Here is a 72,089-nt window from a genome sequence, read left to right as displayed (position 1 = left end):
CCTGCAATCAAAATGTTTTTCTTGAAAAAGAAGAATGAGAAGGATATTCCAAGCAAAACATTTATGTTTGGAGAGTCACATTCAAGATTGAGTAATACATACAAATCACATATAAAGATCAAATGAGAAATTGAATATAAAGAAAGAATAGAAAAGCTTCATTTGTTTTGGTTGAAAGAAAAAATCATATTACAATTACCATCGATGCGACATAACCCATTTATTCAAATCATCATATTTGGATCGTGAATGCTTCAACTATATGAAAACTTTTGAATCATAATATCTTCAACCAAATGACAACTTTTTGTAAGAAAAATATACTAATATAACTACACATTTAATGAAGGTGAAAGGGTGTGGGGGGTTTCAAATGCATGAGGTGTTGAACTTATAGAATGTGTGATTTTCTTGGAATGGGATTATGTGTGATTAATTACTTTGAAGGTGAAAGGGTGTGGGGGTTTCAAATGCATGAGGTGTTGGCAAATTTTTATGAGGGTTTCAAATGCATGAGATTCAAAAAAAATGCTAGCTTTATAAGTATGTATGATATATGATATAGACTAGGCGTATACATGTGCTTTGAGAAGAATTAGTATAACATGATAAGATAGATGATTTACATTTCAAAAGAGACTTACGTGAATAATATGACATATCCATGACTTTTAATTATTTTTTTAAGAAACACAAAACAAACAATCATATATCACATATTTAATTAAATATTTTCTACATCAACCTATATAAGATACGGCCGATAATATGTATACGATCGATAATATGTATCTAATTTACTTTATAATAACGATTCAATTACAACATACAACGATTTTATTAAAAGAATACTAAAACGAAAAAAATATATAAAAAAAATTAGTATATAACAAACTTACAAATTAAAAGCTTTAACTTAATAACATGACTCAGAAAATGGTTAAGGGACCTCAAATCAACAAAAAAACCTTTAAGCTTGTTTTCTTTGTGAGTATATGATTTGTATGTATATCTATTAAAAATAATTGGCATTTTTATAGCAAATTATACATTAAGTGCTTATTAAACATAATATATAAGTTATAAAACATTTGAGTGGTTAATCATTATTAAAAAGACTTTTGAGTGGTATTAATTAATAAATAGAGTTTCAAATAAATATGGTTTGAGCGAAAATGTTTCTATTATTATAGATATATAAATATATAGATATATAGATTATTAGGATTTTCTAAAAAATGAAGTTTGTGACTTATGCAAGAGCTTTTTTATTTTGTTTATTCTAGCAAGATCCCTCGAGGGTGTACTTCGTCATTTATTACTCTTATGTCGAAGAAAGATAACCATATGTTTATCAATGACTACAGACCAATAAGTATTATAGGGGTTCAATATAAAATTGTCACTAAGCTTTTAGTGAACCATTAAATATTACTTGAGTATTTGGGTTCAATGGAGCACTTAGAACTCAATGGAGCACTTGGGGTGAAATGAAGCATCTAAGAAAGGAATAGAGCACCTGAGAAGGGGAAGGAGCATCTTGTGATGCTCTATGATGAAGATGTGTCATCTTCTGAGTAGACGTGCCACCTTGGAAGCTATATGTGCCACTATGGAGAGGGCACGCCACTTTGGAAGCTAGATGTGCCATCTAGAAGGAGGGTGTGCCATTTTATGAATGAGGTGTGCCAACTTGGAAGCTTGATGTGCCACACTTGAAGAGGGTGCACCGCTTTTGCATATGATGTGCCATCCTCAAGCATGATATGCCATCTTAGTGCAAGGGTGCGCTATATGTGTTCCTGATGAGCCATGGTATCCCTTGATGAGCCATGTATGCTATGATGTTCACTATGATGCTCAAGATTGTCCAAGGATGCTAAGAAGTTGAAGATGCTCAAGGATTATTGCATGATGTGCCACCATGATGGTTGAGTAGCCATGGTGATCTTGATGAGCCACTCTTGCACCATGGTAAACCACTATGGATCATGATGCTCCATCATGTGTGTTGTTGATGCTCATGCGATGTATCTCAAGGATAAAGGTTCTAGAAGCTACTGCATGGCGGAGTGTGATTGGTTGACACCTATCATGGGCCTATGGGTTAATGGGCTTAACCCATTAGGGTTATAGGTTTGATCCCTTATCTGTAAATAGGGATGCCTGCTAGTTATTTGTTTGTCTCTTGAATTCTAGAGTGATAGGATAATCTCTGTTGAATTATACTTGTAGGCCTGTGTTTGAGAGCTCATAAATAAATAATACTCCCCTCCTCCCGTGGATGTAGGTCACCTTAACTGAACCACATAAAATACTATGTCTTGTGTGCTTTTGGTTTGGTGTTTTATCCACATTACTTCCTAACAAGTGGTATCAGATCTCAGTTTGTGTTCTTGTGATTGAAGAATTCGATTCATAATGGTTCAAATGACTTCACTTTATGGAAGGTGAAGATAAGGGCTCTTCTGGTTTAACAAGGTTATGCAGCAGCACTAGAAGGAGAAGTGGAACTGCCAAAGGACATGGTGGCTGAAAAGAAAGTGGATATTCTGACGAAGGCATATTGTGCCATTTTATTGAGCTTGACAGATGAAGTACTGAAAGAATTTGTTGATCAAACAAGCGCTTCTGGGCTTTAGGAGAAACTTAGTGACAAGTACCAGAATAATTCTCTGACGAAGAAGTTGTATTAGAAGCAATGTTTGTATATTCTTAGAATTTCTGAAAGTACCCAAGTGAAAGATCATATGGATAACTTCAATCACATTTTCTTAGATTTACAAGGGGTTGATGTGAATATTGATGATGAATATTAAGCGCTTATTCTCCTATGTTCTCTTCCGAACGCATATGAGAATTTCATTGGTACCATGTTATATGGTAGGACAACGAACTATGAAATATGTGAAGGATTATTTTTTGTCCAAGGAACTAAAAAAGAAACGTTTCAGTTGGGGAATAAAGTTCCAATTTCGGTTTGTTTGCAGGGATAAGAAGGAAAGAAGAGAGGAAATAGGGAAATGGAGGGAGGTCCTTTTCAAAATCGAAGTCTAAAGGTTCATCTAAGGCAAAATGTTATCACTACAAGGAGAAGGGGCACTTTCAAAGAAATTGTCCACAACCAAAGAATGAAACATTCAAGAGCAAATCAAGCAACAATAACTCTACTGTTGCATTTCAGGGAGGGGACGATGGTGATGTTATCGCAGGACGTACAATCATGACTGGTTCGACTCCTTCAAAGAGTGGAATAGCATAATCAAGATGGGTGATGACTGGATAACTAGTATGAGGGTAGTCACACTGTACATATCAAGATGCACGATGTTACAGTCAGAAAGTTAGATTTTTGGCACGTTCCGTATCTTCGTAAGAATTTGATTTCTCTTAGCACTTGGGCTAAGAGGGGACTCAAGTATTCTGGTGAGGATGACTAGGTTAAAGTCTCCAAAGCTTTTCTGGTGGTGATAAAGGGAACGATGAAAATGTTGGATTAGGTGTCTAAGCCCATAACTATAATTGGTATGTACTTGACCCGATAGTAGCATGGTCCTTTTGGGTTGCCTTCACCGGAGCAATTTGATAGGATGGTTATTTGAGAAAGAGGTTATTTGTGATTTATTAATATATTATATGAATAATATATTAATTGAGAAATCATATTATTTAATTGGTATTGATCAAGAATTAATTTGGAATTAATTTAGTGATCAAAAGAGACTGATTAAATTTATAGGGACTGATTTGGTAAATCTGTAATACTTATAGTTTGGGCTAATGATCCATATTGATTAGGCATGGACCAAAACTATATGAGAGTCCATGAAGGTTTAGTCCAAAGGGCCATCAAATGTGAAGAGTCATGGTGAATTAGGGTTTACAAATTAAAACCCTAGGAATTCCACACTATAAAAGTAACCCCTAGCACCCTAAAACCGGCCACAACATTCCAAGGTGAAACTCTAGCCGATTTGGTGCTTCCTAACCTCTCTCTCATAAGCCTCCTCTTGCTTTTGGTGTTTGTGTCTTACTTGAGGCATCAGATTTGAGGTAATAAGCTCTTCAAAGGCCAAGAACTACAAGCTACAACAAAGAGGTATTCGTCTAACTAGTTTTTATGTTGTATCTCTCCAATTGCATGCTAGCTAGGGTATATGATTTGGATGAAATTAATTACATGTATAACTTGAGAAAACTTAGATCCAAAGCATTTAGGGTTGTATGCGCACCATAGGATTGTTATAGTGCTCAAAACCCTTCAGTGGTATCACAGAATAGGGTGTTTTCTGTTATATTGATGCAATTGTATCATTTTCAAAGCTGGAAAAAATTCATTTTCTGCCTCTGACTGCTGGACTCGATGAGTCCCATGAGGGAACTCTACGAATTGGTCCAACTCGACGACTCCATGCCATGAACTCGACGAGTTGGATCATCTGTTTGCAGATTTTCGAGTTTTTTGGCCAGCTTTGGATTAGGATCATTCCACAAACTGTTTTGACTGTTAAAATTCGATTTTTCTTATAAGGTAATGATTATCCTCATAAAATTGTATGATGATTATCAAATTTTAAGATAATTACTTGATTTTATGAAAAACTAATTATTTGTAGAATTTGATTTGAATCATCTTGCTATATGAAATTAGATTAGGTCAATTTTGTGATATAGTTAATTGTTTTCAAATTGATCCAAAAGTTTTGAAAAGTTTCAAAACTTGCCCTCAAGTTTTGGAATTAAAAAAAATTAATTAAAAGGTTTTAATTTTGAAATATTTAAATTCTAAACCCTAGAGTTTTAAAAGTGTAAAACTCAACCCTTATACTATTATAATATTAAAAGCTTAATACTTATATATATATATATATATATATATATATATATATATATATATATATGCAGTCAATCTTACCGTTAGTAGGCCTCATTCACGAAGCTGGTCTATAAGGGGGGTACAAGGAAATTTCCTATAAAATGACGATTGAATGGGTGTCCACTCTCACCCACCGCTTCCTTGACTACTGGAGGGTCGTTAGCCGAATGGGTAGGATAGGACATTAATTCTCATTAAAAAGTATAATGATAATTACAAAAGTAGCTAAATGTTTTTCATAAAATTCCCAATCTTAGTTACTTTAGGAAAAATGTGAAAATGGTGCTATTCCATGAAATTACACTTTGCACCTTGCCAAGTCGTTGGTGGAGCGTGTATGGTTTACCGACACACTAATTTGGACCAACAAGGGTGGCAAAGGATAGCTCGATGTTTGTCATAGATCAATCGAGCGTGTGTGGTTAACCGACACACAGATTAGGTGATAAATGATGGGTTTTGAGCACTATAACATCCCTATGGTGCACATACAACCCTAATGCTTTGGATCTAAGTTTTCTTAAGTTATACATGGAATTAAATTATCCAAAGTATGAAACCTACAACTAGCATACAACTTTGATATTTGAAACATAAAAAACTAGTTAGATGAATATCTCTTTGTTGTAGCTTCTATAAACTTGACCTTTCAAGAGCTTAGCACCTCAAATGTGATGCCTCAAATGAGTCACAAACGCCACCCACAATGGAGGATAATGAGAGAGAGGCTAGGAGGCACACAAAACGGCTAGGGTTCTTCTTGGAACTCTTAGGGCCTTTTTGGTGATGCTAGGGGTTACATTTATAATGTGGAATTCCCAGGGTTTCACTTGTAAACCCTAATTCACTTCCTTGGGCCTTTAGTGCAATAATCCATATGATAAGCCCTTTGGAATAACTCTTCATGCACTCCCACATAAAGTTAGTCCATCCTAATCAACATGGATCATTAGCCCAAACTATATGTATTACTGATTTACTTAATCAGTCCCCATTAATTTAATCAGTCTCTTTTGATCACTAAATTATTTTCAAATTAATTCTTGACCAATACCAATTAAATAATATGATTTCTCAATTAATATATTATTCTTATAATATATTAATAAATCACAAATGACCTCTTTCTTAAATGTCCATCCTATCAAATTGCTCCGGTGAAGGCAACCCAAAAGGACCATGCTACTATCGGGTCAAGTACATACCAATTATAGTTATGGGGCTTAGACAATTAATCCAACAATAAATAACATCGAGAGTACCAAGCATATTTGCATGGTTATTCACACCTTGTTTGTGATCCTTGGTATCACAGTCACAAACTTGAAGGGCATAATCGAGATTAAACATGCCATTGAAAAGGTTCAATGAATCTCAAAGAACTAGGAATTTCATAAAACTTAAATCTTTTAAATTTTGGTGGTGAAATCTGGTAAATCGTCATTTACCTCCCTTAAATAATTTGCAATTAGATTACGACATCCCTTTTCTAAGTTGAGAATTATTGTGTTTGGGTCCTGGCCTTAATATTTCATTTGGGTGTTATATTAAGGATTTTCTATCTAATGAAACTTGTCTTTCTTTTTAGATGTCTACCTCAAATAACACTTCAAACTCAAACTCTTCTGGCTCTTTTCCCTCATGAACGTATGTGGGAGGGTCATTTTTGATGGGTCGAATTTCAATGATTGGATTCGAAACATCCGCATGGCCATTCGATACGAGGAAAAGGAATATATCCTCGACAAAGAGCTAAAGGAGATTGATGGAGAAACTGCTACTCCTGAGCAACTGGTTGAGTATAGGGCTCATGAGAAGGACGCGACAAAGGTGTCATGCATCATGCTAACCACTATGACTTCTGAGCTTCAGAAGTCCTACGAGGACTTCTGGCCTATCGAGATGCACCAAGATTTGATGGAAATGTACCATTAGAGTGCTCAACAAGAAAGGTATAAAATCATTGCCTCCATGATAACAACAAAAATGAAGGATGGAGAGTCCATCATGGCCCAATTGCAAAAGATGCAAAGGTATGTGGACCGCCGGCAAAAGTTGAATGTCAATTTCGACGAAGAGTTGGGTATCGACATTATCCTACACTATTTACCTTCATGATTTGATCAGTTCCAAATGACTTATCATATGAACAATGATGAAGTCACTCAAAGCAAGCTTCAAGGCCTTTTGAGAACTGTTGAAAGTAGTTTAAAAGGCAAATCTTTTGTACCCACTCCTACTGCTGATGCCCCAGTCCTGGCAATTGGACATGGTAAAGGGAAGAAAAAGAAATCTCCTTCAAAGAATCACAAGGGAAATTCTCGTGATGGATCCTCTTCTAGTGGGTCCAAAGGTGGTTCTGCTACTCCCCCATTTAATCCAATGGAAGCAGAGTGCTTCCATTGTCATGAAAAAGGGCATTGGAAACGAAGCTGGCCTAAATACTTGCAGGACATTAAGGATGGGAAGATAAAGCACACCTTTGCAAGTATTTACACTATTCAATATAACAACTCGTCACATGCTAGTTCTTGGGTCCTTGATACAGGATGTGGTTTTCACATTTGTTCTAATTTGCAGGGTCTAAAAAGAAGTAGGGATGTGGAACACGGGAACATGAACTTGATCATGGGGAATAGGAAAGCGTCACCTGTAACCAAGATTGAAGTTTATTCTTTATTTCTTAGTAATGGGTTAGGGCTAGATTTGAACAATTGTTGCTACTCGTCAGATATGGAAAGAAACATTATTTATTTTCATGGTTTGTATAAACAAGGTTTTAGATTTTCATTTAACAATGAAAGTGGTTCTATTAATGCTTTTTATAATGATAAATTTTATTTTGAAGCATTGCCTTGTAATGGTGTATATGAAATTGTGATGATTGTAGACAACTTAGGAAATAATGTATTGCATATTGATTCGTCCAATGGTTTGGACAAAGCATGCTTGTGGAATTGTCTTCTTGGACATGTCAACAAGAAGCGCATAGCCCAACTCCAAAAGGATGGAGTGTTGGAGACATTTAACTTAAAGTCGGATGACACGTGCGAATCTTGTTTGCTTGGAAATATGACCAAGTCACCTTTCACTGGTACTTGTGAAAGAGGTGGGGGTTTGTTGGATCTCATACACACTGATGTTTGTGGGCCCTTGATATCCGCCACAAGGGATGATAACCACTTCTATGTAACCATTACCGACGATTACAGCAGATATGAATATATCTACTTAATCAAGCACAAGTCGGAAACCTTTGAAAGGTTCAAAGAGTTTACGCAGGAAGTGGAAAATAAATTGGGCAGGAAAATAAAGATGCTTTGATCCGATCAAGGTGGTGAGTATCTTAGTATTGAGTTCCACGAATATCTTAAGGAATGTGGAATTGTTTTACAATTGACGCCACCGAGGACACCGCAGCTAAATGGTGTGGCTGAGAGGCGCAATCGAACCTTGTTGGATATGGTTCGTTCCATGATAATTCGAGCTTTGTTACCTATCTCATTCTGGGGGTATGACTTAGAGACTGCCGCCCATATCCTTAATCTAGTCCCAACCAAGAAGGTTGCAAAAACACCTCACGAGATGTGGACAAGGAAGGTGATGGGTTTTGAGCATTCTAACACTTCCTAAGTGTACATGCAACCCTAATAACCTTGGATCTATGTTTGTCTAATAATCATGCAAAGTTGAATTCCAAGGTTATATTCCTATCTAGCATACATGGAGAACATTTTTAACTTGAATGAAAGATAGAATAACTTACCTTGTTGTTGATTATGATCCTTGAAACCTTGTGAGCCTAGCACCCCAAGTGTGATGCCTCAAATGCTTCACACAACACCAAATGCAATTGGAATGACTTTAGAGAGAATACACACTTCTAAAATCGGCCTAGCCCTCTTGTTTCTTATTGTCGCCGATTTTGGTGGAGAACATGTTGCTTATATAGTGTGTCACATCTAGGGTTACACCATGTAAACCCTAATGTGGCATGACTCTTCATTTCCATGACCCATGGGTTTGTAACTCCCATGGAGCCTCCATGGAGCATTCAATGGGTTTAACCCAACTTGATTATCCATGGAGCCTTTTAGCCCACTATACAAGTTATGGATGATTTACATGATCAACCCATATATTTAACTAGTCATCTTTTGATCACTTAATTAATCCTAGATTAATTCTTGATCAATACTAATTAAATAATACTATTAATATATTACAACTTATAATATATTAATAAACCACAAGTGTTATTTCTCTCATTTAGTATATCCAAATGCATGATGCCATGCAAGCCAAATGGACCATGCCGGGTCGGGTCAAGTACATACCAGAAATAGTTATGGACTTAGACACCTTATCCAACAGTCTCCCACTTGGATAAGTCTAATAACTATAACTGTAAGTATGACTTCAGGAACCGATCAGCAATAGTATCTCTTTTCAAGGTTTCTCGGAACTGAGAAGATGATGATACGCCATTTCAGATAAGTGATCATATAATCCTCTGTTCTAGATATCAGCCGGACAAATATATGGAACAATGTCTTACTTATTGTCCACCAGTTTGTTTCCCGATTTCCGATTTGTTTGACAAAGAACTTAATTGAACACATCAACTTAGTTCTGACCGGGCCCGGTACATAGGTCAAAACAAAATCATCAAGGGGCCCAGATATCAGCTTCTAATCCAAGAAGGAACAGATAAACTTCGACTCATATGTTTGTTCTACCACTCATTGAATTATACACAAGAGCACATTTTATAACATCGAGTTACCAATGCGTTAACGTACAATCAATGCATAACCAACTCATAAGTAACAAATCATATCTCTAGGTTTGAAGACTTATATGATATTACCGTCTCACGATCACTCGAGATAAATTCCATGAAGTGATTCCAGTGAGCGTGGGTTGAGTCCAATGCTCAGAACTTATGAGCACTCATGAGTGTTGTAGCCATGTCCAACAACTTAGACCTCTGCAACCAATCATGACAGTCTTGATTTATACCTACTTCCGACATATGACCGACTGTGGAGGTTCGAATAATATGATATACCAAACATAATTATTCTGGAAGTCAAAACATGCAAAAGAAATATAGTAAACGATCGACAAGAGATAGCAACACTTTACTCATAAATAAAACACCTTTTATTCATCATCTAATGTGAATTACACTTTACAAATTTCAAGGTTATCTAACTACTAAATCTAATATCATCCTTCAGCCCTATGCTCCGAGCATGCTGGAGATGCTTAACCCGAGTCAGTCCCTTCGTGAGGGGATCTGTTGGATTCTCATCCGATGATACCCTCTTTGCCACGAGGAGTCCTTCTTCTATTCGATGTCTGATGAAATGGTATTTTCTGTCGATGTGTCTGGATCTCCCGTGATCCCTTGGTTCCTTGGCTAAGGCAACTGCACTTTCACTATCACAGAAAATTTCCATTGGCTCTTTAACAGCTGGTACAACTCCAAGGTCTCCAATGAAGTTCTTCAGCCATATCGCCTCCTTTGCTGCCTCGCTAGCTGCTATATACTCTGATTCACAAGTTGAATCAGCCACTGTCTCTTGCTTGGAACTCTTCCAAGAAATTGCTCCTCCATTTAAGGTAAAGACCCAGCCTGACTGAGAGCGGAAATTATCCCTATCAGTCTGAAAGCTAGCATCACTATACCCTAAAACTCTCAAGTCTTCACTCCCACCGAGGGTAAGGACCCAGTCCTTAGTCCTCCGTAGGTACTTGAGGATATTCTTTACCGCAGTCCAGTGTGCCTTGCCAGGGTTCCCATGATACCTGCTAACCATGCTCAAAGCAAAGGCTACATCAGGTCGAGTACACGTCATAGCATACATGATCGATCCTACAGCCGAAGCATAAGGTATTCGGCTCATTTATGCTATCTCAGCCTCAGTACTAGGGCTTTGTGTTTTACTCAATCTGGCATTACTCTGGATCGGTAACTCTCCTTTCTTGGAGTCCTGCATGCCGAATCTCTTCAACACCTTATCCAAGTACGTACTCTGACTAAGTCCAATTAGTCTTTTACTCCGGTCTCTCAAGATCCTTATCCCTAGAATATAGGCAGCTTATCCTAGGTCCTTCATAGAGAAACACTTCCCAAGCCAGGACTTAACTTCCTGCAGAGTTGGGATGTCATTTCCTATGAGTAGTATGTCATCCACATACAATACCAAAAAGCTAACTATACTCCCACTAGCCTTGACATATACACAAGATTCATCTTCACTCCTAGAAAAGCCAAATTCCTTGACTTTCTCATCAAAGCAAAGATTCCATCTGCAAGGTGCTTGCTTTAACCCATAAATGGATTTCTCAAGCTTACACACTCTATTAGGGTACTCTGTATTGACAAAACCCTCTGGCTGACTCATGTAAACATCCTCAGCCAACTTTCCATTAAGGAAAGCGGTTTTGACATCCATTTGCCATATTTAATAGTCATGAAATACGGCTATGGCTAACAGAACCCAAATAGACTTAATCTTGGCCACTGGAGAAAAGGTCTCATCATAATCAACTCCCGGAGTTTGTGAGAAACCATTTGCAACTAGTCGTGCCTTATAAGTGTGTACATTACCATCCATGTCGGTCTTCTTCTTGAAGATCCATTTGCACCCTATAGTCTTACGACCTGGTACATTCTCAACCAAGTTCCAAACTTGATTGTCATACATGGACTGTATCTCGCTGTCCATTGCCTCTTTCCACTTGGCTGACTCAGGGCCTGCCATGGCTTCCGCGTAACTGTTAGGTTCATCCAGACCTATCAATGTCTCATCACTAATAAGTGTATCACCTTCCGCAGTAATATGGAATCCATAGTAATGCTCAGGTGCATTCCTAACCCTTGTGGAACGCCTCAGAGGTACAGACTTGTCAACTGGCTCAACAGGAGTTTCCTCCTCAAGTTGAGTGCTAGGGTTTGAAGTTCCTTCACCACTTGACTCTTGAATTTCTTCAAGGTCAACTTGCCTCCTACTGTCTCCTTGGCTTATGAACTCTCTCTCTCGAAAGAAATCCCTCCTAGCTACAAAGACCACATTCTCACTAAGTCTGTAGAAGAGGTAACCAAAGGATTTCTGTGGGTAGCCAATGAAAATACACCTCTCACTTCGAGGTTCGAGCTTATCATGAGTCTCGCGTCTCACGAAAGCCTCGCAATCCCAAATCTTAATGTGGTCTAGTTTGGGTACTTTGCCAGTCCACATCTTATGAGGATTTTTGGCAACTTTCTTTGTGGGAACTAGATTAAGGATATGGGCGGCAGTCTCTAAGGCATACCCCCAAAATGAGATTGGTAGCGAAGCTTGACTCATCATGGAACGAACCATATCCAACAAGGTTCGATTACGTCTCTCAGCTACACCATTCAACTGCGGTGTCCTGGGAGGTGTCAATTGTGAGACAATCCCACATTCCCTAAGATAGTCGAGGAACTCTGAACTAAGATACTCACCACCTCGATCGGATCGAAGCATCTTAATGTTCATGCCCAATTGATTCTCGACTTCCTGTTTAAACTCTTTAAACCTCTCAAAAGTCTCTGACTTATGCTTGATTAAGTAGACATATCCATATCTACTGTAATCATCAGTAAAAGTCAAATAATAACGATTAGCATCCCTTGTGGCATGTTTGAAGGGCCCACACACATCCGTGTGTATAAGATCCAACAAACCTTCACCCCTCTCACAAGAACCTGTGAAGGGTGACTTTGTCATTTTTCCAAGTAAGCATGATTCGCAACTATCATCTGACTTTAGGTCAAATGACTCCAATACTCCATCCTTTTGGAGTTGGCCTATGCGTTTCTTGCTTATATGTCCAAGACGACAATGCCATAATGATGCTTTATCCAAGTTATTATCATTAATAGAATCAATACACAATACATTATTTCCTAAGTTATCAACCACAGATACAGTTTCATACACACCATCACAAGGTAATGCTTTAAAATAAAGAACATTATTAAAGAAAGCATTAATCGAACCAACTTCATTATCAAATGAAAAGGTGAAACCTTGTTTATACAATGCATGGAAGGAAATAATATTTCTTGCCATTTCTGGCGAATAACAACATTTATTCAAATCTAAACTAAACCCACTACTTAGCGATAAAGTATAAACTCCAATCTTGGTGACAGGTAAAGCTTTCCTATTCCCCATGATTAAGTTTATTCTTCCATGCTCCACATTCTCACTTCTTCTTAGTCCCTGCAAATCAGAACAGATATGAATACCACAACCGGTATCAAGGACCCAAGAGTTAGAATGGGGTGAGTTATTAGATAAGATAGTGTAAATACCTGCATGGTTGGGTTTAACTTTCCCATCCTTCACATCTTGCTGGTACTTTGGGCAGTTCCGCTTCCAATGTGACTTTTCATGGCAATAGAAGCATTCAGCCTCCTTAGGGTCAGAAGAAGGAGTGACAAAACCTTTCTTGGTTCCACTTGAAGAAGAGCCATCAAGGGTCCTAGCCTTGGTACCCTTCGAAGAGCTCTTCCTCTTCTTCCCTCTACCTTTCCCGATTGCCAAAACCGGGGCGAAGTTTGGAGTAGGAGTGTTAACAACCGACTTACCCTTAAGACCTATTTTTGCGGTCTTGAGGAGTCCCTGAAGTTTGCTGAGTGTGACCTCTTCCTTATTCATGTGATATGTCATGCGGAATTGATCATAGCACGATGGTAAGGAGTGCAAAATGATATCTATTGCAAGCTCCTCAGGGAAGTTCACATTAAGCTTCAGCAACCGATCCACATACCTTTGCATTTTCTGCATGTGGCTCGTGACAGATTCCCCGTCCTTCATCATGGTTGTTATGATAGAGCATATGCTTTCATACCTCTCTTGTCGTGCACTTTGATGGTATCTTTCCATCATATATTGGTGCATTTCAAAAGGGTAGAAGTCCTCATAGGACTTTTGGAGTTCCGCTGTCATGGTGGCCAACATGATGCATGCCACTTTTGTAGCATCCCTTTCATGTGCCCGGAAGTCAGCGATCTCCTGGGGAGTTGCAGTGGTCTCATCAATCTCCTTAAGCTCCTTGTCAATGAAATATTCTTTGTCCTCGTAGCGGGTAATCATCCTGATGTTTCTGATCCATTCATTGAAGTTGGATCCATCAAAAGTGACTTTCCCACACAAGTTCATAAGGGTAAAGGAGCCATGAGCAACATTGTTTGAAGACATCTGAAAGAAGAGAACAAGATTAGTTTAGATATTAAGAGAGTCCTTAATAAAACACCCAAATGTAATATTAAGGCTAGGATCCAATCACAATATATTATAACTTAGAAGAGGTATGCCGTAATCCAAACTATAACACATTTGAAAGGTAGGTGAATGACGATTCACCAATTTCCACCATGAAAAATGAAATATAAATATTAGGTTTTTAATTGGTTCTTAGAAATTCCTAGATTCTTTTGAGATTCAATGAACTTTTCAAAGACATGTTTCAATCTCGAGTGTGCCCTCCAAGTTTTGTGACCGGGATACCGAGGATCACAAAACGAGGTGTGAAGTAACCATGCAAATCACTTGGTACCCTTAAGGTTTATCACTCAATCGATGTGCCGGTAAACCACACACGCTCCACCGATGCTATGGTAAACCTTAAGTCACCCTTTACCTACCTTGTTAAGTGCAAGTTAGTGTGCCGGTTAACCACACACGCTCCACCAACGACTTAAACAAAGTGTAAAGTGTAATTTCATGGATTAGCACCTTATTCACATTTTCCTAAAGTAACTAAGATTGGGAATTTAATAAAAGCATTTAGTTACTTTATAATATTCATCATACTTTTAATGAGAATTTATAAGTCCTTGTCTTACCCGTTCGGCTAACGACCCTCCACCGATCAAGGAAGCGGTGGGTGAGAGTGGACACCCATTAAGTTGCCATTTTATAGGCAACAACCTTATACCCCCCTTATAGACCGGCTTCGTGAATGAGGCGTACTAGCGGTAAGACAACTTGTTGTTATACATATATATATTAGTAACTTATAATATTATAAAGTATAAGGGTTGAATTTTAACTTTTAAAATTCTAAGGGTTGGAACTAAAGTTTTAATCAAGACTTTACATGTTCCAAAACTTGAGGGCAAGTTTTGTAAACTTCCAAAACTTTTCATTTCTTATAACTTATGAATTAATTGAGTAATAAAAATGAAGACTCTTCATTTTTATAACTCTTGTGTTCTTTTAATGGCTTTAATAAAAGTGAGACTTTTGGTTTTCCATAACTTGAGAACAAGTTATGGACTCCATTAAAACACATTATGATCATGAATTAAACTACCATGAAGGTTACAAACAATTCCTATGATCATCTAATCTTCATAAGTTCAAGAACATGAATATGAACACTTTCAAGAATCAAAAATTACACTTAAAAAAAACTTGTAATTTTAATAATTGCCATTGTAAATGGATTAGCATAAACATTACACCATCTAAAACAAGCTTTAAAACATCAAAACAGTTTAGGGTAATGTTTCTAGTCCATTTCCAGCAACAAATGTGCAAACTTTCATACGAGCAGAAAACAGGAAAAACGATTTTTTTTCAAGCTGTTTGCACAAAAAAAAACAACAAACAAACCTAGGCTCTGACACCACTGATGGGTTTTGAGCATTCTAACACTTCCTAAGTGTACATGCAACCCTAATAACCTTGGATCTATGTTTGTCTAATAATCATGCAAAGTTGAATTTCAAGGTTATATTCCTATCTAGCATACATGGGGAACATTTTTAACTTGAATGAAAGATAGAATAACTTACCTTGTTGTTGATTATGATCCTTGAAACCTTGTGAGCCTAGCACCCCAAGTGTAATGCCTCAAATGCTTCACACAACACCAAATGCAATTGGAATGACTTTAGAGAGAATACAAACTTCTAAAATCGGCCTAGCCCTCTTGTTTCTTATTGTCGCCGATTTTGGTGGAGAACATGTTGCTTATATAGTGTGTCACATCTAAGGTTACACCATGTAAACCCTAATGTGGCATGACTCTTCATTTCCATGACCCATGGGTTTGTAACTCCCATGGAGCCTCCATGGAGCATTCAATGGGTTTAACCCAACTTGATTATCCATGGAGCCTTTTAGCCCACTATACAAGTTATGGATGATTTACATGATCAACCCATATATTTAATTAGTCATCTTTTGATCACTTAATTAATCCTAGATTAATTCTTGATCAATACTAATTAAATAATATTATTAATATATTAGAACTTATAATATATTAATAAACCACAAGTGTTATTTCTCTCATTTAGTCTATCCAAATGCATGATGCCATGCAACCCAAATGGACCATGCCGGGTCGGGTCAAGTACATACCAGAAATAGTTATGGACTTAGACACCTTATCCAACAGAAGGTTCCCTCGTTAGCGCACATCAAGGTTTGGGGTTGCGAGGCTTTCGTCAGACGAGAGACTCACGACAAGCACGAACCTCGTAGTGAGCGTTGTATTTTCATCGGCTACCCACAGAAATCCTTTGGATATTTGTTCTATAGACCTAGTGAGAACGTGGTCTTCATAGCACGAAGGGGTGTCTTTCTTGAAAGAGAACTCATATTCCAAGAGGATAGTGGGAGGCAAATTGACCTTGAAGAGCTTCAAGAGTTAAGCGATGAAGGAACCTCTAACACTAGCATTTAACCAGAGGATGATACTCATGTTGAACCAGTTGACCAGTTCTTACCTCTAAGACGTTCCAGTAGAGTTAGTGTTCCACCTGTGTTATATGGTTTTCATATAACAAGTGAAGGTGATATGTTTATTCGTGATAGCACATTGATAAATTTGGATGAACCTAATAACTACAAGGAAGCCATGGCGGGCCAAGAGTCTGCGAAGTGGAAAGAGGCGATGGAGAGCGAGATTCAGTCTATGTATGGCAATCAAGTTTGGAACTTGGTTGACAATGTACCAGGTCGAAAGACGGTCAGGTGCAAGTGGATCTTCAAGAAGAAGACCAACATGTATGGGAAAGTACACACATATAAGGTGCGATTGGTTGCGAAGGGCTTTACTCAAAATCCTGGAGTTGACTATGACGAGACCTTCTCACCAGTAGCGAAGATAAAATCTATAAGGGTTATGCTAGCCATAGTTGCGTTTCATGATTATGAAATATGGCAGATGGATGTTAAAACCGCTTTCCTTAATGGGAAGTTGGCTGAAGATGTTTACATAAGTCAGCCAAAGGGTTTTGTAGATGCGAAGTACCCTAATAGAGTGTGTAAGCTTGAGAAATCCATTTATGGATTAAAGCAAGCGTCTCACAGATGGAATCTTTGTTTCGATGAGAAACTCAAAGAGTTTGGATTTTCGAGAAGCGAGGATGAGTCCTGCGTATATGTCAAGGCTAGTGGGAGTATAGTTAGCTTTCTGGTATTGTATGTGGATGACATACTACTCATAGGAAATGACGTTCCAACCTTGCAGGAAGTTAAGTCCTGGATTGGGAAGTGTTTCGCTATGAAGGACCTCGGGGAAGCTGCTTACATTCTAGGGATAAGGATATTGAGAAATAGGAGTAAAATACTAATACGACTTAGTCAAAGTACCTACTTGGACAAGGTGTTGAAACGTTTCAACATGGAAAATTCCAAGAAAGGAGAATTGCCTATCCAGAGCAATACCTAACTGAGTAAGACTCAGAGTCCGAGTACCGATGCCGAAATAGCAGAAATGAGTCGAGTACCATATGCTTCCGCAGTTGGCTCGATCATGTATGCTATGACATGTACTCGCCCTGATGTGGCTTTTGCTTTGAGCATGGTTAGTCGATATCAAGGGAATCCTGGTAGAACTCACTGGATAGCAGTAAAGAACATTCTTAAGTACCTGCGGAGGACTAAGGACTGGGTCCTTACCCTCGGTGGGAGTGATGACTTGAGAGTAACAGGGTATAGTGACGCCAACTTTCAGACCGACAGAGATAATTTCCGCTCTCAGATTGGCTGGGTGTTTACCCTTTATGGAGGAGCAGCAACATGGAAAAGTTCCAAACAAGAGACTATATCTGATTCAACGTGCGAATCAGAGTACATAGCAGCAAGGGAAGCATCGAAGGAGGCAATATGGCTAAAGAAGTTCATCGGAGACCTTGGAGTTGTACTAGCTGTAAAGGAGCCTATGGAGATTTTCTGTGACAACGAGGGTGCGGTCGCCTTAACCAAGGAACCAAGGGATCATGGTAGATCCATGCACATCGAGTAGAAGAGGGACTCCTCGTAGTGAAGAGGGTATCGCCATAGTATAACTCAACATATTCCCTTACGAAGGGACTAATTAGTGTTAAGCATTTTTAGCATGCTAAGAGCATTGGCCTAAGGGACGATATCAGTTTTAGTGATTAAATAGGCAGTTAGAAACTTGTAATAAATAAATGTAATTGACATTTGATGATTAAATAATAAGGGTTTTATTTATAAGTAAAGTTTACTGTCTTCTGTCAATTGTTTATTTTATGTTTCACCTTTTGTATGTTTTGACTTCCAGAATAATAGGATTATTCGAACTATCCACAGTCGATCATACTTTGGAAGTAGGTTATGAATTTAGACTGTCATGAATTGGCTTGTAGATTGTCTAAGGTGTTTAGACATAGCAAAAGTTTGCTGCAACGTTCATGAGTGCTCCTGAAATAAGATTTGAGTATTGGATTAAACCCACACTCACATGAATCACTTTATGGAAATCATCACGAGTGATTGTGAGACGATAATATCATATTGTCTTCAAACCAAGATATATGAGTTGTTGATTACGATTTGGTTGTGCATTGATAGTACGAAAATGCATCAGTAACTTGATGTTATAAAACGTGTTGTTGTGTATAATTTATCAAGTAATTGGTACAAGCATATAAGTCGAAGTTTATCTGTTCCTTTTATCCTAAGATGATTACAAGCGATATCTTGGGCCCCTTGATGATTTTGTTTTGACTTATGTGTCGGCCCCGGCCAGGACTCAATTGATGTGTTCAATTAAGTTCTATGTCAAACAAATCAAAAATCGGGAAAGAAACTGTTGGACAATGAGTATGACTTTATTCCATGTCATTGTCCATACGATATCTTGAAGAACAGAGGATTATATGATCCCTTATCTAAAAGATGAGTCATTCACTTGATCAGAGTTGGAAAATGACTTTTGAGAGCTACAATTACTGATCAGATTTTGAATTTGCATTGGCAGTTATAGTTATTAGACTTATCCAAGTGGGATACTGTTAGATTAGGTGTCTAAGCCCATAACTATAATTGGTATGTACTTGACTCGATAGTAGCATGGTCATTTTAGGTTTCCTTCACCGGAGCAATTTGATAGGATGGTTATTTGAGAAAGAGGTTATTTTTGATTTATTAATATATTATATGAATAATATACTAATTGAGAAATCATATTATTTAAATGGTATTGATCAAGAATTAATTTGGAATTAATTTAGTGATCAAAAGAGACTGATTAATTTTATAGGGACTGATTTGGTAAATCAGTAATACATATAGTTTGGGCTAATGATCCATATTGATTAGGCATGGACCAAAACTATATGAGAGTCCATGAAGGTTTAGTCCAAAGGGCCATCAAATGTGAAGAGTCATGGTGAATTAGGGTTTACAAATTAAAACCCTAGGAATTCCACACTATAAAAGTAACCCCTAGCACCCTAAAATCGGCCACAACATTCCAAGGTGAAACTCTAGCCGATTTGGTGCTTCCTAACCTCTCTCTCTCATAAGCCTCCTCTTGCTTTTGGTGTTTGTGACTTACTTGAGGTATCACATTTGAGGTACTAAGCTTTTCAAAGGCCAAGAACTACAAGCTACAACAAAGAGGTATTCATCTAACTAGTTTTTATGTTGTGTATCTCCAATTGCATGCTAGCTAGGGTATATGCTTTGGATGAAATTAAATTACATGTATAACTTGACAAAACTTAGATCCAAAGCATTTAGGGTTGTATGTGCACCATAGGATTGTTATAGTGCTCAAAACCCTTCAGAAACATCAGATTTATTTCCTGGAAGGTAGTACGGTCAGGGGAACAGTGGCTATATCCCAATCCTTGGATCAAGTTCATAACATGACGGAGTTGTTGTTGGGTTTCTATGCCACTATACACAAGATTAATCCAACAAAATCATTTATTCATCATCCTAAGTGTACATGCACCCTAGGATCTATAACAATGTACTTTTAAAACATGAATATGAACTATAACAAGGGAAATGATTACTAACATTTAGGAAAACAAATCATATTTTCCCTTGACCAAATATAGATCTTGAACTCTTTGCAATCACTTGGAAGGACTAGCACCAAAAGTAGAAATGTCTTTAATATCTCACACCCAAAAGACTAAAATGGTAGAATTTTTAGGAGAGAGGAAAGAGGCTTGAGAATCCAAAATTCTCAACCTTAGGAAGAGTAGGAACCGTTTTCTTAATGAAAGAGAGGTGTTTATATAGTTGTGGTGATAAGCAGATAAACCCTTATTTGAATCAATTAAATAAACATATTTAATCCATATTCAAATCTTTTCCTTATCTATTATATGAAATGATTCTAAAAGGGTCCAAGAGCTCCGAAAACCGTCTACCACCTATGGGGATTCCATAATGTTGTTTTTTCTCAACTTTTGACTAATTAAAATTCAGTCCATGCACCTTTAGATTAATTATAATTAATTTCGAATTAATTTATTACATTTAATAAATCAATTAACTAATTATCTCAATCTCCTAAATCCTTTCTAGCTATTTTATCTCTTGAGGCAACCCAAAAAGGTCATTGTTATTATTCTCAAAGTTATACCAATTTAGTTATAACATTGGACAGCTATTTACAATAGTATCACACTTAGACAATTCATCTACTATTATTGCTCAAATAATCTTCGAATAATCAACAAAGTGTGTCTTCCACAACAATTGTCGAACTCTGATCTTATCAGTATCAACCCTTAGATAAGTGATCAATTATTTCTCTTTTTCTACAAGATGTCATTGTGATCTGAGTCATAGATTATGAATCAACCTAACAGTTCAACTTTGTGTTTCTCGATTTTTGATTTCTGATGATCAAATCAGACTACTAATCGAACACATCAATTCCGTTCGTACCCAGCCAGACACATAAGATATCAAGACAAAATCATCGAGGGGATCAAGGATAGCGCCTCTCATGTTACGAGAAAAAAATAGATAAACTTTGACTACACAATTTTCGTATACTTGTCAAATCATATATGAACTTACTCGTTATGACCACCAGTTATGGATAGCGTTAAGGCAAGACCAATTCACAACCAACTTGTATGAAAAGAACTCAATGTCTCTCTGTTTTAAGAATAAAAGATATTATCATCTCAAAATTACTCGTAGCTGAATCCATGAAGTAATCTCTCTAAGCTTGGGTTGTTATAATATTTAAATACTCATGAACATTAGTCTCAATCTTCATGTTATGTCTAATCACTATAGACAATCTACTAACACTTTATGAAGTGGGTTCTAAACATGAAACAGTATGACTGATTGCGGAGTTAGTCCCAAGCTTATGACTAAATGTGGCATTTTAAGTAAATTAATACTTGGGAAATGGGTTCTAAACAAGCAAAAGGAGAAGACAGTGATAAACTAATTGAAATGGCTGATCACCATCATATATTAAGATTACTACCTAATAATCGCCAAATCAGATTAAGACTTTATAATGCTTAAGTTCAAAATATAAAAAAAAAACTTATTTTAAGTGGGTTATAGTCAAATCATTTGCAAATTAAATGCTTCATGATCAAGTTTCACTTTCAGTCTTACTGTCAGACTTGTTGACTTAATGAATGGATCGACAAAATTTGTATCAATATGAATCTATCGACTATGATGTATTCACATTCAAACAACTATAAAATGTGATGGTAGTTACTGAGTATACACCATGTGAGCTTGCATGACTTTGGGATCTAAACTCGAGGAAATTCCACCCTTTCAATTACAATAATCTTTTATAATGATCATCACTGCTTAAATTTCAACAAAGATGTCAATAATGAATTTCTTTCATTCACATAGCTTCCTTTGTATTCTAACTGGTCACAATATACCCTAATTTTATTATTCAATCCACTATGGTGTATTACTTGGTACTATTCTAAGCAAATACTTCACCATTTAGTAAACGACACAAATTCTGACTGCAAACAGAATTGTCTTTGTTAGCGTGAAACCTATTATAATTGTAACTTTTAGAATGAACTCATTCATACTACGATTGCATACATTGTCCTCCTTGGACACTAAAGAATGTACCCGATATTGAATCATTGGTTCTTTCCAAGTTGATCTGATTTGACTTGTCATGCTTAAGGAATACGAGTCATCTGATATGGTATGTGTCATGATATACATGATCGATCCCATATGCAAAATCATGAGGGTCACGATTCATTTTTTCTAGCTCAATTTTAGAACTATGACATTAGGTCAATGTCATGCCACACATTAAGAACTATTTCGAGTTTCTTCAAGACTTCATGTACTTTGGCTTAACATAATGAATTATCCAAATCTATCTGCATAGATTAACACATTCAATATGTGTAGTATTTATCTCAATAGCATTGTAACATCCATGGCTCATCTTCGGTTCTCAAAATTTAAACTCTTTGAAATTACTCATTGAGACAAAGATCCTAGATGCTCCCACTAGCATAACTTATCATCGTTTCTCGAAATTAAAACTCTTTGTAGTTTTCTCATTATAACAAAGATCCTAATGGCTCCCACTGTCATTAATATATATATATATATATATATATATATATATATATATATATATATATATATATATATATATATATATATATATATATATGGCTTATTTTTAGTTCTCGAAGTTCAAACTCTTTGAACTTTCTCAATGAAACGAGAATCCCATTAACTCCCAGTATCTTCGACATAACTTATGGCCCATCTTCATTTCTCAAAATTAAAACCTTTTGAATTCTATCATTGAAGCAAAGATCCCATATTAAATGATACTCCTTTAGTTCATAAACAAACTTTATATGCTTAGACATTCTTCACAACCTATCTTGATTCGACTATGGGTCAGTTCAAATCCATGCTTGTCGTCTTCTTGAAGATCCACTAACACTAATGGTTTTAAAGCCAAGTGTTTGATCAACCAAATTTACAAACATTCATAGACTGAATATTGCTCTCCATGTCTTTCTTCCATTTTGCAACCTTGTAGGGACTGCCATGACTTACAATAGCTGGCATATTCTGATTATTTTCTTCTGGTGACTTATGTAATCTCAATCTATACGACTAGTGTAACACCTATTTTCCAGATGGGATTAAAAAGGGGCAACGATATGGTTTTTGGATAAAATATTATTCAACGACGTGGTGTATGGAATACCACAACGTGGCATGACACTTATGGATCACATGTTCCGATGAACACCACGACGTGGAAAGAGGGAGGCCATAACGTGGTGGTTGCTGCATCCAAAGCCCATGTTTCTAGGGTTTCTCCCATAATTAGGGCCACTAACTCCAAGATTAAGGCATTCTCTTCAGCCTTTGTTCCTCCTTTCAAAACCGTAGCCTCTTCTCTTGTCTTGTGAGCTTTTTGATCGTGTTTTGGTCACTTGAAGGTTTAAGGAAGGCTATGTTGAGGTAAGGAGCGGATAGCCATTTTATCTCACCTTCTTGGTGTTGGATAAGGTGTCTAAGTCCATAACTATTTCTGGTATGTACTTGACCCGACCCGGCATGGTCCATTTGGGTTGCATGGCACCATGCAATTGGATAAACTAAAATGAGAGAAATAACACTTATGGTTTATTAATATATTATAAGTTCTAATATATTAATAATATTATTTAATTAGTTTGATCAAGAATTAATTTAGAATTAATTAAGTGATCAAAAGATAACTAATTAAATATATGGGTAGATTATGTAAATGTTCCATATCTTATATAGTGGGCTAAGAGGCTCCATGGATTATCAAGTTGGGTTCCACCCATAGGATGCTCCATGGATGCTCCATGGGAGTTACAAACCCATGGGTCATGGAAATGAAGAGTCATGACACATTAGGGTTTACATGGTGTAACCCTAGATGTGTCAACACTATATAAGAAACCCATTCTCCACCAAAATCGGCTACACAAAAGAAACAAGAGGGCTAGGCCGATTTTAGAAGTGTGTATTCTCTCTAAAGTCATTCCAAAAGCATTTGGTGTTATGTGAAGCATTTGAGGCATCACACTTGGGGTGCTAGGCTCACAAGGTTTCAAGGATCATAAGAAACAACAAGGTAAGTTATTCTATCTTTCATGCAAGTTAAAATTTGTTCCCCATGTATGCTAGATAGGAATATAACCTTGGAATTCAACTTTGCATGATAATTAGACAAACATAGATCCAAGGTTATTAGGGTTGCATGTACACTTAGGAAGTGTTAGAATGCTCAAAACCCATCACTTGGTTCATCATTTGTAGATCTAGGTTTTGAGCTCCTTTCCTTCATGATATGTTTTTAAGAATGGGTGGTTTTGAGAAAGTTGGCAAATTATCACTTCTTGAGATCCCTTGGCTATCATATGGTTTAGATCTAGTCTTTGATGATGATTGGTGTCATGCATGTATCTTTGACTCCATTTCTCACACATTTTTGACCAAGTCTTGAGAGAGACATGCATTGGAGATGCATGTCCATAAAGTGAGGATTTTTATGGTTCATTCGAGGGAAAGGAGGCCTTATGGGTGAGAAAAATGGCTTCTGGTAGTAACCACGACGTGACCAAGAGGTCACACTCAGCAAACTTCAGGGACTCCTCAAGACCGCAGAAACAGGTCTTAAGGGTAAGTCGGTTGTTAACACTCCTACTCCAAACTCCGCCCCGGTTTTGGCAATCGGGAAAGGTAGAGGGAAGAAGAGGAAGAGCTCTTCGAAGGGTACCAAGGCTAGGACCCTTGATGGCTCTTCTTCAAGTGGAACCAAGAAAGGTTTTGTCACTCCTTGTTCTGACACTAAAGAGGCTGAATGCTTCTATTGCCATGAAAAGTCACATTGGAAGCGGAACTGCCCAAAGTACCAGCAAGATGTGAAGGATGGGAAAGTTAAACCCAACCATGCAGGTATTTACACTATCTTATCTAATAACTCACCCCATTCTAACTCTTGGGTCCTTGATACCGGTTGTGGTATTCATATCTGTTCTGATTTGCAGGGACTAAGAAGAAGTGAGAATGTGGAGCATGGAAGAATAAACTTAATCATGGGGAATAGGAAAGCTTTACCTGTCACCAAGATTGGAGTTTATACTTTATCGCTAAGTAGTGGGTTTAGTTTAGATTTGAATAAATGTTGTTATTCGCCAGAAATGGCAAGAAATATTATTTCCTTTCATGCATTGTATAAACAAGGTTTCACCTTTTCATTTGATAATGAAGTTGGTTCGATTAATGCTTTCTTTAATAATGTTCTTTATTTTAAAGCATTACCTTGTGATGGTGTGTATGAAACTGTATCTGTGGTTGATAACTTAGGAAATAATGTATTGTGTATTGATTCTGTTAATGATAATAACTTGGATAAAGCATCATTATGGCATTGTCGTCTTGGACATATAAGCAAGAAACGCATAGGCCAACTCCAAAAGGATGGAGTATTGGAGTCATTTGACCTAAAGTGAGATGATAGTTGCGAATCATGCTTACTTGGAAAAATGACAAAGTCACCCTTCACAGGTTCTTGTGAGAGGGGTGAAGGTTTGTTGGATCTTATACACACGGATGTGTGTGGGCCCTTCAAACATGCCACAAGGGATGCTAATCGTTATTATTTGACTTTTACTGATGATTACAGTAGATATGGATATGTCTACTTAATCAAGCATAAGTCAGAGACTTTTGAGAGGTTTAAAGAGTTTAAAAAGGAAGTCGAGAATCAATTGGGCAGGAACATTAAGATTCTTCGATCTGATCGAGGTGGTAAGTATCTTAGTTCAGAGTTCCTCAACTATCTTAGGGAATGTGGGATTATCTCACAATTGACACCTCCTAGGACACCGTAGTTGAATGGTGTAGCTGAGAGGCGTAATCGAACCTTGTTGGATATGGTTCGTTCCATGATGAGTCGAGCTTCGCTACCAATCTCATTTTGGGGGTATGCCTTAGAGACTGCTGCCCATATCCTTAATCTAGTTCCCACAAAGAAAGTTGCCAAAACTCCTCATGAGATGTGGACTGGCAAAGTACTCAAACTAGACCACATTAAGATTTGGGGTTGCGAGGCTTTCGTGAGACGCGAGACTCATGATAAGCTAGAACCTCGAAGTGAGAGGTGTATTTTCATCGGCTACCCACAGAAATCCTTTGGTTACCTCTTCTACAGACCTAGTGAGAATGTGGTCTTTGTAGCTAGGAGGGATTTCTTTCGAGAGAGAGATTTCATAAGCAAAGGAGACAGTGGGAGGCAAGTTGACCTTGAAGAAATTCAAGAGTCAAGTGGTGAAGGAACTTCAAACCCTAGCACTCAACTTGAGGAGGAAACTCCTGTTGAGCCAATTGACAAGTCTGTACCTCTGAGGCGTTCCACAAGGGTTAGGAATGCACCTGAGCATTACTATGGATTCCATATTATTGTGGAAGGTGATACACTTATTAATGATGAGACACTCATAGGTCTGGATGAACCTAACAGTTACGCGGAAGCCATGGCAGGCCCTGAGTCAGCCAAGTGGAAAGAGGCAATGGACAGCGAGATATAGTCCATGTATGGCAATCAAGTTTGGAACTTGGTTGAGAATGTACCAGGTCGTAAGACTATAGGGTGCAAATGGATCTTCAAGAAGAAGACCGACATGGATGGTAATGTACACACTTATAAGGCACGACTGGTTGCAAAGGGTTTCTCACAAACTCCAGGAGTTGATTATGATGAGACCTTTTCTCCAGTGGCCAAGATTAAGTCTATTAGGGTTCTGTTAGCCATAGCCGCATTTCATGACTATTAAATATGGCAAATGGATGTCAAAACCGCTTTCCTTAATGGAAAGTTGGCTGAGGATGTTTACATGAGTCAGCCAGAGGGTTTTGTCAATACAGAGTACCCTAATAGAGTGTGTAAGCTTGAGAAATCCATTTATGGGTTAAAGCAAGCACCTCGCAGATGGAATCTTTGCTTTGATGAGAAAGTCAAGGAATTTGGCTTTTCTAGGAGTGAAGATGAATCTTGTGTATATGTCAAGGCTAGTGGGAGTATAGTTAGCTTTTTGGTATTGTATGTGGATGACATACTACTCATAGGAAATCACATCCCAACTCTATAGGAAGTTAAGTCCTGGCTTGGGAAGTGTTTCTCTATGAAGGACCTAGGAGAAGCTGCCTATATTCTAGGGATAAGGATCTTGAGAGACCGGAGTAAAAGACTAATTGGACTTAGTCAGAGTACCTACTTGGATAAGGTGCTGAAGAGATTCGGCATGCAGGACTCCAAGAAAGGAGAGTTACCCATCCAGAGTAACGCCAGATTGAGTAAGACACAAAGCCCTAGTACTGATGCTGAGATAGCAGAAATGAGTCGAATACCTTATGCTTCGGCTGTAGGATCGATCATGTATGCTATGACGTGTACTCGACCTGATGTAGCCTTTTCTTTGAGCATGGTTAGCAGGTATCAGGGGAACCATGGCAAGGCACACTGGACTGCGGTAAAGAATATCCTCAAGTACCTACGGAGGACTAAGGACTGGGTCCTTACCCTCGGTGGGAGTGAAGACTTGAGAGTTGTAGGGTATAGTGATGCTAGCTTTCAGACTGATAGGGATAATATCCGCTCTCAGTCAGGCTGGGTCTTTACGTTAAACGAAGGAGCAATTTCTTGGAAGAGTTCCAAGCAAGAGACAGTGGCTGATTCAACTTGCGAATCAGAGTATATAGCAGCTAGCGAGGCAGCAAAGGCGGCGATATGGCTGAAGAACTTCATTGGAGACCTTGGAGTTGTACCAGCTATTAAAGAGCCAATGGAAATTTTCTGTGATAGTGAAAGTGCAGTTGCCTTAGCCAAGGAACCAAGGGATCACGGGAGATCCAGACACATCGACAGAATATACCATTTCATCAGACATCGAATAGAAGAAGGACTCCTTGTGGCAAAGAGGGTATCATCGGATGAGAATCCAGCAGATCCCCTCACGAAGGGACTGACTCGGGTTAAGCATCTCCAGCATGCTCGGAGCATAGGGCTGAAGGATGATATTAGATTTAGTAGTTAGATAACCTTGAAATTTGTAAAGTGTAATTGACATTAGATGATGAATAAAAGGTGTTTTATTTATGAGTAAAGTGTTGCTATCTCTTGTCGATCATTTACTATATTTCTTTTGCATGTTTTGACTTCCAGAATAAATATGTTTGGTATATCATATTATTCGAACCTCCACAGTCGGTCATATGTCGGAAGTAGGTATGAATCAAGACTGTCATGATTGGTTGCAGAGGTCTAAGTTGTTGGACATGGCTACAACACTCATGAGTGCTCATAAGTTCTGAGAATTGGACTCAACCCACGCTCACTGGAATCACTTCATGGAATTTATCTCGAGTGATCGTGAGATGGTAATATCATATAAGTCTTCAAACCTAGATATATGATTTGTTACTTATGAGTTGGTTATGCATTGATTGTACGAAAACGCATTGGTAACTCGATGTTATAAAACGTGCTCTTGTGTATAATTCAATGAGTGGTAGAACAAACATATGAGTCGAAGTTTATCTGTTCCTTCTTGGATTAGAAGCTGATATTTGGGCCCCTCGATGATTTTGTTTTGACCTATGTATCGGGCCCGGTCAGAACTAAGTTGATGTGTTCAATTAAGTTCTTTGTCAAACAAATCGGAAATCGGGAAACAAACTGCTGGACAATAAGTAAGACATTGTTCCATGTATTTGTCCGGCTGATATCTAGAACAGAGGATTATATGATCACTTATCTTAAATGGCATATCATCATCTTCTCAATTCCGAGAGACCTTGAAAGAGCTACGATTGCCGATCGGTTCCTGAAGTATTGCAGTTATAGTTATTAGACTTATCCAAGTGGGAGACTGTTGGATAAGGTGTCTAAGTCCATAACTATTTCTGGTATGTACTTGACCCGACCCGACATGGTCCATTTGGGTTGCATGGCACCATGCAATTGGATAAACTAAAATGAGAGAAATAACACTTATGGTTTATTAATATATTATAAGTTCTAATATATTAATAATATTATTTAATTAGTTTGATCAAGAATTAATTTAGAATTAATTAAGTGATCAAAAGATAACTAATTAAATATATGGGTAGATTATGTAAATCTTCCATATCTTATATAGTGGGCTAAGAGGCTCCATGGATTATCAAGTTGGGTTCCACCCATAGGATGCTCCATGGATGCTCCATGGGAGTTACAAACCCATGGGTCATGGAAATGAAGATTCATGACTGATTAGGGTTTACATGGTGTAACCCTAGATGTGTCAACACTATATAAGAAACCCATTCTCCACCAAAATCGGCTACACATAAGAAAAAAGAGGGCTAGGCCGATTTTAGAAGTGTGTATTCTCTCTAAAGTCATTCCAAAAGCATTTGGTGTTGTGTGAAGCATTTGAGGCATCACACTTTGGGGTGCTAGGCTCACAAGGTTTCAAGGATCATAAGCAACAACAAGGTAAGTTATTCTATCTTTCATGCAAGTTAAAATTTGTTCCCCATGTATGCTAGATAGGAATATAACCTTGGAATTCAACTTTGCATGATAATTAGACAAACATAGATCCAAGGTTATTAGGGTTGCATGTACACTTAGGAAGTGTTAGAATGCTCAAAACCCATCACTTGGTTCATCATTTGTAGATCTAGGTTTTGAGCTCCTTTCCTTCATGATATGTTTTTAAGAATGGGTGGTTTTGAGAAAGTTGGCAAATTATCACTTCTTGAGATCCCTTGGCCATCATATGGTTTAGATCTAGTCTTTGATGATGATTGGTGTCATGCATGTATCTTTGACTCCATTTCTCACACATTTTTGACCAAGTCTTAAGAGAGACATGCATTGGAGATGCATGTCCATAAAGTGAGGATTTTTATGGTTCATTCGAGGGAAAGGAGGCCTTATGGGTGAGAAAAATGGCTTCTGGTAGTAACCACGACGTAAACCAAGTGGTCACCACGTCGTTGTGGGGTTCATCCTCGCAAGTGTTTTGTCTAGTCATGTTCATGACGTGGCCAAGATCTCATCACATCATGGTGGATTTTGACTTGGTTCACTATTGAATTTTATTGAACATTAACCGACACTTTGACCAATTTGACATTGGGTCATATTTGAAGGATTTGGGTTGTTGAATGAGGTTTCCTTAGTGTTTGGTGTTAGACGGTTCATGGTTCTGACAGTACAAGGAGAGAGAGTGTTGTTGTGTTTCTCCAGTTCTTTGGCTCATGTGAGTTTCTCATTATGCCATGTGTCTCATTGTATATCATTTGCATGGTAGGATAGAGGTATTGTTAGAGTACAAGTATGCTAGTTAACTAGGATAACTCATTGTTATGCATGTGCTGTTTAGGAAACTTGGTGTCTTGGTATGCTAGAATGCTAGGGTCTTTCCTGTTGATTGTATATTATTATAGGTTGACTGGTGTAAGACATTTAGTGTCATGATATGCTAGACTGGCATGGTCTTGCTTGTGGACTGTATGATACTATTGAGTGTCATGGTTGGTTAGGGCAGTGCTTGTAATGGTTGTAGGTGATTAAGTTGGATATCCTGAGAACTCTTTGTCTAAAGAATAATTGCATGGTTCTTGTTTGATTTATTGCTTTCGGGTGGATCACCTATTTGACTGCCTATCTGATCTCTGACCACATTCGATTTTATGTATTGTATGGGAGACCAGAATCTGGCCCCTGGCTTTGAATTGTTGTGTATATTGGGTTGGGCCCATTGTACTCTTTGTGCGAGGATCGTTATGTACGTAGGCAGGGCCCATTATGTATGTTTGCGTTGGGACCGTTATGTGTGATATATACTTGTGGTAGGGAGAGCAGATTGGTCGGCTTTAGAGTCGAGGACTTTGAGTGGATGCATTGTATATATGGTGGAATATATGGTATACTGGGGAACTCACTAAGCTTTATTCTTACAGTTGTGGATAAAATGTTTTGCAAGTTGTTCATGAGAAGAGATCAGCGAGACTGTACACACGTATCGAATATAATGATTTTCGGTGTCATGAAATTCAACTCTGATAACATTATGATTTCAAGCAAATGAATGTCACTTATTGTTTTTTAGTTAAAATTTTTAATTGGTTAAACTGGTTTCAAATGAAAATCTCTTTATAATTTTTGGGACGTTAGAAGTAGGTGTATGATGTCCTCTATCAACTCTATTAGGAATAATTTGGAGGTATGTCAGTTTCCTTAATAGCTCTTTCAATCTTAAATTGATATCTAGGACCAACTCCAAGTTCTTTGTTGGTTGACTCTTTTATCAAGATCAATGTGGCTCCAACTAACTCTTTTGGATATCATCTCCCTCTCTTGGAAGACTTCCATTTGAGTAACAAACATGTTGCTCTAAAAAAATTTGTAAAACAATTATCCGAAATGCTTGATGAAATTTCCAACGACACAACACATCTCTAATCAAAGTCCTAGATTGTAAAGCACTTCACAAAGAACGTAAACCTCATAATCATAGAATTCTAAATTTACTTAGGGATGAACCCTTATTCCACATCTTAGAGAGTGTTTCAAAAAATTCTAAATTGGTACAAGACCAATGACTCTTGTAACATTATTCATGGTACAATCCATGAACTGTTATGTAATGCATAATACGAGTCATCAAGCTACAAATCAAATAATGATTTGTTTCTATTTACGACAACGCTCCTAGTGACAGTGCCGGAGACAATTTATGAAACCCTTTTATAATTACTTAGATGATCGATATGGTTTTGACTAAGATGCTTGCCAATCTTATTAAATATGAGTATCTTATCCTTTTTCCCAGTTGATTCTTAAATTTGTATTTATGAAAACTCTGAACGCCGAGAACGTTTCAGTCTCAATGTTTATTCAGATAAACATATTCACAAGAAGTCATTTTTCCTATGTATTGTGGTTTATCTGAATGGTACATTAGTGTGAACTAATTACAACATGTATTTTCATCACCAAGTGATGTATTAATCATCTATCTTGATAAACATGATTTGCATTTACCATAATACTAACAATTAAATGGTATCCAAGATCTGATCCAACCGGATACTTGGTAATGCATTTCATATTCACATGTTCAAGATAACGATTCCATAAATACATTTTATGTAAACATTTGGATGGAATCGAATTAACAAATATTATGGATAAAATGAATGGACCATTAGTCAAAACTAATTCTAAAAGATATTAACACTATCACATAGTTCTATTATCATTTGTCTTGACAAATAGGAGTCACATTAATCACAAAAATTGTTGTCAAGTGAATTCCAAAGACCTATCCAATTGGACTTTTGGCAATGGAATTCTTATTTTCAAGAATATGATTCTACAATATTACATATCATTTAAATACTTGCATCAACCTTTTGTTACTACACAAGTTTCACAGATTTGTGAATTTCCTTTAAACACGTTAAAACATTCTAAATAATTCATAACACTCTTACGAAATTTTGTGCAAACAATTTTGAATTATAAAAACTAAGACTAAACATTTGGGAGAACAATATGTCTTTTGATTCTATGAAAATTAGTAAGAGCCTGATATTGATGATCAACTCTACTTTATATTGTCTCATTCATCTTACTCTCTTTAAGTCGATGCACATTCATGCGGATATCATTACTTTGTCCTTAGTAAAATACTCAAGGATAAGAAATAATGTTCCAATGGTATTATGAATTTCCATATCTAATTGTAGACTAAACATTCGTGAGAATGAGTTATCGATTTGATCCTATGGATAGTAGCATAAACTTGTAATCCAAGATCAAATTATCTCTTTAATGTTTTATTCTTACCTATCATACATGTTGGCCTTTTACGCTTTCTTAGTCCTTTTTTCCTAATTTTGGAAATGATATTTTATCAGAAAAAGTCTAAGAATAATCCTTCCTATTTCCCTTGGCGTTTGGGCCCGATTAGCTATATCACCATAAATCGTATGGGCAACTGGATTTCTTTCTTTTTGACACTTTTATTCTTAATAGTGAATATGAGAGTATTTGAAGTTGGAGTTTCTATGGTTGGCTATGTTAGTCCCAGTTGGTCTCTACATCCATTAAATTCCTTAATGGATATTTCTAAGTTGTTCATATCAAAATCAAATTCAACTAATTATATGTACATTGTCAGCTAAGTTGATAACCATAGTCAACTCCTAACTAAATGAAATTCCATTTCACTTTATTATGTTTATATGATAACTGTTCTTAATAGTTTAGGAATGTAGTGGTTAAAGGAAACATAAAAAAGAGCTTCATCTAAGGAATGGACTTTCTATTCGTAAATGAGAACTATTCTCAAACTACGAATTTTGATTATCCTTCTAGGTAATCCTTTTGAGAGTTTTTATTGCACTAGATTTTTGTGGATTATCTTGTAGATATCATTTAATATTATTAATTGCATTCTTGTTTGTTTTATTTGTCCTATAATTAATTTTCTCAACCCTAATATATTATTTACTAAGGTTACGATCCAGATTTGGCTTTGCGATGTGTAGAGGGTTGTCGTCAACACACCACAAAGTCATTTACGTAGGTAATGCACTTTACCAGTTTCAATCACTATGAAACTTCTATATTTTTTGAGATTCATTAAAACTATTTAAGTGCATGTTAATCTCAGATTTGCACATCCTCTATTTGTGCCAGGGATACCGTGGTCTCACAAATAAGATGGTGAACCAACCATGCAAGAACGTGTGAACCTTGATTATGTTATGGATGTCAAATTGATTTGTCGGTTAACCACACACGCTCCATCAATAAGCCACAACCACAAGTCCACAACATTTTCCTTTTACATCTGAAATTTATGTGTTGGTTAACCATACACGCTACATAAATAGGCTCGTAACGAATAGTGTGCGTTAATCATGTTTTAGAAACTATTCATATTTTCTTAAAATAACTAAGAATATAAATTTTGTTTTTAGTACTTATACGTGTTATACTCTTAAAGTTTTAATGAGACATCATCCTATCGAACATTTCCGACTAACAACAATCCGCCACACAAAGAAGTGGTGAGTTAAAATGACACTCATTCAACGGTCGTTTTATATGTCTTCTTTATACCTCTATTGTATTACAACTTCTTCAATGAGGCCTAGTCTTGATTTGACTAACGATAATTAGTTACACATGTGAGGGCACATGTTGTAAAATTTCTTTTTACGTATAGTAAGGTATTACACACACACACACACACACATATATATATATATATATATATATATATATATATATATATATATATGTATAATATATACATATATATATATATATATATATATATATATATATATATATATATATATATATTACTCATTCTTTTATAAACTTTTATAATTATAGGAGGGGTGAATTTTTAAAAATTAAAATTATATGATTTATCTAAATGATCTTTAATTAATATGTAATTAATTAATTTTTAAATCATTATCAATAAATTCAAATCAATTAGGAATATTTATCTTTCTTGTTTTATTATTCCGTTTTAAACAGATTAATATAATAATTAAAACTAAAGATCAACCCTAAATTCGATAATATTGCATAAAATCTGAAACCGCACAAAACTCGCTTGGGTGCGCTGTGTCCTGCGATAACAAGTTTCTTTTGCTAATGTTTTCCAGTTTAAAATCTTGTGCATATCACAAAAACCTGGCTCTGATACTACTGTTGGGTTTTCTATGTAACTATACATAAGATTAAGGCAACACAAATATTCATTCATCAGCCTATGTATACATGCACCCTAGGATCTATAGCAACATACTTTTAAAACATGAATATGAGCTATCAAAAGGGAAATGATTACTAAACTTTAGGAAAAAAATTGTATTTTCCCTTGAGCACTTGTAGATCTTGAACTCCTTGCAATCACTTGGAAAAACTAGCACCCAAAGTAGTAATACCCTTAACAACTCACACCCAAAAGACTAAAACACTAGAATTTTTAGGAGAGGGAGAGAGGCTTGAGTAATCCAAAATTCACATCCTTAGGTTGAGTAGGAGCCATTTTTCTTAATGGCAGAGAGGTCTTTATATAGTTGTGGTGATAAGTAGATAAACCTGATTTGAACCAATTAAATAATCAGATTCAATCCAGATTCAAATCTTTTCCTTATCTATTATCTAGAATGATTCTAGAAGGCTCCAAGAGCTCCCAAAACCGTCCACCAACTATGGGGATTCCAACATGTTAACATTCAGTCCATGCACCTCAAGATTAATTATAATTAATTCCAAATTATTTCTAATTAATTCCAGTCAGTTCCAATTAGTTTTGAATTAATTTATTAACCTGTAATAATTCAATTAACTAATTATCTCGGTATTTTAAATCCTTTCTGGCTATTTTAGCTCTTGAAGGCAACACGTAAGACTTTGTTATTATTCCCAAAGTTATACCAATTTAGTTATGACATTGGACACCTATTTCCATTAGTTGTGGCGTTGTAGGTTGGGACACATGATTGAGAAGTGCATGTCAGTTCTAAGTAAACAAGGACTGTTTGGTGGAGAGGTTACTAGAAAGATAAATTTTCGTGATAGCACATTGATAAATTTGGATGAACCTAATAACTACAAGGAAGCCATGGCGGGCCAAGAGTCTGCGAAGTGGAAAGAGGCGATGGAGAGCGAGATTCAGTCTATGTATGGCAATCAAGTTTGGAACTTGGTTGACAATGTACCAGGTCGAAAGACGGTCAGGTGCAAGTGGATCTTCAAGAAGAAGACCAACATGTATGGGAAAGTACACACATATAAGGTGCGATTGGTTGCGAAGGGCTTTACTCAAAATCCTGGAGTTGACTATGACGAGACCTTCTCACCAGTAGCGAAGATAAAATCTATAAGGGTTATGCTAGCCATAGTTGCGTTTCATGATTATGAAATATGGCAGATGGATGTTAAAACCGCTTTCCTTAATGGGAAGTTGGCTGAAGATGTTTACATAAGTCAGCCAAAGGGTTTTGTAGATGCGAAGTACCCTAATAGAGTGTGTAAGCTTGAGAAATCCATTTATGGATTAAAGCAAGCGTCTCACAGATGGAATCTTTGTTTCGATGAGAAACTCAAAGAGTTTGGATTTTCGAGAAGCGAGGATGAGTCCTGCGTATATGTCAAGGCTAGTGGGAGTATAGTTAGCTTTCTGGTATTGTATGTGGATGACATACTACTCATAGGAAATGACGTTCCAACCTTGCAGGAAGTTAAGTCCTGGATTGGGAAGTGTTTCGCTATGAAGGACCTCGGGGAAGCTGCTTACATTCTAGGGATAAGGATATTGAGAAATAGGAGTAAAATACTAATACGACTTAGTCAAAGTACCTACTTGGACAAGGTGTTGAAACGTTTCAACATGGAAAATTACAAGAAAGGAGAATTGCCTATCCAGAGCAATACCTAACTGAGTAAGACTCAGAGTCCGAGTACCGATGCCGAAATAGCAGAAATGAGTCGAGTACCATATGCTTCCGCAGTTGGCTCGATCATGTATGCTATGACATGTACTCGCCCTGATGTGGCTTTTGCTTTGAGCATGGTTAGTCGATATCAAGGGAATCCTGGTAGAACTCACTGGATAGCAGTAAAGAACATTCTTAAGTACCTGCGGAGGACTAAGGACTGGGTCCTTACCCTCGGTGGGAGTGATGACTTGAGAGTAACAGGGTATAGTGACGCCAACTTTCAGACCGACAGAGATAATTTCCGCTCTCAGATTGGCTGGGTGTTTACCCTTTATGGAGGAGCAGCAACATGGAAAAGTTCCAAACAAGAGACTATATCTGATTCAACGTGCGAATCAGAGTACATAGCAGCAAGGGAAGCATCGAAGGAGGCAATATGGCTAAAGAAGTTCATCGGAGACCTTGGAGTTGTACTAGCTGTAAAGGAGCCTATGGAGATTTTCTGTGACAACGAGGGTGCGGTCGCCTTAACCAAGGAACCAAGGGATCATGGTAGATCCATGCACATCGACATAAAATATCACTTCATAAGACATCGAGTAGAAGAGGGACTCCTCGTAGTGAAGAGGGTATCGCCATAGTATAACTCAACATATTCCCTTACGAAGGGACTAATTAGTGTTAAGCATTTTTAGCATGCTAAGAGCATTGGCCTAAGGGACGATATCAGTTTTAGTGATTAGATAGGCAGTTAGAAACTTGTAATAAATAAATGTAATTGACATTTGATGATTAAATAATAAGGGTTTTATTTATAAGTAAAGTTTACTGTCTTCTGTCAATTGTTTATTTTATGTTTCACCTTTTGTATGTTTTGACTTCCAGAATAATAGGATTATTCGAACTATCCACAGTCGATCATACTTTGGAAGTAGGTTATGAATTTAGACTGTCATGAATTGGCTTGTAGATTGTCTAAGGTGTTTAGACATAGCAAAAGTTTGCTGCAACGTTCATGAGTGCTCCTGAAATAAGATTTGAGTATTGGATTAAACCCACACTCACATGAATCACTTTATGGAAATCATCACGAGTGATTGTGAGACGATAATATCATATTGTCTTCAAACCAAGATATATGAGTTGTTGATTACGATTTGGTTGTGCATTGATAGTACGAAAATGCATCAGTAACTTGATGTTATAAAACGTGTTGTTGTGTATAATTTATCAAGTAATTGGTACAAGCATATAAGTCGAAGTTTATCTGTTCCTTTTATCCTAAGATGATTACAAGCGATATCTTGGGCCCCTTGATGATTTTGTTTTGACTTATGTGTCGGCCCCGGCCAGGACTCAATTGATGTGTTCAATTAAGTTCTATGTCAAACAAATCAAAAATCGGGAAACAAACTGTTGGACAATGAGTATGACTTTATTCCATGTCATTGTCCATACGATATCTTGAAGAACAGAGGATTATATGATCCCTTATCTAAAAGATGAGTCATTCACTTGATCAGAGTTGGAAAATGACTTTTGAGAGCTACAATTACTGATCAGATTTTGAATTTGCATTGGCAGTTATAGTTATTAGACTTATCCAAGTGGGATACTGTTAGATTAGGTGTCTAAGCCCATAACTATAATTGGTATGTACTTGACTCGATAGTAGCATGGTCATTTTAGGTTTCCTTCACCGGAGCAATTTGATAGGATGGTTATTTGAGAAAGAGGTTATTTTTGATTTATTAATATATTATATGAATAATATACTAATTGAGAAATCATATTATTTAAATGGTATTGATCAAGAATTAATTTGGAATTAATTTAGTGATCAAAAGAGACTGATTAATTTTATAGGGACTGATTTGGTAAATCAGTAATACATATAGTTTGGGCTAATGATCCATATTGATTAGGCATGAACCAAAACTATATGAGAGTCCATGAAGGTTTAGTCCAAAGGGCCATCAAATGTGAAGAGTCATGGTGAATTAGGGTTTACAAATTAAAACCCTAGGAATTCCACACTATAAAAGTAACCCCTAGCACCCTAAAATCGGCCACAACATTCCAAGGTGAAACTCTAGCCGATTTGGTGCTTCCTAACCTCTCTCTCTCATAAGCCTCCTCTTGCTTTTGGTGTTTGTGACTTACTTGAGGTATCACATTTGAGGTACTAAGCTTTTCAAAGGCCAAGAACTACAAGCTACAACAAAGAGGTATTCATCTAACTAGTTTTTATGTTGTGTATCTCCAATTGCATGCTAGCTAGGGTATATGCTTTGGATGAAATTAAATTACATGTATAACTTGACAAAACTTAGATCCAAAGCATTTAGGGTTGTATGTGCACCATAGGATTGTTATAGTGCTCAAAACCCTTCAGAAACATCAGATTTATTTCCTGGAAGGTAGTACGGTCAGGGGAACAGTGGCTATATCCCAATCCTTGGATCAAGTTCATAACATGACGGAGTTGTTGTTGGGTTTCTATGCCACTATACACAAGATTAATCCAACAAAATCATTTATTCATCATCCTAAGTGTACATGCACCCTAGGATCTATAACAATGTACTTTTAAAACATGAATATGAACTATAACAAGGGAAATGATTACTAACATTTAGGAAAACAAATCATATTTTCCCTTGACCAAATATAGATCTTGAACTCTTTGCAATCACTTGGAAGGACTAGCACCAAAAGTAGAAATGTCTTTAATATCTCACACCCAAAAGACTAAAATGGTAGAATTTTTAGGAGAGAGGAAAGAGGCTTGAGAATCCAAAATTCTCAACCTTAGGAAGAGTAGGAACCGTTTTCTTAATGAAAGAGAGGTGTTTATATAGTTGTGGTGATAAGCAGATAAACCCTTATTTGAATCAATTAAATAAACATATTTAATCCATATTCAAATCTTTTCCTTATCTATTATATGAAATGATTCTAAAAGGGTCCAAGAGCTCCGAAAACCGTCTACCACCTATGGGGATTCCATAATGTTGTTTTTTCTCAACTTTTGACTAATTAAAATTCAGTCCATGCACCTTTAGATTAATTATAATTAATTTCGAATTAATTTATTACATTTAATAAATCAATTAACTAATTATCTCAATCTCCTAAATCCTTTCTAGCTATTTTATCTCTTGAGGCAACCCAAAAAGGTCATTGTTATTATTCTCAAAGTTATACCAATTTAGTTATAACATTGGACAGCTATTTACAATAGTATCACACTTAGACAATTCATCTACTATTATTGCTCAAATAATCTTCGAATAATCAACAAAGTGTGTCTTCCACAACAATTGTCGAACTCTGATCTTATCAGTATCAACCCTTAGATAAGTGATCAATTATTTCTCTTTTTCTACAAGATGTCATTGTGATCTGAGTCATAGATTATGAATCAACCTAACAGTTCAACTTTGTGTTTCTCGATTTTTGATTTCTGATGATCAAATCAGACTACTAATCGAACACATCAATTCCGTTCGTACCCAGCCAGACACATAAGATATCAAGACAAAATCATCGAGGGGATCAAGGATAGCGCCTCTCATGTTACGAGAAAAAAATAGATAAACTTTGACTACACAATTTTCGTATACTTGTCAAATCATATATGAACTTACTCGTTATGACCACCAGTTATGGATAGCGTTAAGGCAAGACCAATTCACAACCAACTTGTATGAAAAGAACTCAATGTCTCTCTGTTTTAAGAATAAAAGATATTATCATCTCAAAATTACTCGTAGCTGAATCCATGAAGTAATCTCTCTAAGCTTGGGTTGTTATAATATTTAAATACTCATGAACATTAGTCTCAATCTTCATGTTATGTCTAATCACTATAGACAATCTACTAACACTTTATGAAGTGGGTTCTAAACATGAAACAGTATGACTGATTGCGGAGTTAGTCCCAAGCTTATGACTAAATGTGGCATTTTAAGTAAATTAATACTTGGGAAATGGGTTCTAAACAAGCAAAAGGAGAAGACAGTGATAAACTAATTGAAATGGCTGATCACCATCATATATTAAGATTACTACCTAATAATCGCCAAATCAGATTAAGACTTTATAATGCTTAAGTTCAAAATATAAAAAAAAACTTATTTTAAGTGGGTTATAGTCAAATCATTTGCAAATTAAATGCTTCATGATCAAGTTTCACTTTCAGTCTTACTGTCAGACTTGTTGACTTAATGAATGGATCGACAAAATTTGTATCAATATGAATCTATCGACTATGATGTATTCACATTCAAACAACTATAAAATGTGATGGTAGTTACTGAGTATACACCATGTGAGCTTGCATGACTTTGGGATCTAAACTCGAGGAAATTCCACCCTTTCAATTACAATAATCTTTTATAATGATCATCACTGCTTAAATTTCAACAAAGATGTCAATAATGAATTTCTTTCATTCACATAGCTTCCTTTGTATTCTAACTGGTCACAATATACCCTAATTTTATTATTCAATCCACTATGGTGTATTACTTGGTACTATTCTAAGCAAATACTTCACCATTTAGTAAACGACACAAATTCTGACTGCAAACAGAATTGTCTTTGTTAGCGTGAAACCTATTATAATTGTAACTTTTAGAATGAACTCATTCATACTACGATTGCATACATTGTCCTCCTTGGACACTAAAGAATGTACCCGATATTGAATCATTGGTTCTTTCCAAGTTGATCTGATTTGACTTGTCATGCTTAAGGAATACGAGTCATCTGATATGGTATGTGTCATGATATACATGATCGATCCCATATGCAAAATCATGAGGGTCACGATTCATTTTTTCTAGCTCAATTTTAGAACTATGACATTAGGTCAATGTCATGCCACACATTAAGAACTATTTCGAGTTTCTTCAAGACTTCATGTACTTTGGCTTAACATAATGAATTATCCAAATCTATCTGCATAGATTAACACATTCAATATGTGTAGTATTTATCTCAATAGCATTGTAACATCCATGGCTCATCTTCGGTTCTCAAAATTTAAACTCTTTGAAATTACTCATTGAGACAAAGATCCTAGATGCTCCCACTAGCATAACTTATCATCGTTTCTCGAAATTAAAACTCTTTGTAGTTTTCTCATTATAACAAAGATCCTAATGGCTCCCACTGTCATTAATATATATATATATATATATATATATATATATATATATATATATATATATATATATATATATATATATGGCTTATTTTTAGTTCTCGAAGTTCAAACTCTTTGAACTTTCTCAATGAAACGAGAATCCCATTAACTCCCAGTATCTTCGACATAACTTATGGCCCATCTTCATTTCTCAAAATTAAAACCTTTTGAATTCTATCATTGAAGCAAAGATCCCATATTAAATGATACTCCTTTAGTTCATAAACAAACTTTATATGCTTAGACATTCTTCACAACCTATCTTGATTCGACTATGGGTCAGTTCAAATCCATGCTTGTCGTCTTCTTGAAGATCCACTAACACTAATGGTTTTAAAGCCAAGTGTTTGATCAACCAAATTTACAAACATTCATAGACTGAATATTGCTCTCCATGTCTTTCTTCCATTTTGCAACCTTGTAGGGACTGCCATGACTTACAATAGCTGGCATATTCTGATTATTTTCTTCTGGTGACTTATGTAATCTCAATCTATACGACTAGTGTAACACCTATTTTCCAGATGGGATTAAAAAGGGGCAACGATATGGTTTTTGGATAAAATATTATTCAACGACGTGGTGTATGGAATACCACAACGTGGCATGACACTTATGGATCACATGTTCCGATGAACACCACGACGTGGAAAGAGGGAGGCCATAACGTGGTGGTTGCTGCATCCAAAGCCCATGTTTCTAGGGTTTCTCCCATAATTAGGGCCACTAACTCCAAGATTAAGGCATTCTCTTCAGCCTTTGTTCCTCCTTTCAAAACCGTAGCCTCTTCTCTTGTCTTGTGAGCTTTTTGATCGTGTTTTGGTCACTTGAAGGTTTAAGGAAGGCTATGTTGAGGTAAGGAGCGGATAGCCATTTTATCTCACCTTCTTGGTGTTGGATAAGGTGTCTAAGTCCATAACTATTTCTGGTATGTACTTGACCCGACCCGGCATGGTCCATTTGGGTTGCATGGCACCATGCAATTGGATAAACTAAAATGAGAGAAATAACACTTATGGTTTATTAATATATTATAAGTTCTAATATATTAATAATATTATTTAATTAGTTTGATCAAGAATTAATTTAGAATTAATTAAGTGATCAAAAGATAACTAATTAAATATATGGGTAGATTATGTAAATGTTCCATATCTTATATAGTGGGCTAAGAGGCTCCATGGATTATCAAGTTGGGTTCCACCCATAGGATGCTCCATGGATGCTCCATGGGAGTTACAAACCCATGGGTCATGGAAATGAAGAGTCATGACACATTAGGGTTTACATGGTGTAACCCTAGATGTGTCAACACTATATAAGAAACCCATTCTCCACCAAAATCGGCTACACAAAAGAAACAAGAGGGCTAGGCCGATTTTAGAAGTGTGTATTCTCTCTAAAGTCATTCCAAAAGCATTTGGTGTTATGTGAAGCATTTGAGGCATCACACTTGGGGTGCTAGGCTCACAAGGTTTCAAGGATCATAAGAAACAACAAGGTAAGTTATTCTATCTTTCATGCAAGTTAAAATTTGTTCCCCATGTATGCTAGATAGGAATATAACCTTGGAATTCAACTTTGCATGATAATTAGACAAACATAGATCCAAGGTTATTAGGGTTGCATGTACACTTAGGAAGTGTTAGAATGCTCAAAACCCATCACTTGGTTCATCATTTGTAGATCTAGGTTTTGAGCTCCTTTCCTTCATGATATGTTTTTAAGAATGGGTGGTTTTGAGAAAGTTGGCAAATTATCACTTCTTGAGATCCCTTGGCTATCATATGGTTTAGATCTAGTCTTTGATGATGATTGGTGTCATGCATGTATCTTTGACTCCATTTCTCACACATTTTTGACCAAGTCTTGAGAGAGACATGCATTGGAGATGCATGTCCATAAAGTGAGGATTTTTATGGTTCATTCGAGGGAAAGGAGGCCTTATGGGTGAGAAAAATGGCTTCTGGTAGTAACCACGACGTGACCAAGAGGTCACACTCAGCAAACTTCAGGGACTCCTCAAGACCGCAGAAACAGGTCTTAAGGGTAAGTCGGTTGTTAACACTCCTACTCCAAACTCCGCCCCGGTTTTGGCAATCGGGAAAGGTAGAGGGAAGAAGAGGAAGAGCTCTTCGAAGGGTACCAAGGCTAGGACCCTTGATGGCTCTTCTTCAAGTGGAACCAAGAAAGGTTTTGTCACTCCTTGTTCTGACACTAAAGAGGCTGAATGCTTCTATTGCCATGAAAAGTCACATTGGAAGCGGAACTGCCCAAAGTACCAGCAAGATGTGAAGGATGGGAAAGTTAAACCCAACCATGCAGGTATTTACACTATCTTATCTAATAACTCACCCCATTCTAACTCTTGGGTCCTTGATACCGGTTGTGGTATTCATATCTGTTCTGATTTGCAGGGACTAAGAAGAAGTGAGAATGTGGAGCATGGAAGAATAAACTTAATCATGGGGAATAGGAAAGCTTTACCTGTCACCAAGATTGGAGTTTATACTTTATCGCTAAGTAGTGGGTTTAGTTTAGATTTGAATAAATGTTGTTATTCGCCAGAAATGGCAAGAAATATTATTTCCTTTCATGCATTGTATAAACAAGGTTTCACCTTTTCATTTGATAATGAAGTTGGTTCGATTAATGCTTTCTTTAATAATGTTCTTTATTTTAAAGCATTACCTTGTGATGGTGTGTATGAAACTGTATCTGTGGTTGATAACTTAGGAAATAATGTATTGTGTATTGATTCTGTTAATGATAATAACTTGGATAAAGCATCATTATGGCATTGTCGTCTTGGACATATAAGCAAGAAACGCATAGGCCAACTCCAAAAGGATGGAGTATTGGAGTCATTTGACCTAAAGTGAGATGATAGTTGCGAATCATGCTTACTTGGAAAAATGACAAAGTCACCCTTCACAGGTTCTTGTGAGAGGGGTGAAGGTTTGTTGGATCTTATACACACGGATGTGTGTGGGCCCTTCAAACATGCCACAAGGGATGCTAATCGTTATTATTTGACTTTTACTGATGATTACAGTAGATATGGATATGTCTACTTAATCAAGCATAAGTCAGAGACTTTTGAGAGGTTTAAAGAGTTTAAAAAGGAAGTCGAGAATCAATTGGGCAGGAACATTAAGATTCTTCGATCTGATCGAGGTGGTAAGTATCTTAGTTCAGAGTTCCTCAACTATCTTAGGGAATGTGGGATTATCTCACAATTGACACCTCCTAGGACACCGTAGTTGAATGGTGTAGCTGAGAGGCGTAATCGAACCTTGTTGGATATGGTTCGTTCCATGATGAGTCGAGCTTCGCTACCAATCTCATTTTGGGGGTATGCCTTAGAGACTGCTGCCCATATCCTTAATCTAGTTCCCACAAAGAAAGTTGCCAAAACTCCTCATGAGATGTGGACTGGCAAAGTACTCAAACTAGACCACATTAAGATTTGGGGTTGCGAGGCTTTCGTGAGACGCGAGACTCATGATAAGCTAGAACCTCGAAGTGAGAGGTGTATTTTCATCGGCTACCCACAGAAATCCTTTGGTTACCTCTTCTACAGACCTAGTGAGAATGTGGTCTTTGTAGCTAGGAGGGATTTCTTTCGAGAGAGAGAGTTCATAAGCAAAGGAGACAGTGGGAGGCAAGTTGACCTTGAAGAAATTCAAGAGTCAAGTGGTGAAGGAACTTCAAACCCTAGCACTCAACTTGAGGAGGAAACTCCTGTTGAGCCAATTGACAAGTCTGTACCTCTGAGGCGTTCCACAAGGGTTAGGAATGCACCTGAGCATTACTATGGATTCCATATTATTGCGAAAGGTGATACACTTATTAATGATGAGACACTGATAGGTCTGGATGAACCTAACAGTTACGCGGAAGCCATGGCAGGCCCTGAGTCAGCCAAGTGGAAAGAGGCAATGGACAGCGAGATACAGTCCATGTATGGCAATCAAGTTTGGAACTTGGTTGAGAATGTACCAGGTCGTAACACTATAGGGTGCAAATGGATCTTCAAGAAGAAGACCGACATGGATGGTAATGTACACACTTATAAGGCACGACTGGTTGCAAAGGGTTTCTCACAAACTCCAGGAGTTGATTATGATGAGACCTTTTCTCCAGTGGCCAAGATTAAGTCTATTAGGGTTCTGTTAGCCATAGCCGCATTTCATGACTATTAAATATGGCAAATGGATGTCAAAACCGCTTTCCTTAATGGAAAGTTGGCTGAGGATGTTTACATGAGTCAGCCAGAGGGTTTTGTCAATACAGAGTACCCTAATAGTGTGTGTAAGCTTGAGAAATCCATTTATGGGTTAAAGCAAGCACCTCGCAGATGGAATCTTTGCTTTGATGAGAAAGTCAAGGAATTTGGCTTTTCTAGGAGTGAAGATGAATCTTGTGTATATGTCAAGGCTAGTGGGAGTATAGTTAGCTTTTTGGTATTGTATGTGGATGACATACTACTCATAGGAAATCACATCCCAACTCTATAGGAAGTTAAGTCCTGGCCTGGGAAGTGTTTCTCTATGAAGGACCTAGGAGAAGCTGCCTATATTCTAGGGATAAGGATCTTGAGAGACCGGAGTAAAAGACTAATTGGACTTAGTCAGAGTACCTACTTGGATAAGGTGCTGAAGAGATTCGGCATGCAGGACTCCAAGAAAGGAGAGTTACCCATCCAGAGTAACGCCAGATTGAGTAAGACACAAAGCCCTAGTACTGATGCTGAGATAGCAGAAATGAGTCGAATACCTTATGCTTCGGCTGTAGGATCGATCATGTATGCTATGACGTGTACTCGACCTGATGTAGCCTTTTCTTTGAGCATGGTTAGCAGGTATCAGGGGAACCATGGCAAGGCACACTGGACTGCGGTAAAGAATATCCTCAAGTACCTACGGAGGACTAAGGACTGGGTCCTTACCCTCGGTGGGAGTGAAGACTTGAGAGTTGTAGGGTATAGTGATGCTAGCTTTCAGACTGATAGGGATAATATCCGCTCTCAGTCAGGCTGGGTCTTTACGTTAAACGAAGGAGCAATTTCTTGGAAGAGTTCCAAGCAAGAGACAGTGGCTGATTCAACTTGCGAATCAGAGTATATAGCAGCTAGCGAGGCAGCAAAGGCGGCGATATGGCTGAAGAACTTCATTGGAGACCTTGGAGTTGTACCAGCTATTAAAGAGCCAATGGAAATTTTCTGTGATAGTGAAAGTGCAGTTGCCTTAGCCAAGGAACCAAGGGATCACGGGAGATCCAGACACATCGACAGAATATACCATTTCATCAGACATCGAATAGAAGAAGGACTCCTTGTGGCAAAGAGGGTATCATCGGATGAGAATCCAGCAGATCCCCTCACGAAGGGACTGACTCGGGTTAAGCATCTCCAGCATGCTCGGAGCATAGGGCTGAAGGATGATATTAGATTTAGTAGTTAGATAACCTTGAAATTTGTAAAGTGTAATTGACATTAGATGATGAATAAAAGGTGTTTTATTTATGAGTAAAGTGTTGCTATCTCTTGTCGATCATTTACTATATTTCTTTTGCATGTTTTGACTTCCAGAATAAATATGTTTGGTATATCATATTATTCGAACCTCCACAGTCGGTCATATGTCGGAAGTAGGTATGAATCAAGACTGTCATGATTGGTTGCAGAGGTCTAAGTTGTTGGACATGGCTACAACACTCATGAGTGCTCATAAGTTCTGAGAATTGGACTCAACCCACGCTCACTGGAATCACTTCATGGAATTTATCTCGAGTGATCGTGAGATGGTAATATCATATAAGTCTTCAAACCTAGATATATGATTTGTTACTTATGAGTTGGTTATGCATTGATTGTACGAAAACGCATTGGTAACTCGATGTTATAAAACGTGCTCTTGTGTATAATTCAATGAGTGGTAGAACAAACATATGAGTCGAAGTTTATCTGTTCCTTCTTGGATTAGAAGCTGATATTTGGGCCCCTCGATGATTTTGTTTTGACCTATGTATCGGGCCCGGTCAGAACTAAGTTGATGTGTTCAATTAAGTTCTTTGTCAAACAAATCGGAAATCGGGAAACAAACTGCTGGACAATAAGTAAGACATTGTTCCATGTATTTGTCCGGCTGATATCTAGAACAGAGGATTATATGATCACTTATCTTAAATGGCATATCATCATCTTCTCAATTCCGAGAGACCTTGAAAGAGCTACGATTGCCGATCGGTTCCTGAAGTATTGCAGTTATAGTTATTAGACTTATCCAAGTGGGAGACTGTTGGATAAGGTGTCTAAGTCCATAACTATTTCTGGTATGTACTTGACCCGACCCGACATGGTCCATTTGGGTTGCATGGCACCATGCAATTGGATAAACTAAAATGAGAGAAATAACACTTATGGTTTATTAATATATTATAAGTTCTAATATATTAATAATATTATTTAATTAGTTTGATCAAGAATTAATTTAGAATTAATTAAGTGATCAAAAGATAACTAATTAAATATATGGGTAGATTATGTAAATCTTCCATATCTTATATAGTGGGCTAAGAGGCTCCATGGATTATCAAGTTGGGTTCCACCCATAGGATGCTCCATGGATGCTCCATGGGAGTTACAAACCCATGGGTCATGGAAATGAAGATTCATGACTGATTAGGGTTTACATGGTGTAACCCTAGATGTGTCAACACTATATAAGAAACCCATTCTCCACCAAAATCGGCTACACATAAGAAAAAAGAGGGCTAGGCCGATTTTAGAAGTGTGTATTCTCTCTAAAGTCATTCCAAAAGCATTTGGTGTTGTGTGAAGCATTTGAGGCATCACACTTTGGGGTGCTAGGCTCACAAGGTTTCAAGGATCATAAGCAACAACAAGGTAAGTTATTCTATCTTTCATGCAAGTTAAAATTTGTTCCCCATGTATGCTAGATAGGAATATAACCTTGGAATTCAACTTTGCATGATAATTAGACAAACATAGATCCAAGGTTATTAGGGTTGCATGTACACTTAGGAAGTGTTAGAATGCTCAAAACCCATCACTTGGTTCATCATTTGTAGATCTAGGTTTTGAGCTCCTTTCCTTCATGATATGTTTTTAAGAATGGATGGTTTTGAGAAAGTTGGCAAATTATCACTTCTTGAGATCCCTTGGCCATCATATGGTTTAGATCTAGTCTTTGATGATGATTGGTGTCATGCATGTATCTTTGACTCCATTTCTCACACATTTTTGACCAAGTCTTAAGAGAGACATGCATTGGAGATGCATGTCCATAAAGTGAGGATTTTTATGGTTCATTCGAGGGAAAGGAGGCCTTATGGGTGAGAAAAATGGCTTCTGGTAGTAACCACGACGTAAACCAAGTGGTCACCACGTCGTTGTGGGGTTCATCCTCGCAAGTGTTTTGTCTAGTCATGTTCATGACGTGGCCAAGATCTCATCACATCATGGTGGATTTTGACTTGGTTCACTATTGAATTTTATTGAACATTAACCGACACTTTGACCAATTTGACATTGGGTCATATTTGAAGGATTTGGGTTGTTGAATGAGGTTTCCTTAGTGTTTGGTGTTAGACGGTTCATGGTTCTGACAGTACAAGGAGAGAGAGTGTTGTTGTGTTTCTCCAGTTCTTTGGCTCATGTGAGTTTCTCATTATGCCATGTGTCTCATTGTATATCATTTGCATGGTAGGATAGAGGTATTGTTAGAGTACAAGTATGCTAGTTAACTAGGATAACTCATTGTTATGCATGTGCTGTTTAGGAAACTTGGTGTCTTGGTATGCTAGAATGCTAGGGTCTTTCCTGTTGATTGTATATTATTATAGGTTGACTGGTGTAAGACATTTAGTGTCATGATATGCTAGACTGGCATGGTCTTGCTTGTGGACTGTATGATACTATTGAGTGTCATGGTTGGTTAGGGCAGTGCTTGTAATGGTTGTAGGTGATTAAGTTGGATATCCTGAGAACTCTTTGTCTAAAGAATAATTGCATGGTTCTTGTTTGATTTATTGCTTTCGGGTGGATCACCTATTTGACTGCCTATCTGATCTCTGACCACATTCGATTTTATGTATTGTATGGGAGACCAGAATCTGGCCCCTGGCTTTGAATTGTTGTGTATATTGGGTTGGGCCCATTGTACTCTTTGTGCGAGGATCGTTATGTACGTAGGCAGGGCCCATTATGTATGTTTGCGTTGGGACCGTTATGTGTGATATATACTTGTGGTAGGGAGAGCAGATTGGTCGGCTTTAGAGTCAAGGACTTTGAGTGGATGCATTGTATATATGGTGGAATATATGGTATACTGGGGAACTCACTAAGCTTTATTCTTACAGTTGTGGATAAAATGTTTTGCAAGTTGTTCATGAGAAGAGATCAGCGAGACTGTACACACGTATCGAATATAATGATTTTCGGTGTCATGAAATTCAACTCTGATAACATTATGATTTCAAGAAAATGAATGTCACTTATTGTTTTTTAGTTAAAATTTTTAATTGGTTAAACTGGTTTCAAATGAAAATCTCTTTATAATTTTTGGGACGTTAGAAGTAGGTGTATGATGTCCTCTATCAACTCTATTAGGAATAATTTGGAGGTATGTCAGTTTCCTTAATAGCTCTTTCAATCTTAAATTGATATCTAGGACCAACTCCAAGTTCTTTGTTGGTTGACTCTTTTATCAAGATCAATGTGGCTCCAACTAACTCTTTTGGATATCATCTCCCTCTCTTGGAAGACTTCCATTTGAGTAACAAACATGTTGCTCTAAAAAAATTTGTAAAACAATTATCCGAAATGCTTGATGAAATTTCCAACGACACAACACATCTCTAATCAAAGTCCTAGATTGTAAAGCACTTCACAAAGAACGTAAACCTCATAATCATAGAATTCTAAATTTACTTAGGGATGAACCCTTATTCCACATCTTAGAGAGTGTTTCAAAAAATTCTACATTGGTACAAGACCAATGACTCTTGTAACATTATTCATGGTACAATCCATGAACTGTTATGTAATGCATAATACGAGTCATCAAGCTACAAATCAAATAATGATTTGTTTCTATTTACGACAACGCTCCTAGTGACAGTGCCGGAGACAATTTATGAAACCCTTTTATAATTACTTAGATGATCGATATGGTTTTGACTAAGATGCTTGCCAATCTTATTAAATATGAGTATCTTATCCTTTTTCCCAGTTGATTCTTAAATTTGTATTTATGAAAACTCTGAACGCCGAGAACGTTTCAGTCTCAATGTTTATTCAGATAAACATATTCACAAGAAGTCATTTTTCCTATGTATTGTGGTTTATCTGAATGGTACATTAGTGTGAACTAATTACAACATGTATTTTCATCACCAAGTGATGTATTAATCATCTATCTTGATAAACATGATTTGCATTTACCATAATACTAACAATTAAATGGTATCCAAGATCTGATCCAACCGGATACTTGGTAATGCATTTCATATTCACATGTTCAAGATAACGATTCCATAAATACATTTTATGTAAACATTTGGATGGAATCGAATTAACAAATATTATGGATAAAATGAATGGACCATTAGTCAAAACTAATTCTAAAAGATATTAACACTATCACATAGTTCTATTATCATTTGTCTTGACAAATAGGAGTCACATTAATCACAAAAATTGTTGTCAAGTGAATTCCAAAGACCTATCCAATTGGACTTTTGGCAATGGAATTCTTATTTTCAAGAATATGATTCTACAATATTACATATCATTTAAATACTTGCATCAACCTTTTGTTACTATACAAGTTTCACAGATTTGTGAATTTCCTTTAAACACGTTAAAACATTCTAAATAATTCATAACACTCTTACGAAATTTTGTGCAAACAATTTTGAATTATAAAAACTAAGACTAAACATTTGGGAGAACAATATGTCTTTTGATTCTATGAAAATTAGTAAGAGCCTGATATTGATGATCAACTCTACTTTATATTGTCTCATTCATCTTACTCTCTTTAAGTCGATGCACATTCATGCGGATATCATTACTTTGTCCTTAGTAAAATACTCAAGGATAAGAAATAATGTTCCAATGGTATTATGAATTTCCATATCTAATTGTAGACTAAACATTCGTGAGAATGAGTTATCGATTTGATCCTATGGATAGTAGCATAAACTTGTAATCCAAGATCAAATTATCTCTTTAATGTTTTATTCTTACCTATCATACATGTTGGCCTTTTACGCTTTCTTAGTCCTTTTTTCCTAATTTTGGAAATGATATTTTATCAGAAAAAGTCTAAGAATAATCCTTCCTATTTCCCTTGGCGTTTGGGCCCGATTAGCTATATCACCATAAATCGTATGGGCAACTGGATTTCTTTCTTTTTGACACTTTTATTCTTAATAGTGAATATGGGAGTATTTGAAGTTGGAGTTTCTATGGTTGGCTATGTTAGTCCCAGTTGGTCTCTACATCCATTAAATTCCTTAATGGATATTTCTAAGTTGTTCATATCAAAATCAAATTCAACTAATTATATGTACATTGTCAGCTAAGTTGATAACCATAGTCAACTCCTAACTAAATGAAATTCCATTTCACTTTATTATGTTTATATGATAACTGTTCTTAATAGTTTAGGAATGTAGTGGTTAAAGGAAACATAAAAAAGAGCTTCATCTAAGGAATGGACTTTCTATTCGTAAATGAGAACTATTCTCAAACTACGAATTTTGATTATCCTTCTAGGTAATCCTTTTGAGAGTTTTTATTGCACTAGATTTTTGTGGATTATCTTGTAGATATCATTTAATATTATTAATTGCATTCTTGTTTGTTTTATTTGTCCTATAATTAATTTTCTCAACCCTAATATATTATTTACTAAGGTTACGATCCAGATTTGGCTTTGCGATGTGTAGAGGGTTGTCGTCAACACACCACAAAGTCATTTACGTAGGTAATGCACTTTACCAGTTTACATCACTATGAAACTTCTATATTTTTTGAGATTCATTAAAACTATTTAAGTGCATGTTAATCTCAGATTTGCACATCCTCTATTTGTGCCAGGGATACCGTGGTCTCACAAATAAGATGGTGAACCAACCATGCAAGAACGTGTGAACCTTGATTATGTTATGGATGTCAAATTGATTTGTCGGTTAACCACACACGCTCCATCAATAAGCCACAACCACAAGTCCACAACATTTTCCTTTTACATCTGAAATTTATGTGTTGGTTAACCATACACGCTACATAAATAGGCTCGTAACGAATAGTGTGCGTTAATCATGTTTTAGAAACTATTCATATTTTCTTAAAATAACTAAGAATATAAATTTTGTTTTTAGTACTTATACGTGTTATACTCTTAAAGTTTTAATGAGACATCATCCTATCGAACATTTCCGACTAACAACAATCCGCCACACAAAGAAGTGGTGAGTTAAAATGACACTCATTCAACGGTCGTTTTATATGTCTTCTTTATACCTCTATTGTATTACAACTTCTTCAATGAGGCCTAGTCTTGATTTGACTAACGATAATTAGTAACACATGTGAGGGCACATGTTGTAAAATTTCTTTTTACGTATAGTAAGGTATTACACACACACACACACACATATATATATATATATATATATATATATATATATATATATACATATATATATATATATATATATATATATATATATATATATATATATATTACTCATTCTTTTATAAACTTTTATAAGTATAGGAGGGGTGAATTTTTAAAAATTAAAATTATATGATTTATCTAAATGATCTTTAATTAATATGTAATTAATTAATTTTTAAATCATTATCAATAAATTCAAATCAATTAGGAATATTTATCTTTCTTGTTTTATTATTCCGTTTTAAACAGATTAATATAATAATTAAAACTAAAGATCAACCCTAAATTCGATAATATTGCATAAAATCTGAAATCGCACAAAACTCGCTTGGGTGCGCTGTGTCCTGCGATAACAAGTTTCTTTTGCTAATGTTTTCCAGTTTAAAATCTTGTGCATATCACAAAAACCTGGCTCTGATACTACTGTTGGGTTTTCTATGTAACTATACATAAGATTAAGGCAACACAAATATTCATTCATCAGCCTATGTATACATGCACCCTAGGATCTATAGCAACATACTTTTAAAACATGAATATGAACTATCAAAAGGGAAATGATTACTAAACTTTAGGAAAAAAATTGTATTTTCCCTTGAGCACTTGTAGATCTTGAACTCCTTGCAATCACTTGGAAAAACTAGCACCCAAAGTAGTAATACCCTTAACAACTCACACCCAAAAGACTAAAACACTAGAATTTTTAGGAGAGGGAGAGAGGCTTGAGTAATCCAAAATTCACATCCTTAGGTTGAGTAGGAGCCATTTTTCTTAATGGCAGAGAGGTCTTTATATAGTTGTGGTGATAAGTAGATAAACCTGATTTGAACCAATTAAATAATCAGATTCAATCCAGATTCAAATCTTTTCCTTATCTATTATCTAGAATGATTCTAGAAGGCTCCAAGAGCTCCCAAAACCGTCCACCAACTATGGGGATTCCAACATGTTAACATTCAGTCCATGCACCTCAAGATTAATTATAATTAATTCCAAATTATTTCTAATTAATTCCAGTCAGTTCCAATTAGTTTTGAATTAATTTATTAACCTGTAATAATTCAATTAACTAATTATCTCGGTATTTTAAATCCTTTCTGGCTATTTTAGCTCTTGAAGGCAACACGTAAGACTTTGTTATTATTCCCAAAGTTATACCAATTTAGTTATGACATTGGACACCTATTTCCATTAGTTGTGGCGTTGTAGGTTGGGACACATGATTGAGAAGTGCATGTCAGTTCTAAGTAAACAAGGACTGTTTGGTGGAGAGGTTACTAGAAAAATAAATTTTTGTAAAGCTTGTGTCAAGGGAAATCATCGAAAATTGAAGCTCAATACCCGTCAAAACACAAACGATCAAATCCTAGTATATGTTCACTCAGATCAGTGGGTCCATCTCCAATGAAATCTCATGGTGGATGCTCTTACTTTGTGACATTCATTTAATATTATTCAAGGAAGGTATGGTTATACTTTCTAAAGATAGAAGATGTGTAACATCCCCCTCTGCCACGTATCACAATATTGTCCGCTTTGGGCTCCCGACACGAAAACTTCCCAGGGGGCCACACATCCCTGGATTGCTCTCGCCCGGACACGCTTAACTGCAGAGTTCTTATGGGATCTGCTTCCCTCATGGCTTTAAAACGTGTTGTGACAAGGAAGGTATCCACACCCCTTATAAGGAAATGTTTTGTTCTCCTTCCAAGCCGATTGGGATATGGTGCAACCCACCTTCACCCCCCATCATAGGGTTCGACGTCCCCATCGAACACATCGACCCGCGCCCCGGATCTGATACCATTTGTAACATCCCCCTCAGGCACGTATCACAATATTGTCTACTTTGGGCTCCCGGCACGAAAACTTCCCAGAGGGTTACCCATCTCTGGATTCCTCTCGCTCGGGCACGCTTAACTGTAGAGTTCTTATGGGATCTGCTGCCCTCACGAATTTAAAACGCGTTGTGACAAGCAAGGAATCCACACCCCTTATAAGTAAATGTTTTGTTCTACTTCCAAGCCGATGTGGGATCAGGTGTAACCCACTATTTGTAATGCCCGGATCCTGGTATGTATTTTAAATTAAATCATTCGTTTTTGCAAAGGGACTCGACGAGTTGGAGGCCCCAAGCTCGTCGAGTAGAAACCGATTTTGGACGTGGGACTTGAAGTCTACTCGACGAGTTGATAAGCCTCAACTCGACGAGTACGGCTGCTAGAGTGAAACCCTAATTTTAAGGGTTTGCACCCTATTTAAGCACCTTAGCACTTCATTGTGGCCTCCCTCGTCGCCTCCCTCAGTCCAGGAAAACCCTAATTCGTGATCTTGAGCCTTTTGAGTGTGTGTGAGTGAAAAGAGAGTGATTCTTTGGTATTTCCTTAAAGGAGTGGAAGTTAGAAGTGCTTGGTTGAAGGAAGAAGCTTTGGATCTAGAAGTAGAGCTTCATTTCTGGTTCACCTGAGGTATAAAGCTCTTACCTTGCTTATTAAGTGTTTAGATTTAGTGTTAGGGCCTTTTCTCCATGCATGGACGTAAGGTTAGTAACTTTACATGATATATTGACCCTAGGGGACTAGATCTATGGTTTGGAAGCATTCAACCCGACTGAAAATGACTAAATGGATTTAGACTATGGGGGACTTGACGAGTTGTTCATACAAGTCGGCGAGTTGGGTCGTAGTTCCCCAACTTTTTCTATTACTGGCCAAACTCGTCGAGTGTAGGAGATGACTCAGCAAGTGGGATATGTTGTTGGGTTGAAGATTGAAGAACTCGATGAGTTCAAGGAGGAAATCGGCGAGTTGCAAGCGACATGTCCCGAATTTGTATGAAGGGGAACTCGGCGAGTTCATGAAAGAACTCAACGAGTGGGATTGAGATTCAGGGTGTTAAGGATCATAGAACTCGACGAGTTGATGGACCAACTCGGCGAGTTGAGTCGACCACGAAGCTGACTTTGACTCGGATGTTTACTATGACCTTGACCGTTGACCAGAATTGACCCTTAGAGAGGTTACGAGTATGAAAGAGTAATTAAGGTTATTTTATGTGTAGGAGTTTGAGAGGAGTTGATCCAGGTGCCAAGGACAGTACAGATACTACAGGACACTCGAGGTGAGTTACCTTCCAATAGAAGTGGGTCGAAGGCACCAATGCCGGCCCACTAGTAAGAGCTATAGTAGAGATGATTATCTTTGTGATAATGATCTGATATGTCACTATCTGTTATGTTTTATGTGCTAGTATGTTATGATGTTATGTGATAGTGGTAGGAGGGGTAGGTTAGACCCTAGTACCGGTCGATAGGGCCGAAGGGGTATGCTAGCACCCAAATAAGCTAGGCAGTATATGATTTATATGTTTATGCACTAAGATGCTATGTGGTAGAAGTAGGGGTGAAATAGTCCACGGTACCGGTCAAAAGGACCGAAGGGGTAGGCAAACACCCTGATATGCTAGGCAAGGTACCGGTCGAAAGGACCGAAGGGGTAGGCCAGCACCCTGATATGCTAGGCGAGGTACCAGTTGACAAGACCGAAGGGCTAGGCCAACACCCTGATATGCTAGGTGGTTACCGGTTGAAAGAGAGCGAAGAGGTAGTCCAGTACCCGGATATGTTAGACAATATGTTTATTGTATGGTATGTGGTATGATGGGGGAACTTACAAAGCTTCGTGCTTACGATATTCCGCACATGAGATTCTTGGGATTTGTACTCTGACATTATTACTATTCGATGAGATATTTTTGAGACATATGATCTATTGTTTTTATGAAATGAAATAACATGATGATGTTTTCTATATATTGTTTTATGAATCCTTATATCAAAAATGAAATTTTTGGTCTAGAATTTTGGGGTGTTACAAGTTGGTATCAAAGCCTTGGTTTGAGGGATTCGGACACACCTTCGGGGGTGTCTGGACTCAAATCGAGGGTTTGAAAGATTTTTACAAGAAAATAGTTTTTCTAAGAATTAAAATAAAGAGTTTTGAGAAAGAACAAGGTGTGTGATGCGTGCAATCAGCCGAGCTCAAGTAAGTTCTCCCCAAGATACCCATACATGTTGTTATGATATATGAGATGATTATGAGAAATGCATGCTAGATTAGGGTTGAGGATCTAGTAAGGATGCCTTATATGCCTATTGTATGTGTATGAGAACTGCATGCTAGATTAGGGCTAAGGATCTAGGAAGATGCCTTATGTGCATGCTATATTCGCTTATTGAATTACCTTCTAGAACTGATTAGTCAGTGATATGATGGCCTAAATAGGATATGCTTGGTTTGGTTACTCAATGCCTAAATGCTGCTTGCTTTGTGCTTTTAGGAAGTTCTAGTTATCTTTAACTAACTAGTAGACGAATACGTTAAGTTACATATTGTGTGGACTAAATAATTTCAGAAGGATAGGTCTAGCCCTATTTCATAGCTCTTGTTTGCGTCCAACCGTTGTAGGGTAGGACCTATCATTTGAAGAATTATCTGGTCTTAGTGATATGTAATGGAATTCGCGATCTAGTTAGGTAAAGGTAGCAGGGATTTCTTATGTAGCTGATGGCGGATAGTAGGTCGCAGAGTTACCCCAGGGTAAGCCTAGGATAAGATTAGTGCAGCGAGCATAGTAGTAGAAGGGACTTGGTGAAGTCAAGGCAATCCTTGAGGAAAGTACGGATAAATGTGGAAGGTAGTATGGGCCCGTACTATTGAAAGCAGAGGATCCGTAGTCGATTCAAGGAGGGCTGAGATAGAACCAATGAACTTGTAGAGTGTGTAATACGTCTCGAGGTTAAGTATGACCATGACGATTACGTGTTTTGTTTCAGAATGGTGGTGACACACCACAGAGTAGGAGGTTCAGGGTCTGGGACAGGATCATGTTCATGTTCGGGTGTAGGTTCCGATCCGGTTGATGACGGACTACGCAAGTTCATCGCGTCTGATATTATGAGAGGCATCCTTGAGGCGACCCCGGTGATTTTCGGTTCGATCAAGGAATGGATCATCGAGATGATGGAGGAGCATCTCAGGGTGTTCAGGAGCGACATGGAAACTGGCCAGTTAGGGACACGCACACTCTCCTTCAAGGATTTCAGGGTATGTGTGTTGGATTAAAGTCTAAGTCCATATTTATAATTGGTAAGACTTGACCCGACCCGGCATGGTCCATTTGGGTTGCATGGAATCATGCATTTGGATAGACTATAATGAGAGAAATAACACTTAAGGTTGGTTAATATATTATAAGTTCTAATATATTAATAAGGTTATTTAATTAGTATTGATCAAGAATTAATTTGGAATTAATTAAGTGATCAAAAGGAGACTAATTAAATATATGGGTTGATTGTGTAAATCATTCATTCTTATATATGTGGGCCTGTGATCCAAGATTCCTTATGTTGGACTAAGTCCATGGGGTGACCCATGGATACTCCATGGAGGTTAAAATCCATGGAGCATAAGGAATGGGTAAAGTTATGAGTTACATGGTGTAACCCTAATAGCCACCATATAAAAGAATCCCATGGCTCAAGAAATCGTGCACTAATGTGTGAGTGTGAGGGCTAGACGATTTCAAGGAGTGTTCAAGTTTCTCTCAAGTTATTCCAAGTGTATTTGGTGTTGTGTGAACCATTTGAGGTGTCACACTTGGGGCACTAGGCACTCAAGCTTCATGAAGACATTCTACATCAAAGAGGTATGTATTCTATCTTGTTATATTTATTATGTTGTATGCTAGATTAGGATAATACCTTGGATGTTCATAATTGTATGTATAATAGAGAAAACATAGATCCAAGGTATTTAGGGTTGCATGTACACTTAGGAGTGTTAGAATGCTCATAACCCAACAGTGGTATCAGAGCCTAGGCTTGTTTTCTTGTTATACTTGCAAAAGTAGCTGAAAAATCGAGTTAGATGCATATATTCGATTGTTTTGGCTGGAATTGGACTAGGAACATTACCCTAAGATGTTTTTGGACTTATAAACTTGTTTTTGATGTGGTAATGTTCATGCTAATCCAATTTCTAAGATAATTGTCATAATTTCAAGAGTTGTATTAGTTTGTATGTTCATGCTAATTTCTTGAAGATTGATGATTTGAATTATCTTGTTCTTATGAGGTTCTTAGATTAATAGAAAAGTTGTGTGAAATAGTTGTTTTCAATCCATTTTAATCTAAGAGTTGATTCCAAAGTGTGTTTTTGTAACTTGTCCTCAAGTTATATGAAAAGTCACATTTAAGAATCATAAAACTCATAAAAGTTGGCAAAGGTTACAAAATGAAGAGTCTAGTTCTAATTAAATGGTTTTATGACTCCATAACTTGTCCTCAAGTTATGGAGGTTCAAGAGTCTCTTCATTAAATTAAAAAAAAAGTGTAACCTTAATTAGTTCCATAAGTTACAATAAAGAAAAGTTATTTTTTTTTATTAATTAGTTTAAAGTCTTCCATAACTTGTCCTCAAGTTATGGAACTTGAAGAGTTTTTTTTTAATTAAAACTACTTTAAACTCATAAGTTATGGAATTAATTAGTTTTGAATAGTTTCAAAACTTGCCCTCAAGTTTTGGAATTTGAAAAGTTTTCACTTATGAATACTTTAATTCCAAGTTAGCCCTTAGAATTTTAAAAGTTAAAATTCAACCCTTATACTTTATAATATTATAAGTTAATAATATTTATATATATGTATAACAGTAAAGTCAGTCTTACCGTTAGTAGGCCTCATTCACGAAGTCGGTCTATAAGGGGGGTATAAGGTTACTGCCTATAAAATGGCAGTTTAATGGGTGTCCACTCTCACCCACCGCTTCCTTGACTGGTGGAGGGTCGTTAGCCGAACGGGTAGGACAAGGACTATAATTCTCCTTTCATTAAAAGTATTAATGATAAATACTAAGTAACTAAACTCTTATTAATACCCAATCTTAGTTACTTAGGAAAATGTGAATTTGGTGCTAACCCATGAAATTACAATTTGTACTTTGATTAAGTCGTTAGTGGAGCGTGTGTGGTTAACCGGCACACTAACCTGGACTTAACAAGGTAGGCAAAGGGTAACTTAATATTTATCATAGTATCGGTGGAGCGTGTGTGGTTAACCGGCACACTGATTAAGGGGTAAATATTAAGGGTACCAAGTATATTTGCATGGTTATTCACACCTTGTTTTGTGATCCTCGGCATCCCAGTCACAAAACCTGAAGGGCACACTCGAGATTGAAACATGCCTTTGAACAGTTCAATGAATCTCAAATATCTAGGACGTTCAAATCCAATTAAAACCTAATAAATTATTTCATTTTTCATGGTGGAAATTGGTGAATCGTCATTCACCTACCTTCAAATATTTTATAGCTTGGATTACGGCATCCCTCTTCTAAGTTATAAAATAGTTTCTTGGGTCCTAGCCTTAATATTTCATATTGGGTGTCATATTAAGGACTTTAAATCAACTATCTTGAATATCTCCCAAAAAGATATTTGGTCTAGACAGTTATGATCTTCCCAAATCTCTTGAAACAAGCTTTCCTAAATGAAGATGATGTCCCATGGATATCATACTTCTTTCACCTCCTCCAATTATTCTCCCTAACCCACAAGTTCGTAAAAAGTTTAAGGTCACTCAAGCCCTATTGGCAAGGCAAGGTCTAGGTGTGATCACATCTTGGAGATGTAGTCACATATTCACAAGCCGGGAGAGTTGGGTGTCAAAGTCTTGAGAAAGTTGGTGGCTCAACTACTTTCTAAGTCACATAGTGAGTTCTTTTGGGAATCCTATGAAACAGACTAAGACAAGACCCTTAATGATCTTATCTATTTGCTAAGATCAACTTCCTAAAACGCTATGGACATTGACAATGATGACATTGGATATCCAGTAAAGCTCTCTCTTCCCAATGGAAAGGGATCGGCCATAGTCAACTCGGTTGACCCAATGGTAAAGAGAGAGGCGAAGTCTGAGATAGTCCCATTATCAAGGGTCCATAGGTAACTATTGACAAAGGAAGGGGCATTGGTTACGAAGCAGCCAAATTTACCTAAGGATGTTAAAGTCAATAAGTTTGGCTCTACTTCAGGTAAAGTCCATTGTCTGACTCTATTAAGTACATGCTGATTCTGATCGCGAAGATGGATTTCAATCGCATGGTTCGGTGATCAGAATTTTGGGCTATTACTTAAGAGTTATGATATTTATATTGCTTAGGAATAGATGACAACAAGGTTTTCATATGGATTGTAAGGATAAGTTTTTCCGCAAAGTTTTAAAATAAAAGAAAAAGGTTTTGATTTTATTTATTTTAAGTATCCTTACAATGGCATTTGTGAAAAGTTGTTGCTTATAAGATTCCATTGATAGCAATATTGGAAAAATGGATTTGATTCTTTTGGTTGTGGTAGTGTCTAATATTACCAAATAAGGAAAGATTCTCATCACCCAAGGTTCAATTGGACCGAAACTTGGAATCATGCAAGTTGTATAGTATGATGAATGAGAACTTTCAGCTTGGAAAATTAAGACTAATTCCTTATGTGAATAAGGAAAGGACTAAGGGATCGAGTACACATTCTTGTGCACTGGTCAAGTCCACCACAAAAGATCAAGAAGAGTATTCATCATGATTTACTTAAGTTCAGTAAATATGGTTATACTTATAAGTTTAAGTATAAGTCTGTAGCATTGGAGAAGTTTCAATGTGAGACAGAACGAATAAGAAGAATCAAAGTATGGCAGAAAGATAAAAGTTTCTTAAATCTGAAAAGATGGGAGAGTACTTTAGTATCATGTTTATGATCATCTTAATGATTAAGATACCATATCACAATTGGTCCTCTAAAGTCATCTTAGTGCATTGTTATGACTAAGAAGAGGAGTCATGAATTGTTGAAATGGTTAAATCAAAAAGATGAGTCATACTTCGTTCCAAAACAATTCTTAGAGTCATACTCCAAGATTGTAACTTGAGTGACATATCTTAAAAAGGGCTTGTTAACACTAGTCAAATGTAAGAGTAAAAGGTTATCTACTCTTGTAAATTTGAAATTGGTAAGTTGTGATGTTTTGGATAAAACAGAGACCAACTTAGGCCAATTGTGTAAAGTGTTAGTCTTGATAAAGAATCCGCACTATCTCTTGAATATTTGACAAGGGAGTCTTATATGTCAAGAGGACAGTGGGAGTCTTAAAGCTCTTGAAAGTTTCAAGACTTAATCAAGAATAAAACCTAAAGTCCTTCACTAGCACACGACTTGAGGTTTATAACCTATCGTGTTGAAATTTTTGTGCCTATTCAAGTTGGCTTTGCATAGGAGTTCTGAGAGTTCTCAATTGGTTGCACAACTACTTGGAAGCAATGGCAGGCACCTGAGCTGCCAAATGGCAAGAATTTAAGATTGCACAAGTTTAATCAATATGAGTTTGGATTTGTCATTAACCTTGTCTTGTGATTATGGTTTTGACAAATTCACATGGATAAGAACACATACACTATTAAATCTAAGTGTCATAAGGTTTCTCTCCGATTCATGAAAATGATGGTGAGGAAACACTTTCACTAAGTAGATTTTAGCTAGATAGCAATTGTGATATTTGCATTCTCAAAGTCGTTAGTGGAGCGTGTGTGGTTTACCGGCACACTAACATGGACTTGTGAGAAGTGGAAAAGGTCTAAACAATTGAGACTATGATTACGGCATCCCTTTTCATAGTTCTAAAATTGTTTAGACACACATGTGAGCTATCTAAGAGAGGTGTATGATTTTGATAAAGTTTTATCAAAACAATCTAGTATCAGAAATCTGAACTTTGGTAAGAAAGTCAGCTGATTTCTGAGTACATGTCAAAGCTAGTGGGACCATAAGTGTTATGCTAATAATCATCATGTTAGTGGGAGCATGATAATTATGACAAAGGTTGCAAGTTAGCAATGTTAATTATAGAAAACAAAAGTTTCAATTCGTGAGGTTGCAGGGGTTGAAAAAGTTGTTTTGCTATAATTAAGGGAGAGGAAATTATACTTCATTTCAATTCTAAAAGCTTAGATTGAGATTTTAATCGTATTTAATCAAGGATATATATATGAATTTCATGTTGGAATGGCTCAACATAAGGAAATTCTATATATGGGTCCATTATTTGCGTTCTAAAATTCGATTATGATTACGGCATCCCTTTTCATAATCTGAATTTTGAGAACTTGGCAAATTGAAATGGAAATATTATAGCAAAAGACTGGTTTAGTCTTTATGTGAGACATCATGAATCGTGTCCCATATGCTTCGGATATAGGATCGATTACATGTGCTATATTCATCCTTTCTAAAATTTTCCAAATGCCTGGGGCATTATGAAAGGAAAAGGTCTAGAATTGGATATGACTAAAATGATTAAGCAATTATCGAGGACAATCTAAGGTCTACCAAAGATTGGTTGCTCAAGGACAGTTGGAAGTATAATGTTAATTCTGGAAGGACCATATTGACATAATCTGTAAGGAGGCAACTCTTGTTCAGAAGTGATAGTCAAAATGGAATATGGAAATGTTTCAAAGTTAGAAATTATTCAATCTGTGTAAGATTAGGAAACTTAATGAAAGAAGGATGTTTCCAAGGAGCTGATCTCCTTTGGAATGCTCTGTAATGATTGTTGTCAAGTCTTTCTGACTTCGTGCATAATCATTAAGAGGATCAATGCATATAAGTTTAGAATCTAACATATTTCAGTAAATGGCATGAATTTGGAATTCTTGCATTTGCAGTAAGGATTTGGGACTGTGAAAAGAGGATCATTGGAGTGATGTTAAATTGATCTATTTTACAAAGTAAAGATCATAGACAAACATAGTATGCATACTTGGTGTATGGCATTACTAGTGTTTAGAAAACATAGTGTACATGCTTGGAGCATGGGACAACTGTTGTTTTAAATTCAAGTATAAAGTTGATAAAACCGAAACAATGAATAATGAGTAATCAGTATGGTGATAAATAAAAGTGTTTATTTATATTCATAGGGTTTGATACCATATTTGATTCATTTATTCTTGTGTTTCACTTTGCATGTTTTGACTTCCAGAATAACTAAGTCGCTCTTCCTGAATGATTAAGTTATTCAAACCATCCACAGTCGGTCATACGTTGGAAGTAGATATGAATCAAGACTGTCATGGGTTGGTTTATAGAGGTCCAAGTTGGTGGACAAAGTGGTGCTACAACACTCATGAGTGCTCATAAGTTCTGAGTATTGGATTCAACCCGCGCTCATTTGAATTACTTCATGGATTTTATCACGAGTGATCATGAGACGATAATATCTTATATTCTTCAAACCTAGAGATATGAGTTGTTACTATGAGTTGGTTATACATTGATTGCACAAAAACGCATTGGTAACTCGATGTTATAAAACGTGCCTTTGTGTATGATTCAACAAGTAGTGGAACAAGCCATATGAGTCGAAGTTTATCCATTCCTTTTACCTTCGGGATAAAAGCGATATCTGTGGGCCCCTCGATGATTTAAAGATGATACATGTGAGTGCTTGGCCAAGCCAGGACTGATTTGATTTGTTCAATCAGTCAGTTATCATGAATCGGAAATCGGGAAACAACAAATGGACAGAGAGAATGATTGATAATCCATGTCTCAGTCCATATGATATCTAGAATGGAGGAATATATGATCCTTTATCTAATGGACAAGTCATTGATAAAGGACAGAGTTCATCGACAAGGTTAGAGTTCGACAGAAGCTTTTGAGAGCTACGATTGCTGATCGGTTCCTGAAGTCATACGCAATAATAGTTTTAGACTTATCCAAGTGGGAGACTGTTGGATTAATGTCTAAGTCCATAACTATAATTGGTAAGACTTGACCCGACCCGGCATGGTCCATTTGGGTTGCATGGAATCATGCATTTGGATAGACTATAATGAGAGAAATAACACTTAAGGTTGGTTAATATATTATAAGTTCTAATATATTAATAAGGTTATTTAATTAGTATTGATCAAGAATTAATTTGGAATTAATTAAGTGATCAAAAGGAGACTAATTAAATATATGGGTTGATTGTGTAAATCATTCATTCTTATATATGTGGGCCTGTGATCCAAGATTCCTTATGTTGGACTAAGTCAATGGGGTGACCCATGGATACTCCATGGAGGTTAAAATCCATGGAGCATAAGGAATGGGTAAAGTTATGAGTTACATGGTGTAACCCTAATAGCCACCATATAAAAGAATCCCATGGCTCAAGAAATCGTGCACTAATGTGTGAGTGTGAGGGCTAGACGATTTCAAGGAGTGTTCAAGTTTCTCTCAAGTTATTCCAAGTGTATTTGGTGTTGTGTGAACCATTTGAGGTGTCACACTTGGGGCACTAGGCACTCAAGCTTCATGAAGACATTCTACATCAAAGAGGTATGTATTCTATCTTGTTATATTTATTATTTTGTATGCTAGATTAGGATAATACCTTGGATGTTCATAATTGTATGTATAATAGAGAAAACATAGATCCAAGGTATTTAGGGTTGCATGTACACTTAGGAGTGTTAGAATGCTCATAACCCAAGTTGGGCCCCAGGTACATTGATCATTTCAGGGTTATAGCCCGAGTGGGCAAGGTGGCGTATAGGCTGGATCTGCCAGCCGAGCTTAGTCATATCCATAACACCTTCCATGTCTCCCAGCTGCGGAAGTGCTTGGTGGATGACTCTGCAGTGGTGCCTCTAGAGGATATTCAGGTGGATGACAGCCTGAAGTACATCGATCGACTCGTAGTCATCCTCGACAGGAAGACGAAGGATCTGAGGAACAAGAGGGTTGAGTTAGTGAAGGTGCAATGCCGGCACCGCAAGGGCTCGGAATGGACTTGGGATTCAGAGGACAAGATGAGGGAGCACTACCCAGAGCTATTCCCAGATGCAGCAGACTTCGAGGACGAAGTCTAAAATAAGTGGGGGAGATTTGTAACGCCCAGATCCTGGTATGTATTTTAAATTAAAATTTTCATTTTTGCTAAGGGACTCGACGAGTTGGAGGCCCCAAGCTCGTCGAGTAGAAACGGATTTTGGACGCGGGACTTGAAGTCTACTCGACGAGTTGAGAAGCCTCAACTCGACGAGTAGGGCTGCCAGAGTGAAACCCTAATTTTCAGGGTTTGCACCCTATTTAAGCACCTTAACACTTCATTGTGGCCTCCCTCATCGCCTCCGTCAGTCCAGCAAAACCTTAATTCGTGATCTTGAGCCTTTTGAGTGTGTGTGAGTGAAAAGAGAGTGATTCTTTGGTATTTCCTTGAAGGAGTGGAAGTTAGAAGTACTTGGTTGAAGGAAGAAGCTTTGGATCCAGAAGTACAGCTTCATTTCTGGTTCACCTGAGGTGTAAAGCTCTTACCTTGCTTATTAAGTGTTTAGATCTAGTTTTAGGGCTTTTTCTCCATGTTTTGGTTCAATAATAGTGGCCTTTGGGATTTGGATATCCCCTGTGGAAAGAACCTTCAGATCTAGAGCCATTGATGGACTCCATGGCATAAATGTGCCAACTTTATGGCCATGGGAGTCCCATACAACTTGTGAACCACCTTTTAGGGCCTTTTGAGCTAAATAACCCATGTATGGACGTAAAGTTAGTAACTTTACGTAATATATCGACCCTAGGGGACTAGATCTATGGTTTAGAAGCATTGAGCCCAACTGCAAACGACTAAATGGATTTAGACTATGGGGGACTCGACGAGTTGTTCATATGACTCGACGAGTTGGGTCGTAGTTCCCCAACCTTTTCTGTTACTGGCCAAAAATCGTCGAGTCTAGGAGATGACTCAGCGAGTTGGACATGTTATTGGGTTTGAAGATTGAAGAACTCGACGAGTTCAAGGAGGAACTCGGTGAGTTGCGAGCAAAATGTCTCGACTCTGTATGAATGGGAACTCGATGAGTTCATGAAAGAACTCGATGAGTGGGATTGAGATTCAGGGTGTTAAGGATCATAGAACTCGACGAGTTTATGGACCAACTGTCACACCTCCAAACCAAGGATGGCGGAAACGTCCGGGGGTGGAGGACTTCATGTATTGTATCACAACAACGAGTATAATAGAGCTCAAAGTAAATACAACCATCATAAATATAATTGAATAGGTTACACCATAGTATATGTTTACATGTCTCAAAATCAATTACATTATGATGACAAAATGAACTGTTTGACGATTAAACATCCCATCCTCAAAATGCTGTTGATTTCCTGTATCACTGATTTCCTGAGAATACAAGTAGTTTTGAAAAAGTGTCAACAATTAAGTTGGTGTGTTCATAAGAGTTTTGTTTGAGGAAAAAGCCGTTTTCCTTGTAAATACGATAGAGTATGATTCCAAAAAATCCAATATTTTCCTTATAAAGGTCATGTAGTCCTAAATCCCAGGACCGAGAATATGTGTGTGTTTTGTACTTATAATGTTCATAATGGTAATGTGTTTCCAAAGAAAATCCAATATTTTCCTTATAAAAGTCATGTAGTCGTGAATGTCAAGACCAAAATGTACAAGTATTTTTCCATACTTAAAGTAACTCATGCAAGTTTAAATCGACATAAACTCGTTTAATTTACAAGTAAAACCCCTTTTTAAAGTAGAATTTTCCATGTAAACTTGAAAGATTGTTAACTCCCTATGTGAGTCGCTATAACCATACTATGACGAGAAATAACCTGCACAACGTTTTTCAGACGTTAAGATACTATGACACATGTCACCCGCAGACCTGTCGGTCCGGCTGTAGCTAGCAGCGAGGTATGGGGTGTCAATCCCAATATAGATCTATACACAATTATCACGCTCTCCCTACAAGAGACTCTGGTTATAACTTACAGGAATTGGAATCCCGTACTCGAACGTACGGGGAGAGAATTGCCTCACAACCTAAGTTAACTAGTTTACACATAGTTTGATATTAAAACCTCTTTCGTAGAGGAAGTAAAATCACCTTTTATGAATAAATTAGTGATATGAAATCCTTAAACTATTACTATTATAGTTTATCATGTAGTATATGAAAAACCCATTTGTTTTGAGAGTAAAACCTTTTTCATGTAGTAAAAATCCATAAACTATGCTTATTGTAGTTTATTATATGTGTTCGAAATGAATGAGTAAACATTATCATGAATGACTAAATTTCAGTTTATGATGATAAACTAACAAGAAAATACATTCAATACTTAGAACTTATGGTTATACACTTTGCTCAACATACTACAAAGTGTTATGAAAGTTGTAAGCTGTTAACTAGTTTTTAACCTTTCAGCACTGTTTTAGAAAAATCATAGAAAAATCATACGAAGTCGAAAACTGAATCCATAAATTCTGAGAGTTCAAAAAATGTGTTTAGTTTATTCATAATTTTTATTATGATTTTTAGAAGTCTTTAACTTGTGTTAAAAATTATAATTTTTATTATGATTTTTAGAAGTCTTTAATTTTTATTATGATTTTTCGAAGTTCTAACACAAATATGATGAAGTTTGTGTAAGAAACCTATGATTTGAGTAGAAAGGAGTGAAATAATCATATGAAGGATGATAATACTTACCAAAAGTAGAAGAAAAACTTGGAGAATAGCCTTGACTCTCGAAATTTAGAGAGAGAAAGTGAGAGAGAATGAAGTTTGTTCTATGGTGGAAAAATGAGAGAAATGTGAGGAGAGAGGGGAGTTTTCCAGCTCTTGACCAAGTGTGTGGCTGAAAAATGGTGGGAAAAGTACTATGGAAGGACTAGGTATGGTGGAAGGACAAGGGCTGGTCATGGAGTGGGCATGAGTGGTTGCTTGTGTCATACACTAAAGTAAAGTCAACACTCCACCAATAATATCCCACCCACTCTTCTTGGATAAGGATTATACCCCAAAAACGTGATTAATTATGAAGTATGGGGTTCTATATGTTAAAATATGATTTTGGGTGAAAATCCCGTTTTAAAATCATGTAAAACGGGCCTAAAATGAAGTCGTAGTCGAAAACCGGGTGAAAATTGCCAAATCCGAAATTCAGGGCCGAAGGTGCGAAGGTTCGGCTCCTTAGGAGCATAGAACCGAAGGTTGATGGGGGAACCGAGAGTAGGGTTCGGCTCCTTAGGCTGTGCATCTCGGACCGAAGGTGAAGGCTTGGACCGAAGGTAGTCCTCTCGGACCGAAGGTGGCCTCTCGGACCGAAGGTTACTTTCGGTTCCTTAGTAGTTTCGGTTCTCAGGAGGTTCGGTTCCTAAGAAGGTTCGGCTCCTTAAGAGGGTTTTTCGCGTAGACTTCCGTTTTCGAGCGGTTCTCGACTAAGTCGAGGGTCGGGATGCCCCGAGTGATTATAAAAAGTTGAGAGAGATTTTGAGAGAGATTTGGGAGAGATTTCGCATAGTTGGAGAGATTTCTCATTCAGAGAGAGATTTGGGAGAGATTTCACATACTTAGAGAGATTTGGGAGAGATTCCACATACTTAGAGAGAATTAGGAGAGATTTCACATACTTAGAGAGATTTGGGAGAGATTCCACATACTTCGTGAGATTTGGGAGAGATTTCACATACTTAGAGAGATTTGGGAGAGATTTGACATACTTAGAGAGATTTGGGAGAGATTCCACATACTTCGAGAGATTAGGGAGAGATTTCACATACTTAGAGAGATTTGGGAGAGATTTCACATACTTAGAGAGATTTGGGAGAGATTTGAGGTAGAGAGAGATAGAGTGAAAGAGATTGGGAGAGACTTCTCTTATGACCTTTTTGAGTGTTTGGCTTCGTAACGCAAGGTTTGTAAACCTCGTTAAGTCTCGTTATGATTTTTATATGCCCCCGAGGGTTAAGGAATAATGTTTTATCGAGTAGTTTCATCACTTGCCCTGATTAGGGTTTAGAATTTCCGAACACGTGAAAACTCTAAGTGATACTTTGTATTAAGATTGCGAGTTGTTCAATAAGGAACATAATGGAAACCCTAATATACAAGGGTTAGATGAGTTGACCGGTTTGACTTGTTGACTTTAGTTGACTTTGACTTGGCAAAAAATTGACGGTTGTCACATCTGATGGGTTTTGAGCATTCTAACACTTCCTAAGTGTACATGCAACCCTAATAACCTTGGATCTATGTTTGTCTAATAATCATGCAAAGTTGAATTCCAAAGTTATATTCCTATCTAGCATACATGGGGAACATTTTTAACTTGAATGAAAGATAGAATAACTTACCTTGTTGTTGATTATGATCCTTGAAACCTTGTGAGCCTAGCACCCCAAGTGTGATGCCTCAAATGCTTCACACAACACCAAATGCAAAGGAGTAAACTTTGAGAGAATCTTACACTTGCAAAATCGGCTCTAGCCCTCTTGTTTATTTGTGTAGCCGATTTTGGTGGAGAATGGGTTTCTTATATAGTGTTGACACATCTAGGGTTACACCATGTAAACCCTAATGTGTCATGACTCTTCATTTCCATGACCCATGGGTTTGTAACTCCCATGGAGCATCCATGGAGCATCCTATGGGTGGAACCCAACTTGATAATCCATGGAGCCTCTTAGCCCACTATATAAGATATGGAAGATTTACATAATCTACCCATATATTTAATTAGTTATCTTTTGATCACTTAATTAATTCTAAATTAATTCTTGATCAAACTAATTAAATAATATTATTAATATATTAGAACTTATAATATATTAATAAACCATAAGTGTTATTTCTCTCATTTTAGTTTATCCAATTGCATGGTGCGATGCAACCCAAATGGACCATGCCGGGTCGGGTCAAGTACATACCAGAAATAGTTATGGACTTAGACACCTTATCCAACAACATCATCCCCCCGTTAGAAAGAATTTCGTCCCGAAATTAGTGTTTCGACTGGGACTTCAAGAATTTGGAGGAAAGATGGGGGAACTTTTCGTAGTACAAGAAATTGATTATGGTGGGGAACAACCCGCCTGATGTTGAATGACGACCTTGGAATTTATTATTGTAACTTGAGCTGAGTCGTTTTAAAAGGAGTTGTTGTTTTGGAATGATAGTGTATTCTACGTGTGCCTTTATGCTCTCCGCTTTATACTTGGTATTACCACTATGAATATTTTATAATGTAATTTGCGAGTACCAGTATTACGAATGCTTCAATAATTTGTGATGAAATTTGCCATATAAGTCCTACCAGGTCTTTTATAATCGCTTGGTGTAAGCTAATCGTATATCATTAAGATTGCAAGGGCGTTCGGATGAGTGACCCCGCCTTAAGCCCACAACCAAACAAGGAACAGGAAATGAGGCGGAATCACACATTCTAAGTCCATAGAATCTTAATGGTATATGACCATAATGTTTACACTAGCCATCATATATTCACTAGTAAAAACCATGCATTTTTATATAGAAGATAAGACTTATTCGGGTTTT

This window comes from Lactuca virosa, chromosome 1 (genome assembly GCF_052849685.1).
Source record: "Lactuca virosa cultivar CGN04683 chromosome 1, Lactuca_virosa_CGN04683_v6, whole genome shotgun sequence".
In the NCBI taxonomy this organism is placed as follows: Eukaryota; Viridiplantae; Streptophyta; class Magnoliopsida; order Asterales; family Asteraceae; genus Lactuca; species Lactuca virosa.
This window is presented reverse-complemented; position numbering follows the sequence as displayed.